We start from the raw sequence: 65,864 nt of genomic DNA, 5'->3' as shown, positions 1-65,864 counted from the left end.
CGCGTGACTGATCCGTCCGGAGCTACGGCCACATACCTCTTGGGTGCTAAAACCAAGCTAGCCCCAATGAAGACCATGACGATACCACGACTGGAGTTAAGTGGTGCATTGCTCCTTGCATCATGGTTGGCCAGGCTCAAGCGCATTTTGGAGTTCCAGTTGGGAATTTCTGATGTCTTCGCGTGGTCTGATTCGTCCATAGTTTTATCGTGGTTGAACATCCCGCATACATCGTTCAAGACGTTCGTGTCGAACCGGATATTTCAGATCCAGTCCACAGTACCTGGTTGCCGCTGGCAACATGTGCGTTCCGAGGATAATCCGGCTGACTGCGCGTCTCGAGGTCTCCTCCCTGACGAGCTTAGGCGATGCAAGCTCTATTGGTGGGGTCCGACCTTCTTGCAATCTCCAGTCGAAGATTGGTCTCAGGAAATCCCACAATTACAATTGGAAGAGTTGCCGGAAGTAAAACCAGTGTGTTTATTGGCTCGTGAAGATCCTCCGGTCGAATGGTTTATTCGGTTCTCCTCCTTTCATCAGATGGTCCGCGTAGTAGCTCAGGTACGTCGGTTCATTCGGTTGTGTCAAAAGAGAAAGGTTGAGTTAGGGTTTTTGAAACAATCTGAATTGGATGAGGCTATACTCGTGATCGTTAGGAGCGCTCAGGAATGCTATTTGAGTCAGCTAGTAGGTGGCCTGCGTCGGGGGAGCCCGGTCCAGTCCAAAGCGCTTTCCCGTCTGTGCCCGTTTTTAGATTCAGACGGTATAATCCGCGTTGGCGGACGGATGCAGAACTCCATTTGGTCGGAGAGAAGAAAGCATCCTTTGCTAGTCCCGAAAGAGTCTCACTTAGCGGTTCTGATTACACGTCATTGGCATCTGTATGCATGTCACGCTCGACCGAGGTTGCTCATCGCTCTCGTTCAGCAGCGATTCTGGGTCATTGGCATTCGCCTTATAGTTCATCGGGTGATTCGCAAATGCGTGTTATGTGTAAAAATGTCGGCTAATCATCCACAACCCATCATGGCTGCTCTGCCAGGGTTCCGGGTCCGAGAAGCTCATCCGTTTTCGATAGTCGGCATAGATTACGCAGGTCCCTTGCAGATGAAGGAACTCAGTCTGCGAAAGGCGCGCATCGTAAAGGTTTATATTGCGGTTTTTGTTTGTATGACCACCAAAGCGGTGCACCTAGAACCAGTGACTGCTCTGTCGACTGAGGCCTTCTTGTTGACTTTAGATAGATTCGTTGCTCGCCGTGGCCTACCGTCGTCCATCTATTCTTATTGTGGCACCAATTTCGTTGGTGCGGCGAGGCAGCTGCGTCTTTTGATCAACAATCCGGATAGTAGAGATCAGTTGTCAGGTCATATTGCGTGCGAATGGCATTTCAACCCTCCTGGTGCTCCCCATTTTGGAGGCTTTTGGGAAGCTGCCGTTAAGTCGGCGAAGTCATTGCTTGTTCGTGCAATGGATTCCCAAATTTGGACCTTGGAAGAGTTCACAACGGTGTTGTGTAGGGTAGAGGCTGCCTTGAATTCGCGCCCCCTAGTACCGGCTTCATCTGACCCAAATGATTTAGAAGGTTTAACGCCCGGTCATTTTTTGATTGGTCGTCCTCTGTTGTCTATTCCAGAACCTGTTAGTGCCAGTGCACAAGTGGGACTGCAGACTCGCTGGAAGCTCCTCCAGCAGTCTTTCCAGTTCTTTTGGCGACGTTGGTCTCGAGAGTATTTGAACACTCTCCAAGCTCGTGGTAGGTGGACGAAGACTGATACCAATCTCGAAGTTGGTACTATGGTTATCGTCAAGGTTAATGACGCGCCCCCGCTATCGTGGCCATTAGGTAGAATCATTGAGGTGTATCCAGGAACCGATAAGGTGGTACGGGTAGCTAAGGTTATGACCAAACAAGGGGTGTTTACTAGACCGGTGGTGAAACTAGTACCTCTCCCCACAGATCCATAGGTATTGAGACTCCCCTTGTCCCTGTTTCCTGTATCCATTATGTATCCATTTGCACTTTATGTTTGTATGTTATTGCTATGTTCATTATGTTAATAATTAATGGTCTTACCAGCCATCATCGCGTCTGCTACTGGATGTTGCGTCGGCTGTTCTGCCTCGGGTACCAGGTGAGGTATGGTAATTTTTATTGTTTACCTTTTGTTATATTTTCAGGTATTAAGCTGTTATAATATCTGTATATTTAAAAAAAATGTAACTAAAGACTTTGTTTTTTGATATTAATTAACTTTTGCTCCTATTGTTAAATATTGTAATGCTAGTTCAGCTATTGCTCTAACCATTGTTAATGTTATTAAATTAATTTATTTCTTTGCAAAAAAAAACTGTTAATGATGTTGCCCCTTTGTAAGAAAAACCGATCTTCGCGGTGGGCTGCTTAACTGCTCCGTCCACCAGCTCCGTTCAACAGCTCAACTGCTCCGTCCACCAGCTCCGTTCAACATCTCAACTGCTCTGTTCAAGTGGTCACTTGCTCGGCCACCTATATCATGGTTGATCGAAGTCTGTTGCAAGTTAGCTGGAACTTGCAAGGGGGAGTATGTTCGATCCGTTTGATATGAAGCTGCCGCCGTCGGTGGTCGCGCTGTGTTGACCACCACGGTAATCGATAGGTAATCAGTAACCAGGTTCGCGGGCGCTGTTTACCGTCAACTGCTATGTTGGCAACACCACCGGTGACCGTTACCGGCGCTCGGCGCAGGCGAGCTCGGTCGTCCGCGTCACTCTACTTTTTTGCTCAACGAGTACACAACAGCTCTGTTTTTGTTCTTGCTCTTCTCGCTCGCCGGCAGCCATCTTTTCCCGTTTGGAAAGCACCCGAGAAAACGTGGTCTATAGTTTTTTCGGCATAGAGGTTGTTCCGCCATCCAGCTCGTGTTGCTCATCACATTGACTGTCGTCGTCCAGTCTGTGATTCAGTTGTGAATCGTTAAGCTCATAACAACAGCTCCGTGTAGTTTTACCTACTCTCATACTTCGAGTTCACGTGTTCGTGCAGTTAACCGCTCGTTTCTCCACGACACAACGGGGCATCCGCTCGCACCCGTGGTCCAGCAGATAAGCATCAGCAGTTCAGCATCTACAGTCATCAGCTCAAGACATCCAACCAGAGAGGCAGCTCAGGCGGTGATCCCCGTTCCCCCCTCCTGTTAAATATTGTAATATTGTTTTCATGATTAATTAACTAATGCTCATGTGTAACAATACATGCTCCTGATAGAAAGAAAATCTTGTTATTATTTAATTGTCTTACTCCACAACAGTCCTGAGAACCGTGTGTCAGACGACAACCGCTGGGCAGGATCGTCGGCGCAAACAATTGTTATTTATTTTCAGCCAGCGACTATTTCTTACTAAAACAGGTATAGGTATACAATTTACACATTTATTTTAATTAATAATAACTAATGATTTATTAACTAAATTGGACTAAATTTTTGCCTAAAACCTGCTCCGTGATATCCTCTTTCATTTAAAAAAAAACTGCATGACATTTGGATAAGAAGTTTCGAAGCCAAGCCGTAACAAAGATTTCCTCTTTTGCTTGATTTCAGTTTTATTTATATAGATATAGGCGCGAGGAAAGTGGCGCTCCCATCGCCCAGTGTACCTTAATAAGAACACTGCAATAGCCGTACCCTGACATTAAGTGGTTGGGATAGTCTGGTCCCCTTGGTTGGAGGTTAAGCGCAGGGCTAACAACTCTGCCTTGTAAAAAACTGTTTTCTAGTACTCTCAAATTCGCCTAAGATAAATGGAGATAATGGAAAAACGACTGGAAATTGGAAAAATGCTTTATTTTTTGGAACATGGAACGTTCGCACCCTTTTTAAGACAGGAGCCGCACAGTGTGTTATATCTGAAATGGAGCGGTGAAGACTTAGAGTGGTGGCCCCACAGGAAATTAGATAGAGTGAGGCAGGCTCAATGGATATTCAAGACACGACAGTGTTCTATGGGAAATGTAACGATCAACGCTAATTTGGTACAGATTGGCATAAGAGCTTAATACCATCAATAAAGGCTTCAAAGATGCAAATCTTAGAATATCAGTTCTAACTTTGTCAATGCAGTGGTTCGAAATTAGTTTCGTTGACTTACACGCTCCTACAGAAGATAAACAACAAGAGGAGAAGGACCTTTTTACGAAGGTGTAATAACCACTTTAAACAAAATACCAAGGAGAAGAATTCAAATTTCACTTGGGGATCTGAATGCGAAGGTTGGAAAAGAGGTCACATTCAGACCAGTTATAGAAGATATAGCTTACATGACACAAGTAATGATAAAGGACTAAGAGTAATTGATTTGGCAACTGAAAGAGGCCTGGTAGTAACAAATATAATGTTCCCACCTAAGATGATACATAAACGAACTTGGAACTCATTGGACAGAAAGTATATAAATCAGATTGATCATATACTAATACATCTGAGGTTCAGCCACTGTATTCAAGATGTTAGAACGGTAAGAGGGACAGATAGTGACTCTGATCACATTTTTGTCAAAGGAAAAATTTAGTAAAACTTAGAAATCACACTCGATTTACAGGTAGTATGCTGGATAAATATGTGTCTAGTGTCCAAGTTAGAGGCCAAAGAGAAAAAGGTGGAGAACCATTTGTTTTGATAGCATAGTGTCAATTAAGGCAGTATTAGAAACAGTTTTGGGTAAACCGAAAAAACAAAGAAGCAATGGCTTAATAAGATATGCGAGAATGCAATAGCTCAGAGAAAGAATCTAAGGATCATAGGGCTTGGTAATCCCACAAGTAAGTACAAAGACAAAAATTATAAACAATACCGAAAATAAACACTAAGAGAAAATTTCAGATTAAATAATGTACGACAACTATATCACAATATAAACACAGCAAGAGGAGGATATAAGAAAATAGAGATGTTTATAAGAGAAGATGATAGGACACTGGTGACTGAACAAGGGAAGCTTCTGGAAAAGTGGACTGGATATTTTGAGAAAGTCCAAAGGTGGGCAAGTTAATGAAAATAATTAACTCAAGTTAAGTTAAGTTAAGAGGGCACAAGATCGATAAGTTAAAAGTTAACAGTTAACAATATATAAACTTAACTCGATAAGTTAAAAGTTAATATAGAAAAAAAAATTACCTTAACTCAGTTTAAAAAAAGTTAATCTATTTTTTTTTAAAGTAAATCACATAAATAGTGAATGTGTCTTTCTAGTTTCTAATTTATATGTACGAAAAACTTAAGGGACTGGCCGATGCAAGCGCATTATAATTCATAATATTGTATTGTATTATAGTCTACAAGTATAGATCAGCATAATATTATCAATTATCATGTATATATTATACACAACTATAACGTCTATATTCTATACTTATTTACTTTAAACGATAATTTAGTTTTCAAGTTATTTTTAGAATTTTCTTTCCAATTTTCAGAATCTGGTGGTCAGCTGTATTTCTCTTATCGATAAAAAATTATTGTTATTACTTATTTGTGCTGCAAACATCTAATACTATAAAATGATAATAGCTTATTGCCTTTCTAATAAATAAAATATATTAATATACACAAAATTATGTTATCAAGAAAAAGTACAGAAATGTTTGTGTTATTATAGTATTGGATTATTTTTATTTTATACTGATATAGTAATATTTACGTATAAACAAAAAATTTAAAAGTGTTTTTAACTTATTGGTTTTTTTTTTAAATTAACTGAGAATAGCTAAGTTACTTCAACTGTAAATTAAACTAGTTAGTCCATAAGTTAATTAGAAAACAAACTAACTAGTTAAATTAAAAAGTTAAAAAAAATAACTTTTTAACTTAACTTTAACTTTTAAACTAGTTAATGCCCACCTTTGTGAGAAACTCCTTTACTGTGATGACCCAACTAAAGAATTTCCAAGAATGAATACCACTAATGTTGCCGCCCGAAAAGCAACAGTATTAATAATCACTGATACCTATACGCCACCGACCAACACACACAAACACATAATCGTTAATCACATTGTTTTTATTTTTGTATTATATTATGACGTTATCATGTGAATTATTATATAATATGTAGACTATGCTGCGACGTAGAAACGGTTAGCGTAATTCGCCGCAGTATTTTGTATTTTAGTCCGTTCCGTATAGTTCCGTAGGATTGCGGAATAATATTGTCATGCTCGAATCGCCGTCAAATTTATTATTATTTTATACTTATATAGGTGCTGTTGACGCGTATATTTTATCGGCAATTATTGTAAAATCGGACTTTGTCGCATTATCGCTCACGATAGTGAGTACTATGTATAACATATAATATTATAAGTGTCTAGTGTCAGTATGCGTTCGACTGCCAATCGCCACGTAAATAAAAATATATTATAACAAATTAAACCAACTATATTATTATATTCTTAAATTAATATAAATCTCATACAGTCCACAAATTTAAATTCGAAACTTAACATTGGTCCTTCAACCAGGATAATAGGAATCGGCGATATTCGTGAATGGCAGTCAAAATTAAAATTCGCACAGTATTTATTAAAGATAAAACGTGTGTAAAAAAGTGCGTGCGTGAAATACTCAAATAAAATATAATCAGCCGTTAATCCAGTCGTGTATCAGAATAACGGTAAGTTTTTCGAAAGGAGAACAATATTGGACATACTAATCCAACTTCAAAGGAGGAAAAATCTGGTAAGTCGTGTCCATATTATCTTAAATCCACTCCTTCCTAAAATAAACTATTAGGTTTAAAAAAAAAAAAAATATATATTATATATATATATAATATAAGTCTGGGGGACATGCCCGAGTTAGGTGCCTTGAAATCCCGTAGAGGCCAATTAAAGGCCAAACTAACAAGGTTTATAAATCACCTGGCAAATGTTGACAAAAATGTTGAAATAAATCTGACAGAATTGAGGTGCCGTCGGGAAAAGAACGAGGATGTTTGGCAAGAGTTTGAACAGGTACAAAGTGCAATCGAGCTGTTACTGAATGATGAAGAAAATGAAGAAACAACGAACTACCGCGTGGAATTTGAGGATGCATATTTTAATGCCATTTCATTTTGCGATGATTTAATGTACGACAGAAGTAATGAGCAAATCGAAAATCAAGGTAACGCCGACGTTATGCGTAATAGTAACGTGCTTGTTCCGGTTCCACAGGTGACGGCAAGTAGTGGTGGTGGTTTTTGTTGCAATAATTCTAATGCACCAATACAACTAGCGGCGATAAGTCTACCGACATTTTCAGGTATCTATAATGAATGGCCTACATATTACGATATTTTTGGAGTAATGGTACACAAAAACGATCGATTAAGTGACATTCAACGGTTTTTCCATTTACGTGCATCGTTATCGGGTGAAGCGGCTCAAGTCATACAAGGCATAGAGACGACCGCCGCCAATTATAGTATCGCTTGGGAAAGTTTGATTGCCAGGTATAACAATAAAAAGGTGCTTATTCAATCACATACTAGAGGCTTGTACGAATTATCAGTGATAATCGAAGAGTCCAAACAATTACGAAAATTAATTGATAAATTAAATTGTCATATCAACGCTTTGGAGTCCTTGGGAGAAAATCCTCGTGGGTGGGGATCCATGTTAATTCATTTAATTACGAGCAAATTAGATATTAGCACCATAAAAGCATGGGAAACAATTGCACCGAAAGACGAGATACCACCAATTCAAGTACTGATACAATTTTTAGAAAAACGTTTTAAAATAGTAGAAGCTGTTNAATGAATATTAAAGAAAGCTCGGATTCGAAGGGAAATAAGAAAATCAATAAAGGTTATCCCAAGGAGAAAACGTATTATTCATTCGCGGCTACCGATATGACCAAATGTTACAATTGTAATTTACCACATACTATTTATAAGTGCCCTGCATTCCTAGCATTATCAGTACCCGACAGAATAAATAAAGTAAATGCGCTAAAGTTGTGCAAAATATGTATGCGTCCACACAATGACAAAAAATGTCTTGGTAAAAAATGTTTCAAGTGCCATAAAGCCCACAACACGATGCTACATTTAAATGCGAGCAAAGATGGTGAAGAGAATAAAAGTAATACGATGACAGCCGCGGGTAACGATAATAGTAACGCAAGTCGTTCCGATAACGAAACCATACCAATAACAGCACACAGTACAGTCGCAGCGACGGCGGCTGCGCCGGATAAACACGTTATGTTATCCACCGCCGTCATAAAAGTATATGATAAAATGGGTAATACGATACATTGCCGTGCGCTATTGGACTCTGGATCTCAAAACAATTTTGTCACGGAATATATGGCACAAACCCTTCAATTAGGCCGAAACAAAATAAAGAGCGATGTCTCTGGTATAGGTCAATCAGTGCACACTATAACGTCCGCGGTGACGGTGAAGATAAGATCCCGCACAAGCGATTACGAAAAAACCATATCTTGCTTAATATTACCTAGATTAACTTATGACATACCCGCACAGGTCATTGACCCAAAGCGTATAAATGTACCAGATAATATTGTATTAGCTGACAACGCATACAATAAGCCGCAAAAAATTGATATGTTATTAGGTAATGAATTGTTTTTCGACTTAATGCGTCCAGGGCAAATTAAATCGACCAGTGCCGGGCCAATCATACAAGAGACGAAGTTAGGATGGATAATTGCTGGGCCTATACCAAAATGCAAGAATAATATCGATCGGGGAAATATTACGTTACTAAGCGAAATCGTAATAAACTAATAAATAATTTGGAGGATCAAATCTCGAAATTTTGGCCCTTAGAAACTGTATCAAATGATAAAAATAATTATACAATGGAAGAAAAGGCTTGTCAAGCGTATTTTAATCAAACCGTTCGCCAAGGCGTAGACGGTAAATTTATTGTAAAATTACCATTTAAAACTGAAATAAAAGAAATAGGCAATTCTTACTCGGCTGCGCTACGATGTTTTTTTTCTTTGGAAATGCGACTTAAATTCAACCCTGTATTAAAATTAGAATATATTAAATTTATGGAAGAATATATTGAATTAAATCATATGGATATCGTTTTGGAAAACGAAGAAAAAAAAATCGGCGTAAATGACTATTTTTTACCGCATCATGCCGTGATAAATACAAATAGTAGGTACTACAAGACTGCGCATGGTATTTGATGCGTCATGCAAAACGGACATAGGACTTAGTTTGAATGATGCGTTGTTAAAGGGTCCTACTATACAGGAGGAATTGATTACTATTTTGGCTCGTTTTAGAAAACATCAATTCCTGGGCATACCAGCACAGTAAAGTGAATAAAGCAAAAGTTACAAAAGCTGTTAAAAATACCTTGGTGAAGACAAAATCGACATCCTAATTTAAAAAAATACAAGAAAGAAAGATACATTTTTACAAAGGCACCCCACACTTTGTGCAAAAATATCATTGTATCAAAACCATAACCACTCTGTAAATACAAGGGGTTCAATGAAATTTTTACAAGTATCACAGGAGGTAATTAATATTTATTTACATACACACACAATATGTGTATATTTATTAGGTAACTAGATAAAAATATTTAATTTAATGTATCATACAATTAAAATTAGGTACTACTGTATTAGGTATATAATACAAATGAGATGTATGTAGAATTATATATTATATATATTTCTTAAAATTGAATGATATACCCACCATAATTACAAAACAGAGATAGGTTCCAACCTCGGTCCTAGCTAGGCAATTGTCCTTGATCATACAAATAATTATTACAGGATATAAAATATTAACTTTACAGCAATATTTCATATAATCGTTTATAGAGTTTAACTGAATCTATTTACTTGTTCTTAACAAATCCATAACACCTTTAACATACACATTTAAATTAATAATTCTTAAACATTTGTTTAAGGTGGAAGAAGTCTTATATAAATATTTTAACAGTGTAATAGGTGCATCTGAATCAGTGTGATTACATGAAAGCAAAATATTATTGGAAGATAATTGCTGGGAGATATTAGCAAATGGTTCAAAAATGAAAAAATCCTATTAAAAGAAACTGTAACCTGTATACACAAATAATGGAGTCAAAATAATTTTGGTTATGTGTAAATAATGTGTTATAATGTTGGACAAATTGAAAGAAAAGAATCCATCATATTCTGAACATAGTAAACAGTAAATATTTATATATTTTTATATGTAAATTTTAAATAAATGAATACTTAATTGTACATATTTGATTAGTCCATATAACCAGAAACAAAATATTTTATTTTTTAATTACTCGGTATTTCAATAGTTTTAGGTACATAAGGAACAACCATGGCTGGCTGAGTAGTTACTCCACTCATGAAAAGAGTACAACTTTTATCATCATCAAAAAAATTGATTTTCTGTAATAATGCAAGTAAGTAAGTAACGCTGGTGCAATTCTTATTGGAATGTTGATGCATAAAGGCCAATCATATGGAGGTTATAAAAATACTTTTTTCTATTTCTATTACTACTACCTATATATTTTAGAATTTCAGAACCCTCGACAAAAGGACATAGCATTCGTCTATATAATTCATAATTCATATTTATATAACAGACATAGTGCATGCAATATGTAAATGTAGTGTTTAGTGAGTGCATACAGCATAATATTATAGTAGGTACATATGCATCTTAGGTACTTAAGTACATATACGCAGGGGCGTAGAAAGAAAAGTTCAGGCTAGGGAGGAAAATGTTTAAGGGCCCCTATTAGTGGTGGTTCCAGTAGCTACAAACACCCTACCAAGACCAAATAAATTTCAAATATTTATACCTTTTTTATTTTAAATAACAAAGTAAAAGCACAAATTTGTAAACAATATTACCAGGGTTTTTAATTAAATTGCTTTTTAAATAATTTTACAAAATTTGAAAGCAGTTAGAGTTGATTGACCTTTTTGGGATTTTAAAAATTTTTCTTCCCGTTCTACACGCTCTTTACGCTATTGACAGCCAGATTTATGTGGGAAAACACTAAGACATTTCTATACTAAAATATTAAAATAATAGGTAATTTCAAGTAATGAATAAAAAATTTTAAATATTAAAAATATTTTTCTAAGAGTAATTTCAAAAAAACAAAAAAAGAACGTAACGAAAATTGAAACAATTATGCGGAAAAAATTATGTTCAGCTGTATTTTAAATTAGTGCAAAAATTGAATAACTTCGATATGTCAACAAACTTATCGAATTAAAAAAGTAGCTAGTTGAAATTGTTGGACAAGAATTTCTGTACAAAAAAATAATAACGGGGAAAAAATCACTGTACATACCTACCTATTTTGGTAAATAAAATGCATATTTTTCAATTTTTAATTGCATACGAATCCTAGACCTGGTCATAAATACTATGTAACAATGTAACTTAATAATATATTGTTTAATTTGTATATTAATTTATTAAAAACATCATAAACGCACCAACAACCATATGATGTCTGTGATATAATAATATGATATACAGTGTATTATACACTTATCCATCCGATACTTAATATTGGTTGTTATAATGTTATCGTAAAACGCAATGTCTCAATAATATTGTTGTAACTTCGTTAGGTTCGTGTACAGTTGTCAGTTTGCTGGATAAAACCGTAAATACAGCATATATAGAGTATTGACGCGAATGACACGATAACAATTAATAATTTTACACCAATTACTTTTTAGTGAAAACTTAATATATATACACTTATTTGATATTATTTTATAATTTGGTTAACAAGCCACCAGCTAAAGTTTGTAGATAAGCAAAAAAAATGTTTTTCGAATTAAATAATTAATTACGGTCCCTGTTTTTCGGGCCCCTTAAAACGTTCGGGCCCGGGAGGAATCCTACCTTTCCTCCCCCCCTATCGACATGCCTGCATATACGATGCAGTTCTAAAATATTACCAAGTATACTAATGTACTATAATAAAGTGTGTAATAGGGGTAATTTCCCAAAACTGTCGATTTCCATTTTCGACCAAATTGAGTTTAACACGGAAATATTTGTAGAAAAATACGATAAATCGAATTGGTAAATCTCGATATAAAAATCGATATAAAAACCTCTTATTCTGACGATGACTTAAATTATTACTAACACAAACACAGCATTCTAATATCTATGGGACTATGGCAAATAAAATCGGATTGAAAGACAACTGGTAAAAAGGAAATATGAAACGTATAATTCGCAATTCGACAATTTCTTTTAAGGTAATAAGTGCAGTTTGACTATCCCGGGGTGGAGGGATCTGCAGGCGACGGTGGCAGTGGTGGAGTCAAACGGAGGGAGAGGGATCATTGGAATAAATTACTACTACAAACTAATAAGACGTTTTTAAATACATTTAAAACCTTGGATATAAAAAGAATAATAACTTAAAATAATTTGTGATTTTTTGTGATTTCTACGAATTTTGTCGAAAATCTAAATTCAAACACTTATAAAAAAATATTGTGGATTTAGGCTCAATTTTTTTTTTAATTTCCATAGAAACGACTTACGAGGAACCATGTATTACAATATTTCAACTTTTTAACATAGTAAAATTTTTCTTACCGACATAAGCTTAAAAAAAACTTATACTAATCAAACATTTGATATGCCTATGGGCTACATATTTATAGCCATAAATAGTTCAAAACTAGTCAAAATATTTTGAAAATTGCATGGTGTGTAAGACGCGGGTATAAACATTCGGTGAAAATTGAATATTTTTAAAGTTACATCAAAAACTAAAATCGATTTTGTTAAAAACTGGGTTTCCGTATAATTTCCAGTTTATTCAATAACCGTTCATTTTTTTTCATTTTTTTCCTGCCATTTTTGAAAACGATTGTGTATTTTTACTTTAGCCCATAGTACCAACTTGATTCACTTTCCTACCATAAGAGATGCTGTTGAGGAAAATTGAAGCACTTTTACTGTCAAAAATCGTGATGACGGACACACAAAAAAAAAAACAAAGCATTGTAAAATCAATACGTTAATCGCTTTTCTCAAAATTTAAAATATAAAGTTTTATTTAAAATTGAAAATAATTCAAGATAGCCATTTTTTAAATCCGAAACTCACCATGTATTTTGTCATATTATATATAACTATTTAACTTATACAATTTAAAACATAGAAAAGAAATATTAAAAAGGTGGTCTTTCTTTCTTGTATAGGAGTAGTTGGAAACAAAACCTATTATGTTTGTCACAGATGAGGATCTGTCACAAGCTTACAAAACTTGTAAGATTTGTCCTGCTGGAATGACGACAACTGATGTTGATGGTCACATAACAGTAGATTTAAGAACTGATGTTAGCCATGCATAAAATACCTACATTATTTTAATTTAATAACCTTTGTTAAAATTAGAAAAATAAGAATTTGAATTAATTCATTTTTATTATCATAATCGTTGTTTTTGTGTGTATAGGATACAATGTTGTGTAATATTATAATAATTTTATAAATAATAATTAAATTATTCGACGTTCACAGATCAGGGTAATGACCATACACAGAGACTTCCGCGAATATCTGAACCGGTATTACGTGCTTTATAAGTTGACTAAGCTTTCATGGATCAGCTCGAGTGTTCGTTTATGAACTTTTCAATTGTATAGTAAATAATGAATTTTAACAAGTAGAGAATATATAGATTATTATTATATATGTATGTGTACGCCAAGCGACCAGTATCTGGAAGAACAAAAAAACATCATAAATCCAGACAAAACTCGTCGAAACTATTTCGTTCAGGGGTAACCTGAAAACAGAAAACGTAAGTTAAGAGTGGTATTTAAGGCCATCGGCCAAGACATACATGAGGACATGCATTCACGATTGTAGAAGAAGATGAATATTAGCGTATGTTAGGTACATAAAATATTATGCGTACTACGGACTGCAGAAACAAAATTAACGATTGTTGAGTGTTTGGTATGCAATCGTGTGTTCAACTAAGCAGTTCTGATCAAATGTACGATACAAATAAGAATTATAAATCGGTTCACGTATCGTTTTACATACACACTGGGGGTTAAATTGCGTGAGAAATTTACGGCACAGTGATCAGGGAGTATTTGTGGTTGGAGGAAAATCGTGGATGCAGTGCCAAAAAAGATAAACATATACGTTATACATAATAATAACGATACGGAATTTTTGAAGAAAAAATGTATCTACCTAAATGTTCTGTACAATTTGTCCGACTCGCAAAGGTGACTAGTATTATAATGTACATACTCAACTAATCATTTTCGGTTCTTATAACGCTGTCGATAGTCTCGAATACCGCTTTCAAATTGTCGTTTTCCGTTTTCAGAAAATCCCTGAACGAAATGGCATCGTCAAGTTTTGTACGGATTTCCAATATTTTTTCTTCGTCCGGATTCGGGACAACTAACATCTTCCTAGTGTATCTATATACCCAACACAGTGATACCAATTAAAATAATGTATTGACAAGACATGCAAATCGAAAACTATTGGGTAAATAATAGTATATAAACCGTGTCATTTTTTAAATTCATTATTTACTCGGGATTGGGGAAATTCATAATCGGACACTCAAGTTGATCCATGAAAATCTCGGTCAACTTGTCCAGCACTCCCTTCCGGTCCAGATATTCGCGGAAGTCTCTGCGTCTAGTCATCAACCCAACCTGCGAACCCAACACAAGCCCCTGATTACTATAGTTGGTTCTAAACATTTTAAAAACTATGGGTGATGATAAAAAAGGCTTGTATTCTTTGAAATAACTTAGATGAAACTGAAATGGTAATTATTTCATTAATTTGCTAGTAGTTATATTCCCATACCCATGCTTAGAATTATACAGAAAATATTCCAACTTTAAAAATTCTTCACACGTGCACACATATATTAGGTTAAATTTATGTGGTAATTTTTTTAGTGTTTATCGGTCAATAACTATAAATCTTTAATTAATTTTTCGATCAATAGGGATATTTATCGATAATCTTTAAAATGATTGCTAGGGTTTCAAATAATTTCAATTGTTTAAAGAAAAATTATTTAGTACCCGTACTACAGGTATGCAATAAAATATATTGAAATGGAATCCTTGATTTAATATTTTTTAAAAATGTATAAATTAAACAATTGCTTAAACAAAAATAGTATCTATTAAGAAATTGTATGATATTCAAAAACAAATGTTGACAAGAGATCTTAGCTAATATAATTAGCAGTTGTTAATATGAGGATCTGCAATAGAAAACAACCTTTATTATTTATAGTTTTCTACATAATATTAAGTTCTATAACTGTTTTTTCTTAATTTTGTTGTGGTTAAGCATTTTAAGTTGAGATCTGCTAAGTGAAACTCATTTTTTACAATTCACTCATATTGTTAAACATAGATTGGAATGACAACAAAGCATAGTTTGATTTGGTTTGATTTTAGACGATGTGTAACTAATGTTTTAACTACATAAATTAAAAATGCATCGATGTGTACAAATCATTTAAATCTAAAATCAAGAAAATATTATTTCACCCGTGTTTTTTCCCCGCAAATTCCCAGTGTCTACACCCTCGATCTGGTTATGATATCATAGCGCAAATTTATTTCGTTGAAATTACCTTATCGCTGAACAGGTTTCCGCTGTTTAAATAAAACTCTTTGTCCTTGATCGGCTGGTTAGTCATCTCACTTCTGAACAGTGTTAATTGAGATAAAATTAAAATAATATTATAAAATACGGTTCGATAGGATTCGTTTTCAATATTTTTGATATTTTTACTTGAATTAACAACAGCACTACCGTTATTAAACAGTTTAAGGTAACTATTAGTGATGTCTCTATACGCATATAAATTATAATATTAAACTAATCTATATTAATAAAAGGCAATTTGTGAGAATGTGTGTAAGTGGTCCACAGCTTAGTCCGTCACACTCATTGATGGGGCCGGGAACGGAACAATATTAGCCCGTATGCCCTGGCACCGTAATGCTAACACGCACCTATTGTCACACATCGACCGCTCAAAATGTATATTTTATTGGATCTACTTTCACAGACACCCTTAAGCTAATGATACAAAGTTTTTCCTGTGAAAAATGACTGCTTACAAACTAATCTGAACTGTGTTAAGTTTAATTAAACTTAAAAACTTTTAATCATAATTTATTAATACAATTGAGTCACAGATAATTTCAAAAACCTTATTATTTTATTTTTTTTTTTTCTTGATACTATATTGTAATGTCTATAGTTTGTACATTTATTTAAATTTAATGTGACCTACCACAAAGATTAGTAAAATAAAAAGAAAAAAATTATACTTAAAATTATACTGAGAGTACAATAAGGCGCCTTACTTGTCCTTTGTTTATTCGCACGTTTTCATCAGTTAGTCGAAAACGCATAATGACTCAAAACAATGATCTTCTTTCTTCCGAGTTAAACATATGGATTAAAAGCATGCTCGTTGACTATATAGTGACGCAGACTCTGCCTGTTTATGTGAAACTGAGTGACGACTTGTCAATGTTTTTAAAAGATTCTTCATCTGGTCCTGTATCGCCTTCGCATGGAAACTCAATAAATATTTCCAATATTCTCCAATCCGTGGTCGAAGAGCTCAAATCCGTAGCACTTAGTAACTCTGAGTTACATGATAACCTCAACCATCTCAATGCGATACCTAATGCCCCAATTCCCAAATCAAATGCTCAACCCATTAAATTGCCAGTTGTTGTACACCCGAAATCAGTTACGGATACTCGTTCTACTCAACCCACAAACCAAATGCCTGAAAGTCAATCTTCGTCTGTAAATTCAAAATGCATTGTTGGTTCTCTAAAGAACTCATCTTCCAAGCTGTCATCAGTGCCTGTGCTTAAGCATGATGATATTTTTGTCTTGAGGCTTAATCTAAGTGTTACAACTGCAATGCTAGAATCTGAATTGTTCAATGGTTACTCAGACGCGACCATCAGCAAAATGGTTATAAGGCACCCATCATACTCTTCGTTCCATATACGTCAGCCTGCAGAGAAGCTGGATATTGTCTTCGATCCTGTATTCTGGCCCGATGGAGTAATGGTCAAACGTTTTTGTGGTCTTCTTGATCCTGAATTGATTCAAGACACCACTCCAAAAAACTGATATCTTCATGTTCGTTTACCTGTCCTCCTCTTATTGATGCACACGCTCAACCCACTTTCAGATCTAGTGTTGAGAAGAACCCCAAAGAACTTATCTACCCATGGACTACTATCAAAACTGTAGAGGTCTAAGAACCAAACTTTGTCTTTTTAAATGTAATGTTGCTGTGTTTAATTATATTTTCATTTGTTTCACTGAAACGTGGCTAACTAATAGCTTCCAAGACACAGAATTAGGTTTACATAACTATATTGTATTTAGGTGTGATACAAGTAGTCAATCCAGTAGTTTCAGTAGAGGAGGTGGAGTTCTCGTTGCCATTCGTAACGATGTGGTCCATAACTTGTTACCAGCACTCATTTACAATGTTGAATATTTATTCGTTAAATTGTATGTAAATAATACTGCTGATATTGATTGTTCCATAATATACATTCCTCCTAGTAGCCCTGTTCCGGTATATGAGTCCTTTATGTCTGCTGCTCAATATATTATCAACAATAATCCTGGTTCCGTATTTATATTCTCTGGTGATGTTCCAGACCTATACTGGTCTAATGACGATTTTGGCTTAATTTATTCTTCCTCTGGCCCTGCAATCCACTGTGTTCCTGACGTTTTCGCATATAATAATTTTTTCCAACTAAATCTCATACCCAACTCTAATGGTAATTTCCTTGATCTAGTTTTTTCTAATGATTCTCGGATCAGTATAGAGAAATCCATTATTGGGGTGGTTCCTTTTTTTAATTTGAAGAAGCTGTAGATTTTTACAAAACATATATCCATGTAGAAAAAGATGAAAGTGAAAATAGTGGAGCCAATGAAGATGAAGACAATTCTAGTGAAGAAGAAGGAAAAAAAGAAGTTGTTGATAAACAATATTTACAACATATGGGAACCCTACTTAATTTATTTAAGTTTGTCATAAATCAGGCTTGAAAATTGTTTTCCCATGTTTGCATGATGCGTTGCATATTGCAAGTACATCACCAGTATCAAGTACAACACCAGAAAGAACATTTTAAAAACTTAAAATTATCAAAAACCAGTTGAGAACTACAATATCCCAAGAGCGCCTGAAAGACTTAATGCTCATGTCATGTGAATCTGATATAAATATTGATAACAATCATTTCATAAAATATTTTTCTGAATTAAGCTTTGTTTTAAAAAAAATATTTAATGTATAATAAATATACATCCATAATTTTTTTGTAGTTTGTATGTATTACATATAATGGCTTTGGTAGAGGTATACATGTGGAGGTCACAATGTAAAATTAATGCAATCAATAGGTGAACGTAGGTGGTTGGGTGAATATTGATTTAATTATCTGAACCATATACTTCATAGGTGTTGTGCGCCACTGGATATGTGTGCATAGTCGATTTGATGCCAACCTAATAAAAATACCTATATATAGCGTTGGGAAGCTCTATGTAATGGTTAGATACTGAAATGGAAATAAATTTAAATTAAGTACATGCTTTATTCCACCGTCTAGACCAATTAATCAGTAGGTATGTCGATCTTACAGCAACTACCGAATACATCTATAGTATTTACACGGTTGAGATAAACTTGTAAATGGTTGGTGATTTTAATTTATCGCTTCGACCCGCTTCGAGAATAAAAATATAGGCTTATCACACATGGGTAGTAATAGCTATAATGTAGCAAATATTATCTTTGAATGTTCCTCATCATTAAATTTGAATCAAATGAACAGTATTCAATATGATTTTGATTCACATTTAGATTTAGTTTTTCTATAGTAGTAACTTAATTACAATTTCTTCAACTGATAATAATCTAGGTTACGATAGTCACCATCCACCATTAACTATACGAGTAAGAAGGGGAATAGTTACATTTACATGGATATTCTGTGGGGTGGCAGAACTGGTTGGTTCAATATTTGGGTTGGTCTGCTAAATAAACAATTTTTTAACTTTGTTCACACCATGTTAAAAACTGTATTCAAATCCCTCAACGGTCAGGGCAAGGAACTAAACTTGAATTGTGTTCAGCACCGCAAATGTATATTTGTAAATGAATCTTCTTCTATAAACCTCAATTTCCACTCTGGTTTATGCTAAAATGTCTATATCGAATGTTGTTTTTGTAAATTGGTTTTTTATACACGCAGTTGTAACTATAGCTTTTTTAAATGTTTTAGCAAATGTTTCTGAATGAATAAATGGTATAATATTGGTTGAATACCATGGTATTACATTTTAAATATTGTTTTTGAAAAATAAAACGAATTTTCCAAAGTTAAATGTGAATTTGAATTAAATATATCTGTGTCTATTACATAATCAGGAAATTATTATCATACATAAATGATCACATGCGATACACAGATCCAAAGAGACATGTTAATCGTTTTCATAAAACCTACCCAACAAAGCATTTATATCAAGCTTACTAAAAACCACTTGATGGTTTTTATTTCCATTAACTGATATTGTTGTATTATAAAATTCACTTGTCTGTTCAGTCGTATCTATTTCTTTCAAATTATACATATTCGTCATCTTGAATAACAATTGGCAAATGGTCCTTAGTTTTCACAAGGATATGGTACGTATGTGGGAAATTCTTGTAAATTTAAATCATAAAATAAACCATCCAACCCTTCAAACAAATCGTTGGTGGAATGTATCGATGTAAATAATACAACTATATTAGTTTCTAGATAAACCAGGGACATTGCCCTTTTATGTGAATTATTATCGAATTGAAAAAATTAATTATATATTCGATTATTTTACACGGTAAATTGTTAATATCTTTTTCAGTGTCTGGTACCATATTTTTTAGTGACCTTTTTATTCTAAATTCCAAATGGGCTAGACAATTTTTTTTTCAATATTTTTATCGTTTCGTTGTAGTATTTAAATCCTGTTTATTTAATTCCAATACGGAAAAAAAATCATCTTAAACTCGCCCTTAATAATATTGTCTATGTGCTGGAAGCAGCCGTGAACCGTCAGAGACTGGGTCATGTGATATGTTGGAGGTACCCCTACGGGCCTTCCGAGCCACCTGCCTACGCCCGGAATTGCTAGTCGCGTCCACGAAGCTTTGGTTGAGGCAGAACATTTGCTTGGCACAGCGTGATGGTGACTGTCCACTCCTCGGTTTTCAAGGCGTCTTTGGAGGGGGTATGGTCGAATTGCATTTATTTTAGTCGAACTGCACTTGGGTTTAAAAAAGGTAATGGTCGAACTGGCACTTGGGCTCAAAAAAGTATTTTAATAAAATTATCATGCATTTGAAGGGCTTTTTTCTTTGCTGAATTTGAAATCATTCTCCTAGGTAAATTAAGTGGTTCTTCATGATTATGTATCAATTTAGACCGAAAAATTACTTTAGAAAATTCATCTAGATATGGTTTTGAAAGACAACCACGATGGGCACCACGCCATTTAACACCATCATTTACATGTTTTTCTTTATAAAATGTATAATTTTGATGCACGATTTAGTCACTTAAGTTAGGCACATAATAGATAACTCTAGGTGAGCAATAAAACACAAAAATATTTACTTGCGTACATTTTTTAATAAACTTCCAAAACTTCTATCTCATTACTGTAGAAAATCTTCAAGATAATTATACTTACAGACAGAAATAAAATCAATAACACAACTTTATCATATTTATTTTAGTGAATGTAAAACTGATAATGAAAAACTATTAGATAAAATATAAGTATTTGATAATATTTTTTTCCAAAAGTCTTAATTTTTTCACCAAAAAAAGACCAATGTGACAAATGTTATCAATATAATTTGAAAAACTTGCCTGAAGAAGAGTACCAAATGCTTATTTAAAAAATAAATAGAGCAAGAGTTGAAAAATACAAAGACAAAATATTAGCCATAGCTGGTGAATGTCATGTTTTTAATAGTGATTTAATGGCGGTACAGTTGCTTCCATATTCACAAGCAAGTTCGATTTATTTTAAATTTTATTTTTTTTATTTTTTTATTTATTTTAAAATAAAGTTTGCTGTTCATATTTATACTGTTTAAAATTTGAGTATTAATGAAAGCATTAATTACTGGTTTGAAGAATGTCAAACTGAACTTGTAGCATCAACATTTGTTTCACGTTTAATTGATGTTATCAAAGCAACATTAAAGATAGGCTTAAAACCTGTAATAATTAACTCTGATGGTTGGACAGCACAGAACCAAAACTGTGTTATGTCAAATGCATTATTATATTTATGTATAAAATATGACATTGTAACAATGGTTACATCGTCACTTATACTTTGTCACCTAAATATGTATAGCCAGCATATATACATGTACATATATATTATTATATACCTTATAAACATAATATATAGAATATGCTGACTAGATATATTGAGCCCCTCCTGTTATGATACCATTGTAAGGCTACGGCCAAATGCGAATATTATGTAAGGGTACGCCAGTTCTCCGTTCTTCGAGACACCGCCACGTGGATAGGAACTCCGGGCTGCCAATAAATTAGTTGTAAGTAAATTAAATGTAATTAAATTATATTTTAATAACAGTTTAAATCAATTTGTATTCATTTGTAAATATAAGATCCCAACATTCCTGCTCCCGAGCTACGAACAAATATATTCAAAGGATACACAACTCCTCCCTGAATATCTTATATTTAACTGGTCTTCCCCGACCACGTTACAACATAACTATAATACAAAAGTTTCTATAGAAGGGTTACACTCAAATGGAGTGTGACAGTGTACACAGTGTGATCGAAAGACAATTTAAAACTAATTGCTATTTACCAAGTAAACTATCTCAGCTAACAAAAGAAGCCAGAATTTATCCATTTCCATAAACATCAAAATCCAGTAGTGACAGATTTAAGAGTTATTCAGTACTGTCTAACAGGTTTTATATGGTACAAACTTGATTATAATGATACTTTTAATGCTTTGCCAAGAATGCCAAATAAAGTTAGTAAAGAAGATATTTTCAAGTTTCCTAAATTTCATGAAAACCCCCAAAATGCTTAGACAAGTGGAAGGATCTTTGAAGTCCATAATGCTCTACGATTGTCATTGTTTTCATGATGCAATTGCCTCATATGTATGAGAGTGTTCGTAAAGCAAAGAAAATACTGTATGAATTTGATTATTTTTTTTATTTGTTAAATTCTAAAGACGTTGTATTATATTTTTTAAATACCGTTTATAAAGTTTTAATAATTCTTTAATTGACTTTGTTTGTTGTGTAAATACTAACAAAAGACTGTTCAAAAGTGGTATTATTTTTATTAACTTGATCTATAGTTATGTTTGATTAAATTTTTAAAATACAGTTTAAATAATGTTTTAATATTGTATTTAGTTTGTAACAAAACACTGTTCAAACGCAATATAATTTTTATTTGCTACTTAATTTAAAGTTATTTTGTTGTAACAACTATCTTCTTGTTCTACGTCATATTTTTCATTCTCACTCATGTCATCATTGATTTTGTCTTCAATGTTTAATTATGAGTCTTCGGTTTGTAAGCATTTATCTAGAGAAGTCTGGTGCATTTGTTAGACATATTGTTGAAGCTAGTTTCGATAACTCACTATTCAGATCCCCTACTTGTGTTAAGTTAATAATATTATCTGACCCCGGCAACGCAGCTTTTATAAAACATTTAGTGACCATTTCCTTGTCTACGTAACGACCTCAAGAACCGTCACATTGGGGTTTTTGTATTTTCGTTATTTATAAACGAAATTACGTGTTTTAAAAGACTAAAGCGGTAGTGAATTTTGAAATTTTTTATAAATCCTGAAAAGAATGCAAGTTTCACATTCGGTATATTTAAATGGGGATGACTAGTCGCATTATCAAGAAAAAGGATAACCTTTCGGTTTTGGCCTTGCATTTTTCTAGCGAAATTCGATAACCACTCTTTCATTGATTCTTGTGTCATCCAAGCCTTACGATTAGCATTCCACGTTACTCTAAAATCGTTGACGATTATGTTCTTAAAACACCATAGTTTTAACGCCTTTCCAATAATTAAAGGTGTTTCAAAATACCCCTCCATATTAACACACAACATAACTGTAATTCGTTTTTTAATTATTATTCTACCACTGCAGTTCTCGCCTTTGAGACACATTGTTTTATCGGGTAAAACACAAACAAAATAAGCAAGTTTCGTCTAAATTAAACATATTTTTTGGAACAAACCCTTCACACATTTCGACTAATTTACTATTCCAGTTGTCCCCATACCGTCAACGGAACAACTTTCTCCATAGATAGCTTTGTAAACAATGTTGTAACGTTTGCGAAATTTTTCGAGCCATCCATTTAGATGCTTTAAAATTAGTTTCACCCAAAATTTCAGCGAATTCTACAGCTTTTTCCTGCATGAGAGGACCGGAGATGGGCAAATTCTTATCACGATTATCAGAACCATTCATAGCACACATGGTCAATTTCAAAGCCCTTACCTTTAATAAAGTTCTTTTTTGTCTCTCCATTCACGTTTCCATCACACCACTTACGCAGCAGATCTACCCGGGACTTGAGTATGGTTCCGATTTGAGTTATACGAACTTTAAATTGAATCGCTAATTCACGAACACTTGGTGTTTTGCATCTTAACATTTTATTATGTCGATTTTGTTTTTCAATGTCAAACGCGACCGTACCGGAGCCATGGTAAATACGATACTAACGGACAACTATATATACATAGCTTTTTCCAATGTTAAATCTCCTATAAATGTTGAAGTTGAGTTGAATTTGAAATGTTTGAAAGATGATATTTAATAATACTAGATCAAGTGTTTATTATTTAACGTTTATATTAAAGTAAATTTTTAGTGCTTAATAAACACTTGAATTAGGTTATATTATAAATATTAAGTAGTTAATTTGTATTAAATGCTGAATCAACTTACAATAACTAAAATTTAAATCATCAACATCATCATAACTGGCTTTTATAACTCTATTAGAGTTTTTGCCGCCAACACTATGTCCCTTCATTTCTCTCTATCTTGTATAATTTCCTTCCATTCTTTTACTCCCACAGTGTTAAGATCCTCTTCTATTATGTCTAGCCGCCTCTTCCTTGGTCTGCTTCGAGGCCTCTTCCCTTCTGGTTGCCATTCTATCACTGCCCTAATGGTTTCTTCTTCGCTCCTTCTCATTATGTGCCCAAACCACTGTAATCTTTGTCCCTTTATGTAGCTAGTGACTGGTGCTAGACCCAGTTCTTCCTGTAATTCTTTATTGAACTTCCTTCTCCACTCATTTGTTCTTGCGTCGCGAACTGGTACACATATCTTTCTCCATATTTTGTTTTCGATGGTTTTCTAAGTCTTCTTTTCGTCACGCTTGTTGTTGTCCATACTTCACACCCTTACGTGAGAGTAGGCCTTATTATTGCCGTGTATAACCTTACTTTTGTCTTCTTAGGCAGCGCGTTAGACTTAAAGAATTTTGATAGAGCAAAAGAGGCTCTTTCTGCCTTTGCTATCCTCGCACTTATCTCCCGTGACCAATCATTATTTGTACTAAGAAGCGCTCCAGTATCATAAATAATGCTTAATAAGCTTAAATGTATAAGCATCTTTAATAGGTTACTTTTTTAACACTATCCACATATTAAAAATTATTTGCATTTTTAATATATTCGTTTAATTATTTATTTAATGCTTAATAAAATTATTAAAATTTATAAAATAAAGTTATTAGCTGTACGTAGGCATAGCTATTATTATATATTATTATATTACATATATTGCAACTGTCACATTTTACTATAAATAAATAATATAATTCGTTGGTTATCCTGCAAAATATTTTTTTAATTCGTGCATGATTATACATCGGTTATTCCTCAGAGGTTATATAATTATGTGGCTTGGTGCAAGAAAGGCCAATGTCATATTTTGACGAAATTGAGATAATCGGGACAATCTTTTATTTTTTTCCTTTTGATTTTTCTGATAAAACAGCCAATGTACTAAAAGTAATGTGACCAACTTACAGTGAAGATTGGCCATCTTAATTTTCATTATTAAACATAACTATTATTTTGAAAAAAGGGCTTATCATTACATTGGCTAGATATCAATAAAATGATTTATTAAAAAATGGCCAACGTGTAGTTGGGTCTAATGGTATCGTGGCATAAACTGATTTTGGCTTTTTTCTCACTGATTACTGACTGATAACATTATTTGATTATATTGATAATAAATTATTATATTTTTCATTTTTCATTCCTTCTGGCTACTAAGTGTTACAGTTTACCGTGTTTCTAAAGTTATTTATTATGAATGCAATGCAAATGTGATGAAATACAAAACAAAACTATTAGTCAGTAGAAGTTAATGGTTTTTGTTTTTTTTTTTAATAATTATATTTAAGGATGAATTCAAGGACTAAACGATTAATGAAAATGTGTCAAACTAGTAAGTGTATTCTATAACTATTGATAAGTATAAGTTAATCTTTATTCCCCAATAATTACATAATGAATTTTCCAGGTTCCACGTCAGAAAATTCTAGTAAAAACCGAGAGGAATGTTCTAGTACTGACTCAGATTCAATCACTGATATCAATGATTATTCATCAGATGATTATGTACCATTTAAAAAAAAATGATAGTTAGACGTAGAGTCTGACAACTCAATTATTGTTGAAATTAATGAAATTGATAATATTGACACTGAAATACAAAGTAATGCTTTGTAACGTGGTCGGGGAAGACCAGTTAAATATAAGATATTCAGGGAGGAGTTGTGTATCCTTTGAATATATTTATCCGTAGCTCGGGAGCAGGAATGTTGGGATCTTATAGTTACAAATGAATACAGATTGATTTAAATTGTTGTTAAAATATAATTTAATTACATATAATTTACTTACAACTAATTTATTGGCAGCCCGGAGTTCCTATTCACGTGACGGTGTCGCGCAGAACGAAGAACTGGCGTACCCTTACGTAATATTCGCATTTGGCCGTAGCCTTACAATGGTATCATAACAGGAGGGGCTCAATATATCTAGTCAGCATATTCTATATATTATGTTTATAAGGTATATAATAATATATATGTACATGTATATATGTAGGTTATACGTATATAGGTGACAAAGTATAAGTGACGATGTCACCATCGTTACAGCTTATTTTGAAAAATGTGCTGTTAATATTGAACAAAATTACACTTCTGAAGAACGTCATAATGACTTTACTTCTGAGCAAGAAATGAACAGTATACTAATAATTCTGTGATACAAAGTTGTTCTGTTGGTATTAATATATCACAAAAGAAAAGGTTCCAGTGATTAATATGGATGAACTCAGATTCAACATTAACTGATCCTGTTAATGGCTTACCTGGATCACTCACAAGTTTAGATGCATTCAATGAATCAAAGGTTTTGTCCATAATAAGAAGTAATTCAACAGTACCTTCAGAGTTTATCAACTTATCATTTTGTACATAGGTCTAGACAACAGTTTCATAGTAGCAGCTACCCTCTGACTAAAAACCTGTGTGGCATAACAAACCTTCATTTTGTTTTTATACGGATATACATGGTTTTCTGTCAACTTGGGTATGATCCCAAGAGGCATAATGCTCCTTACCATCCAGAGTAAATACTACATCCTTATCAAGCATATTATTCCGAATACTCTTTGTTAAATGAGGTACATCATAAACCGGAACTATTTCTACATTTTGAATGTTGAAACCTAGCAATTGTTCGATTTTCTTCATTGTTGATTGAAGATTTCTGATTTGTCTTAATCTGTTGGTTTATTGCACTTCTATTTGCGGAACCTTGGTCGCAAACTGTTGCCACTACTTTTAACCCAGTTCTCAAAATATTTTTTAAAACTTCGTCAATACATTGTTGCGATCCAGATATGGAGTTCGGTTGACAAGGGTCGAATCAAATGAATTTACTCGTAGACAAATTAATTATTGTTATAATTGTATTGACGTTATAGGTTAGTATTTAAACACTTTTTAATCACTCAGAGTAATGTTACAACTTAAGACAAATATCTATAGCATGAATACTATCGACTAGTCGTCACTCAGAAATAGTGTGCCCGGTCTCCCTGATGGGGGGCCTTTATATACTAGACAAACAGTCAGATTACATGGTCTTTCACAAGGTGGTCCCACTTAAGTATTCACAACGGCTCTTCTACTACTTTTAGAAATCAACTTTTCCTTGTGACACTTATTAATAGTAATTAATATATTATGCCACGTATGCCGTGTGCAATACTGTCTTAATAATATATTCGTGTTTGGTTCCTCTTACCTTGACTATCTCAACAACATGATACCATAATTGGTGTTTTGGTTCTCCCTTGGCAAAAGTAATAAGCATATGGCTGCTTCCATTTTTTGCATATAGCTTTAAGCATGAAAACTAAAACATAATTGGCAAATTTAACAGTAACATAATTTCCAAAATGTTCAAATCCAAGCATCAAATCATTCTTTTCGTCATACTTCAATCCTGGTTCAAGAGACATTTCATCAAATATTAAAACACATGTTAAATCAATAGGTTATAATTTTGGTTCACACCCACTTTGCCGATCCCAATTCGCCGACAACTCAATTCGCCGATAAATACACCAGTTTTAAAATATTTTCGGAAACTTGAAGAAAGATTAACAAATGCAAAGGATAGGTAATAAATATTATAACATGGTTAATTTTTACACGTAGGATTGTTAATAAGTAAGTTATTTTGTACTTTATTTTAGATTGGAATCAAAAGAAATTTCATTATTGGACTACATAGATATAATAAAATATCATATGTACATACAATAATTTTTGTTTATAATTTTTATTTTTATTTATATTGACTTTTATTATAATATAAATTTATATAATTTTTTATATAATATTTATATTCGGCAAATTGGGAACAGGTAGAAAATAGTCGGCGAAATGGGGTGTCGGCGAATTGAGAGTCGGCGAATTGAGAGTCGGCGAACTGGGGTATCGGCAAATTGAGTGTCGGCAAATTGGGTTACGGCGACGTGGGAAGACACGTTAATTTTGATATCCTGGTGCCTAATATTATTCTCTATGTGAGTATTAACACCTGGTTTGAACGGGATTTTTGATAATAGAGAATTTAATGTACTTTCTACAGGTAATGCAAACATATTGGATAAGAATGAATAAGTCTTAGAGGAAGTTTTATAAATTGAGTTATAAGTTGTAATTTTTTTTGAAGAATGTCTTAAGTTTCTAGACGTTTAACTCTTTTCTTCATTTTCAGAGCTTGGCAATACAATTTCTTTTTGATTGGAGTCAATTGTTCCACTTTCAGAAACACAGAGTGTTTCAAAATATTTCTGTTGACTTCTGTAGAATACATACAGAAAGGTTTGAATTGTTTAACAGTACCAATTGATATGTAACATTACATTTTTTTTTTAAACATACTTTTTTTTCAATTTAAGTTGAGTTACTACTACAAGGTTCAGAAAGTGTTGTTGGTTCTATTGTTTCATCAAAATCTAAAGAGGTAGCTAGTATTTCATAGTCTACATCCCGTTCATCAGTTTCAACATAATCTATAGTATTAAAAAAAAGTGTTTTTACTCATGCTTTTTATTGAAAATGTTTATTGCGTTTACTATTAATGTGTATTAGATTTAAACAGTCTTGTATATGATAGTGAACATCCATGACCAGAGTATAATATTACTTCTATTTAAATTATATTTTAAATACTCTGCTAGGACTCGAACCTAGAATCTCTGTTTTGAGATTGCCAATGAAGAAAATAAACTACAATAGATACATTCTAAACAATTATTTTTTTTATAGTAAATATGTTAATAGTTATTATTTTAATGTTTACATGTTATACAATAAATACTGTTTGATGCAACTATTTGTTAGAATATAAAATATTTTTAAATATAATTTTATATAATATGTACCTCACATTAGTGCTTACAATATGTTCTATAATAAATGTATCTATTACTTAAGGTTTTAAAATAATTAACTGTCAGTATTAACCCTCCAGCAAAGGAATAAGTTCAACTGTACCGTAGTTTTGACAGTAAAACTTCTATAAAGTGGATTGTACAGTGGATCATACATAAAATAACTCCAGATAATGTAATGTAGATTTATTTATTTCAACATAATTGAATAACATAGATTTAATGATACTAAAGATAAATTAATCAGACAGAATAACAAAAGAAGTTTTATATACATAAAATGCATGCATTTACAAAACTACAAAATAAGTACTTATACAGTATACTACAACACTTGGGTACATTTAACATTTATAACCCTTTACCATGATAGGTGGTATGTTATTAGGTAGATGAGTGGTGTGCAACCACTTTTGATTCACGACCCTAAACAATTATTTATTTTGATGATACAATCCCTCCCACGCTTCTCACCAATGGCGTATATAGGGGGGAGGCCCCCTAGGCCAGAGCCCTTAGTGAAATTACAGGTTCAATTAAAGCAATGCTTGTATAATGTATATCTAATATATAATGTATATATAATGTATAATAATTAATACTTGGTAAATTAAGAGTTGGCAAAGATCCTTTCTTTAGGCAAGACTGTCCTGGACTATTGCAGGAATTATGAAAATGAAGTGAGCATATGCAACAGCTTTTTAATATACGTTCTTTGGTATACGACACTAGATTTTCATTCCCTGACCGATAAACCCATATTTAAAAAAGAGTTTCTTCCTTAGGAAAGCGATGCTTAGTAGTCCCCTTTCCACTCTTACAATTAAGAACACAGCACAAACTAGATGGCATTGTAAACAATTTACAAATAACAATATAAAAAAGACTTCATTAATTGCAGACTTTTTTCAGTTTACTTGAATTTATCAATTTATTCGATTTATATGATAATTGCTAAATAAACAATGTTTATAGTTGTTATGAGTTATGACTGACTTGATAATTTAGATTTTTAGTTTTTGGAGCCAAAATATTTAAAATATTTATTATTTTTATCATGAATAGAAAGGTACATACATTTTTCTTTTTATCAATTTATTGAACAGCTAGCGCTCCCAATGACTGACTTCCCTATTAATTGACTGGAACCAATTATTTGTACAGCTCTGCACCCGACGAAATTCAGTTTTCAGGGGTTCTCATTATACTGCGAGCATATTGCCAGTCTTAGGAAGTATTCCGAATACTTTTAGAATACTATTTCCAAAAGTATTTTATGATGTATTGTATTCTGAATACTTTTGAAACTATTCTGAATACTTTATTCGGAATAATTGTATAGTATGACAATTAAATTATTTGATTTGCATGTTATTCCCTTGCATTTCATTTAAAACAAAAATACAACATTTATGTTTTATGAGTTGTAAATTTGGAATCAATAATATCTTTTAATATCATACAATATCAAAATTATAACTGGTATTATAGTGGTATCGCTTCATATGTTTACTGAGTACTGACTGGTAGTTGCGATAACAAGAATGCTATTAATATAAAACGTAAGTACTGAATAGGTAGTACTCTAGTAGCCTGCTCAACGTATTATCTACTGGATCGACAGTTGAACAGTTCCTACTATTTAGTATTTAGTGACAAGCTAAGTGACTAACATTTAGAAGTAAGTACTTATTATAATAACTAATAGTTTGTACAATTTGGTATTTAGTTGCATTAATTAATTATACATATTCTATTTACTATTCACATAGAATAAAACATATCACTTCATAAATAAGTAAAAAAATCATCATAATATTACCTTTATGGTTAATGGTTATACCTATTATAGTTATTTACATATTAGCACAAATCATGATACCAGACCTTTTTTGTTTTAAATACAACATAAAAATGTCTGGAAAACAAAAACCAAAACAAAAAGAAAGATTAGTGATTGTGTTGAAGAAGATACTAATGAGTGCTCAAATTTAGAAAAACAAAAGCCATCTAAAGTTCCTACTAAATTTGATTTTTCTAGAAAATGTACTTCGATATCTCAAAATAAGGAAGATTTTAGTATTATATTTTACCTTTATTTACCTGTGTCTTAATATTGGCTGTAGTTGGCTAGACTTAGCTAAAGATGGTTAAAATATTATTACAACGGCTGTAAAAATCAGTTTTAATTATTTAAAAATTTTTATTTTAGATGAGTTGAACTTGTTTATACAAAATCTAGTTGTCACTGCATCATTATCTTTTAGTTTAGTAGAGCATGATGATTTAAAAAAATTAGTTACATCTGAATACAATTTTTGTCATGTATTATCAAGTAAAACTCTAATGAAAAATGTAACAAGTCAACATGAAAAACTCATAAAGACTATGAAAGAAAGATTTTCCAAAGTTGAATTCTTAGTTACAACAGCACATTGTTGGTCTATAGTTAAAAAGTATCCCATTCGAATAAATAAGTATAAATGTATGTATTAAAAGTTATTTTTCTAAGTTATATTTAAGTATGACATGCCATTGGATTGATCCAAAAACTCTTGAGAGAGGATCTTGTTTGGTGGCCATTAAAAGAATGCAGGGTAGTCATACGAATGATGTATTAGCCAAAGCAATGGAAACTATATTTGGAGTTTAATATATCAGTGACAAATTGATATATACAATTACAAATAATGGTTCACATTTTGTCAAAAGTTTCAAGTAATTATTGTTCAATAATTTCTAATATTATATTATTTCTATAAACTATGTAATTCTTACTTATATTCAATTATGGTTTTACTAAATAATAAATATGTGAATTGTTTTCAGAATATTTGGCCAGTCATAGGAGGATCAACCTATTTATAACCGAAAAAAAAAAGAAATTATTAATACATTGATAGAAACAAATGAAGAAGAAAATTAATATGAGAAATATGAAGATGGTGATAATGAAGAGGGAGACATGGACTTTTCTACCATACCAATTTCTGAAGTTTTGAATGAAGATTGGGAAGATAATATGCTTTATAATTTGCCCAAACACCACCGATGCACTTCATACACTCTGAATTTAATTGCAACAGCAATAAGCCACATTAAAATATGTTTTATAAAATAATAATTATTTTTGCTCTTAAAGCGCTTTTTAAGTAAAATAAATACCTGATGTACAAGGTAGGCAATAATGATTTTTTTAAAACAAATATCTCTGTTAACACTTAGTATAAAGAATACTTGATTTATTTATATTTTTTTGGGTTGTTGGTCGACTTATTATTTTAATTAATTGTTGCGGTTTCAGGACATTGAAAAGGCTTTAAGATGCGATGGCGATACAAATGTAACCAACAGATTTTCACTGACAGCCTATAAAAAACAAAGTAGACTAACGTTTTCAAAATGTGAAGCTGTTTGGAACAAGCAGAACCGTTTCAGTTAAATTTCTGACATAATTAAAACAAATTTAGGTGTTTATTTAAAAACTCCAAATAACACTCGATGGAATTTTTGGTTTCATTCTACTAAATTCCTTATTTCTCATTTTAAAATAAGTCCTTCTACATTTTATTAAGTATGTGACGGCCTTACAGTTAATCGTTTTTCAAAAACTGACATAGATTTTTTGGATAAGTATTCATTGGTAATGGAATCACTATGTGTGTGTCTAGACATATTTCAAGGTTAAAACCATATGTATTTTTGTTTTTCATTGCCATCCATCTCATCACATATGCAAAAATATGACCATATTTCTTAAAGAAATTAATGTTTTGTGATTTTTTTAGTTATTTTGCTCAAAAATAGGGTCGAAAAACGTTTTGAATAATTTTTAATTGATCCATTTTTATTATCTATTGCACTTTCTCAAATTTAGATTCCTTGATTTAAACACTAACAATTCGAAAAGTGTTTATAAAGTTGATACACCACTGCCAAGCAGTGCTGCTGTAGTACGTATCTTTAGTATAGGCAGTTTTGATTAAAAATTTGGGAAAATGAGTAACATATTAATGATAAAATGTAACAAACATATGTAATGTGTAATTATTATAATGAGTAATGTTTTATTTAAATAAATACTTTTTACATTCCTAATTTAGTGTTGTTTTTAAATTTTCTCTTGTCTCTCTTAAGGGGATTCGATACCGACCATTGTTTAGACTAAAACATCCAATCTTTTGTCCATCAGTCCGATGGACCTAATAATGCGATAAGACTTTTAAAAATTGATTTGAATTCGTTATTATGCCTTCTTGATATCGGCCACGTCACTTTTTCAAATTTCGGCCCTTAATCTTTATAATATGGATTTAGAAATTGTGAAACTTAAAAAAATGTAAGTTTTGATTACTCTAAATTAAAATTGTAAATTCAAAAATTAATCATTAATCATAAATTTAAATTACGTGAATAGTTAATACATTTAGTTTATAAACTGAATTAAAAATATATTTTAGCATTACCAAATAATAAACTTAAATTATCTAATTAATTAAATAAAACATCATGGATACGATCATTAATGTCATACATTGTTTATGTAGTATTATGGTTTAAGACTTTTTTTCTTACATAAATGGGCGAAGAGTAACAAATTACAAGACCCAAAAATATAAAATAAATTAAATTAAATTTTTAAAATTTTTTTTTTTATAACATGATTTAAATTTGAAATACATAATATATCACTTGAATATAACCGTTCTGTTGTCAGTGGTTTTTCCACTCAAGTCACAAATAGACACAGAAAGACTTAGTTTATAATGCTAAGGTGACTTTGCTTTTCAGATAATTATTATAATAAATCATATTGTCATATAACAGCCACAGATATATATATTAATATTATTAATATTATTAATATTGTACATATATTATTATTATACATATCTGTGATAACAGCCGACCCTGTGAAAGTAATAATTGCGAGATTCTAGCATAGATCACAGATGGCGGGAGGAACAAAAAACAGAGAATTAAGCTATGAGGGTAATACACGCTGTAAAAAACCTTGTGCCTTGTAAAGCTCGTTGGTCTTATATGGGCCCTATGATAACACGATTCGCAGAACATAACAATGGTCATAGGCCAGCTAGATGATGTAATGCATGTGGCGGTGCGGATATAGCTAGAAATATACGACCACATGCGTAGGAGCTTAGTTTCTAATTCGAGGCATAGACCACTACGACAGCGCTCATCGCAAGGGATAAGACGGGTAGAGGGATAAGCCTATACTTTTTCTGACTTGATTTTTATTAGCTAGTACGAGCACCTCCTGCACGCTAGTCATTGTCTTTAATTATTTCTACTAAGGATATTTTCGATCGGTAATATTTTGGGACTTAAAGGGGCTAACTGTCCCAGGGCTAACCTTGCGGCATGACTCTGGACCCACCCCTGCTGGTGTGTCTTGACGTTTAGCCGTATTGTGGGCGATGGAGCAAAGCTCCCCACAGGTCACATCGGGTTAAAACATTTTTACTACCAAGCTTAAGACTGAATGTGAGCCTATGATCCTGTCCTGTCTTCATTATATGTACGTGGGCAAACACTACATTATATCAATATCACATGAGTTGTATATTTGATGTATAAAGAATATGTTAAGACATAAATATGGTCAGTGGTGATGATCGTATACTCAATTACTACTGGACACCAGTGTTTAATATAGGTGCTTATAAATAGTATTTATTCGGTTATTGTGTACATAGAAGTAATCGGCGTATACGACATTACGACAATATATTGTATAAGTTTATAAAAAGTTAAATTACATTAAATATGTTCAGGAATTATTTTGCCATAACCTTGAAGTTGTGTAAAAATAATATATGAATACAATTACGATCTATTACGATATTATAACTACTGTTAATATTTTTTTTTATTGATCTTGAGTAATGCCTACTATAGCCATTAGTATTTGGTGGCGGAGTTACGGTTGGTTGAGGAACACGTGAATGCGGGGCGAAAATTCGTCATTAAAAATCCGGGTGGTCACCCATCCGTGAACGCTTGACGTCAGAAAACGTTGAAGACTGAGGCCAACCATCTAGCCACACCAAGCCCGTTGATTTTGTTGATGACTGGAAATGAAACATAACATTCAAACATGCAAACAGAAGATATCGTCGACGTTAGGTTTTCGAAGGAAAAATAAAAATACATAATTCAATTTTATTTTGGAAACAAAATATACTTGTTTAATGTTTTGTCCAAAATTCTGAATCGATCATACCTATAGGTACAATAATATGGTACATTTTTTATATAGAGGCATGGAGCCCGCATATTTAACTGCACTGAGAGGTGAATTTGCGTAAACCCTGTAATAATATAAATTTATATATATATTATATAAATGTATACCTAGGTATATGATTATTATTATAATGTTAATATTAAATTTAATTTTTTCTTATACAATTGTTGAATAGTGTAGGAAACACCCATACAAGTATGACCATGCACATTGTGAATCAACTCGTATACAGAGTCAAGAGGCTAAAAAATGATCGACCTTTTAAGCTTCGAGAGACAACTAATATACGTATTTATATTCGTGTGCCTTATTTATTAGAACTGGGACGACGGTGAGTCGACGTTTATTCGATAAACCGACAACAGATGAGCCCACAGTCGCCACGTCGAATATTTTAGATCGAAAACGGGTACGATATTATATTATATTATAATTTACAATAGTATCCGTCTCCATATTACATTATCAAACCGTTCGTATAATACTAATATTTATTAAAGCAATAATAATTTGAAAAAGAAAGATAAATAAAAGTAGCATAATAAAATACGACATGTACTGATTGTAAGAAACGTTTGAGTAATATTTAACATTATAAATAATAAGGAAATAACGATGGATATATTTTTAAATGCTATAGACAAATACTATTGAATCAATATATTTTACTTGTGATTGAGAACTAACATATTAGATACAGGAAAAAAAACATAACATAAGAACCAATATGCTTAGGATTGAAAAGTATTTCTGAGTGTACAACAGTAAAAGATTATGGGTAAATGTAACTTCTTACACAAAGCATGGTAGACAAAAAAAAAAAAAAATACAAAAATTAGTTTTTATATTGTGAAAAAAATGACTATTGTAAATTCGTACACTATAAAAAAAGTTAAGTATGTTAGTTCCTTATCTCTAAATTATGTTAATCTTTAATTATTAAAATAATTTATTATTAAGTTATTTAAATTATTATTTTTGTAATACTATAATATTTTATGCATTAAAATGTAGTATATTCGACGGATGCTAATGTCTTAAAAAAATTGACTTTATTTTATAATAGGTACATGAAATATTGCCAAATAAAAATTTAAAAAAAAATATAGAATATATTTTCATAAATATATAATTATGAAAAATATATGTTTAATTTTTTGTGTGATTTATTTCGGAAAAATAAATATTTATTACAATCACAGTGATTTATTTTGTTTTAGTGTTACTTTTTATGGTTCTTAGTTTAATCTGTGTTTGTACTTGAACAATTTTGAGTTTCGATAATTTAAAATAATTATGTATGTTGCTGATAAAAGTTTAGTATTTGCCCGGTGTATAATAGATACATAGGAACTGAAAAGGTCAGTTTTGAAAAATATTGAACAAAGGGTCCGGAAATCTAAAATATTCTATTTAATTTTCATTTATAATTAGGTGTTTAATATATTATACATATATAATTAATATTCATTTAAAAAAATTATTTTATTTTCTTATAGAATATTAGTATATTATATTTGATTACTTATGCCTTATACTTACCTAGTACATACTACATACAGTTTACAAATACCCATTTTAGTTCCATATAAAAATTTAAAACTATGGTCAAAATAAAAGTACAAAGTTCAAAAATATATTATAAGAAAAAATATACTTTAACCTTTCAGCTTTTACAACCATTATGAACAATTTATAATTTAATAATTATATGAATAACAATAATTAAAAATAACTTACGTTATCTCAAATAATGATTGGCAATTTAAAAAAAAGATATATGTATGTATATTATATTAATTATTATAAATGAAAATAAAATTTTTGTATTTTCGTACTAACTGTTCGATTTTTTTCAAATCAGACCTTTTGTTAGTAGATTTTTTGATCTAGATGAATAATAATTGTACGTATAGGTGCCAATAAATGTTAAAACAGTCAACTTCAGTTTTAAAATTAAGTACATTTATAACAATCAAAATTTAAAAAAAACACGTTATGGCATAAATGGGCTCTATGACTCTATGGCTCTAAGTAACCTCTGATATATAAGTACCTCGGTTATCAGTAGGTAGACTGTTGTACTGTACGGACGTGTCTTCGATATTTTTGTTTCCTGCGTGTATACGTCGTTATTGCTAAATTTCCGAAATGTTGAATTGTGTAGTTTGTTCAAGCCACTTCGCAGAATTGGATCTTCCAATCAAATGTGATAGTTGTTCAGGTGCATTTCATTCAATGCACGGATGAAATGTGTAGATTTTTATCAGAATTTGATTTTATTTATAATTTTAAAAATTTGAGTTTGGCTACAGCTAACTTCTAAATTTTATGAAATTATAAGGCATACTTTTGATGTTTATATTACAAAATTCAAATTTAATCCTAATCATAATCAGAACATTATGTGGAAAGATCCTGTCCTTCGAAATCGTATTCAATTAAAAAAACAAGCCTATAAACAATTTAAATTAAGTAACTCTCAATATGATTATTTCACTTTTTCTGAACTTCGTAAAAAATGTAAAGCCTTATCCATCCAAGTCCATGCAAACCATATCTTGAAAATTGAAAATAACATAAATAGTGATTCGAAGTATTTTTGGAAATATATCCAATCCTTGAGATTAAATAAAACTAACATCCCTGCTACTGTATACTTGGATAATATTGTTTCAACCTTTGACAATATTAATTATACAACAAAATTATTTGCTTATTATTTCTCCTCCTTATACGTTGATTATTCTAAAAATACTAATTTGTATGATGATACCCTGTTAATTAATCATGACATTAATTTGAATATTGGTTTATTTCGGAGCTTGAAATTTCAGATATGCTCAGTGCATTAAATGTGCGATCTGGTACAGGACCTGATGGCATCACTTCGTCATTTTTGAAAGCATGTAAATCAGCATTAATTAAACCCTTATTTTACTTATATAATTTATCACTCAGTACTGGTATTTTTCCCGATATTTGGAAAAAATCATTTGTTACTCCAATTTCTGGTGACAAAAGTGATGTACGTAACTATCGTCCAATTTCAAAATTATCCGTTATTCCTAAATTATTTGAGGCAATAATTACAAAAAAATTGACTGCCCTACTTGTAAATTACATAAGTCCTACCCAACATGGCTTCCTACCCAAGCATTCCATTCTAACGAATCTTTTAACATATCAAACACATTTATTACAGTCGTATGATCAAAATTGTCAAGTAGATTCAATCTATACAGACTTTAAAAAAGCTTTCGATAAGGTGAATCACAATATTTTATTAAGCAAGTTAAAGGCTTTTGGTTTTAATGGTTTATTTTTAAAATGGATCACCTCCTATCTCAATCAGTTAAACTTTCATTCCATGTCTCTAATGATTTTCAAGTACCATCAGGTGTTCCTCAAGGTTCGCATCTGGATCCACTACTTTTTCTAGTTTTTATTAATGTTTTGCCTCGGATTTTTAAAAATTCTATTAAATTATTGCTTTTTGCAGATGATGCTAAATTATTTTGCTCGATTCAATCAATATCAGACTTGAGACATTTAAGACATTACAAGATCAGCTAAATAAATTTTATACTTGGAGCATGAATAACTGTCTTGAATTAAACATTGATATCATCAATTTGATAAGTGTAATATTATTTCATTTACCCGTTCTAAAAACCCAATTATATTCAATTACAAACTTAATAATGTACAATTAGTCATAGTAACTGTGATTAAAAACTTAGGAATATATTTTGAATCAGATTTCTCTTTTAAGTTCAATCATAAACATGTTTTAAATAAATCCTATACAATGCTAGGCTTTATTAATAGGAATACACAAAATTTTAAACAGCCTTCAAGCTTAAAAACTGTATATTGCTACGATCTTCAATAGAATTTGGATCCATAATTTGGTTTCAAAACCTGTCAACATACTTGAATGATCTTGAGATTGTCCAATATAAATTTTTAAAAAGAATATCTTACGTCTCTAATATGCCTATATTTAGTAATATACTTAAACCCGTTTAGTTATCAATAGGTTTGGATTCGTCGATCTAAGAAGACAACTTTCTGATATATTATTATATATGATCTATAAATGGTTTTATCGATTGTCCACATCTATTGGCTTTACTAAGTATCAAGGTTCCCACTTTCTTTTCCATTACCAATGATTTATTTGTCATCCCCTACTATCGCAAAAGTTATGGCGCCGATTCGTTTTTCCCTCGCGCTCTGTCACTAACTAATAAACTATCCCCATCAATAGATTTTTTTGATTCTAATCGTAATAAATTTAAGTACAATGTATTATTAATATTAAGATGTATTAATGCTGTTTAAATAGTTATTAATATTTCCATTTAAGTAATTAGTTGTACCTATTTCTGTATTCGTACTTTGTATATAGTTCTTTATTATTTTTTCCTTTTTGTTTATTCTAATCAAAATATGTAAGTTTCCGTTCATGTAATTTGTCAATTGTATTATACCTTATATCCAAAGGACTCAAGCCCGTTAAATCAATTAAATAATAAATAATAATAATAATAATAATAATAATAATATTACACAGTTTATCATAACTTATTATTATTTACCAATTGTTAATTTTATAGTTGTGGGTAATTATTATAACCAGTTGTACAACATTACATTTTTAATAATCGATTTCAACATCAGTATCTTTTCCAACGGAAAAGTGAATTTATTGGTGTATTCGAGAACTCAAAATTTAAAAATTCTTGGTAGGTGTCAAAAAAAAAAAAAATAATTGAAAACTTGTATTTTTATGTAATTTTGCATATTAATTTAATTATTTAATACTATAGTATCTAAAATTATTGTTTTCTTGGTTATCTAAAACACCTATTACTTTAAAATAGATATGTAACTTCATAAATTTATTAACATGTTTAATTTAAAACAGTTGTTACCCACTGTTTTTATAATTTTCTACGGTAAGTATGTTAGCTGTTGATTATCATGTTTTAGAAAATCGAATAAATGTAACATATTTAATTTAAAATGAAGAGAAACATAATTGACCTGAGTATTCTGTAACCTATATACAGTAATGGAAGCTATTAAACGATGAATAATATATTTTGGATTCTGAGTGGAACGGTGATTGTACCTAGTGATTTTACAATTGTGTGTTTTTTATTTTTTTTTTGTGTCTGTCATCACCTTTTGGGGCCTTAAAAGTGCTTCGATTTCCTTCAACAGCATCTCATATGGTAGGAAAGCCGGTACCTTTTGGGGTCAAAAGTAAAAAATTCCAAATAGTTTTCAAATATGGCAGGAAAAACAAACAAAAATCAATTAAAAAGGGAATTTTTAAGGATAATCTCTGTTTTCGACCTGAAGTTTATACAGGCATATGAAATTTTTGATTATTATTCGTTTTTTTCTAGACTAATGTCGATAAAAAATTTGCGTTGGGTCTAAAAACTTGAAAATTTAATACTACGTTGTTCGTAGTTGTTGTTAGTGGTTATTAAAAAAAAAGTTGAGTGTTAGTTCACAATAATTTTTTATCTAATATTTTGATTTCAATTTTCGACAAAAATCACATTTTAGGTCAGAAGTTCATAAAAAAATTTGTTACCATATCTATGATTTTAAAATAGAGTATAAGATTTTTCATAAAATTGTCTAAATTTATCAAAAATAAAAAAATGCTTCATGCAGGAAAGTTACATTTAATTTTTCTATGAGCTTTTGAAGTTGAAATTTGTACAGCATTGGATTTTCACTTGATCTCTTTTGTACAGATTTTCTTATTTTTGTTGTAATTCAAAAAGGGAAAATTGTAGATAGGTACTTGGAATTTACATCATACGTTTACTTTTTAGTATATATACTTGATAAAAATTTTTTTATTTTTATTTTTATAAACGTCGGTAAAATTGTATTTGTTAAATAAGAGAAGCTCCTGATATATTGTTACAATAACAGTTAAAAAATATATTAAAAATACATATTCAAGATTTTTATTTATAAGCATTTAAAGTTCAAATTTTGACGAAATCTTATTAAATTCAAAATTTACAACTAATTTTATAGTTAAAGGTTGAAAATTTAAAACAAGGTTCTACGGAAGTAGTATTCTGTAACCAAAAAAATTAAAAATATATGGAAACAGTTTTTTTAATAGTTGTTTTATGTTCAAATTTTTATGCATTTACAAATTAAATAACCAAAAATAATGATTATATATTATTATACACTAGGTACCTATTATACATTATTATTAAACATTTATCGATTTGTTGTTCAAGTATAGACTTAGTAATTTGCTCAATGTATTATATTTTACTATAAACAATTATAATATTGTATTCGTCCTAAAATACAATTATTATTTATATTGTATTCGTTTTCGTATTTATTTCATATGCGACGTCGGCGAATAATTTTTTTTTTTATTCTGTCCATGTTCATTGACAAGCGCGTAGCGTATCCCCTCCGCTTCTTGTCTGCTCATTCAGTGACGTTCGACGGGCACGACGACAGTGGCGCGGGGCGCTCGTGACTCGTACTCGTATCGTACCCAATTTTTTGCTCGTTCCAATTTGCACGTTCGAACACCGTGTTCGATTAGTTGTGATTCAGTATTGTTTTTTTTGTAGCTTTTTATAAGACGTACCGCAACGTCACGCGAGTACATGACATTTTGTGTTTTGTTATTTACCTAAATCGTTTTGATAAATAAATCATTTACGACGCTTAGGTACGTGTCCATGCGTAAGACCTGCGTTTCTGCATTTCGTTTCCGAGTCCGTGTCCGATAACTTACTGACGAAAGTCAGTAACGTTGTTGAGTATATCTTAGTTGTGCCTGCCGAGGGCGACGTTTAGTTTATCCTGTTTGTGCAGACTCACACTAATTGCCACATTACTATTGATAATACACATTTTGATAACAGTGTTGTATTAAACAAAATCGATGTGAAGTGTTTTTAATTTAAACAATGAGTACAGATAAACATTACGCAATATTGATTTTTTAATTAACGTAGAATAATACGTTTCGCGTTATTTCACTCTACTACTCATTGACAGTTATTAAAATATATATCTGTGTGATTAACATTAACGTTTGAAAACATTTATGATGGATGTTTCTGACACACCACAATTCTTACCCGACTTGGTGTTTGACATGATATTTTCAAACTTGGAACTGCCCGACTTGTTTAGCTGCATGTTGGTCTGTCGTAATTGGAGTCGAGCAATTAACGATGATAATGTAGAGTTATGGAAATTGATATGTCGCCGTAAGATGCCCGAACAGCTACTAAAGTCTGAACTTTTGTCACAACTCCACAACCCAAAAGCTAAGTTACGGGCCTTATATCATTCATGGAATCCTGACGATTGTTCCCTCCACATTTTTGTCAAACAAAATGGTTTCACATTACATCGCCATCCCGTCGCCGAGTGTACAGATTTGGCACGGACTAAAATTGGTTATAACAATGGTAAACATGTATGGGAAATTACATGGACTGAGCCACTAGGTAAAAAAACATAGAATAAGACAAATACTAAGTAAAAAATTATTACAAGTATCAATTATTTTGCTTACAGGTACAGTTGCAATGGTTGGCGTGTCAACAAAGGAGGCGCCTGTGTATTGTGGTGGTTACTTACCTCTATTGGGTTCTACCAAGCATAGTTGGGGTTGGAACTTAAGTGATAACGTCTTGTTACACAATGCAGAACCACATGGAGAATACCCATTGTTAAAAAATGCTCCAAAGTATCAAATTGGTGAAAAATTACAATTAGTACTAGATTGTGAAAATGGTACTTTGCACTTTGAAAAATGCAACCAGTTTTTAGGTATAGCTTTTAAAAATTTACCTAAAACTAAATTGTATCCTTCAGTGTCAGTTGTTTATGGTGACGCAGAAATATCAGCAGTATATATTGGTAAGACACTTTAAACAAAGTTTTCGTAAGAATCCAATCTCATAGAACAGAGATGGCAAACATTTTTGTACCGGCTTGTCAAATAAAAATTTTGGTTAGATTTTGTTAATTTTTCCCTGGCTTGTTTTTCCCAACTAATTCCATAACCCTTTTTCAAAAACTTTAATATTATCAAACTTATACAAATTCTTGTGTGTTACTAAAATAGTGTGCGCTTGTCACTCTGTCGTGTCATAGGTTCGTCATCTCTGTCATCTATATATATAAGAATCTAACTTGATTTTGGAGACAAAGGAACCCGGTTTTGAACCCTCATAATAATAATAATAATAATAATAAACTAATTACCAATTATTTTCATATATTCACCGATAACGATGTCTGTTTTTTTTTTTTTATATTTAATCATTGTATTATTTGTATAGCCAAAAAATAGTCTTATGTTTTTAAATTAAATTATAAAAAAATAATTTCTTCAGGAGGAAGATCGGGCAGCTAGTAGAATATAAAATACTGTTTGAACATAAGGTTTAAATATATTCCTTTGTTGATGTTCTATCATCTTAAAACAGCAATTAAGTAATTTACTCATTTTTAATTTAAAATAAAAGTTAGTTTGACTTACACATATTCAATTACTAAATTACTAAAATTAAATATTATTACTTTATACATTAATGTATTAGCTTATGCTTTGAAATTTTTGAAATTTACAAAAATTATTATTATTAAGTTATTTTTTTTATGTATGGAATAAAATCGATTTTTGGTTTATATTAATTAAATAGTATGATTAGTGTTTAATTATTTTTAATTTATTTAACTAAATTTCAATTTTGGTTGAATACTAGGTTAGTATTAAAGTCAAGGCTGGGCAAGTTAACTATTTTTTTAACCCTTTAAGTAAAGTTAATTTAGAAAAATGTTAGTTAAGTTTAAAGTTAAAAGTTATCTTTATTTTTTTTAACTTGATAAAGTTATAAGTTAATTAGAAAATAAAAGTAACTTAACTTAATTAAAAATAACTTAACTGTCACTTATTAACTCTTTAATGTCCAGCCTTGATTATTGCAAAGTTTTTTCTTGTTATTTGAGTTATTTGAAATTAATTTAAAAATGATTGTAAGATGTTTAAATATATTTTAGTTAAAAGTTCTTTTAATATTTTGTTTTTAATTGTTCTAATATTTTTTAATTTTTAAAAAAATACAACACATTTCAAAGTATCTACTTAACCTAACCTTGCTGTAACAAATTGCTAGATTTTTTAATAGAAATTTGAATGTGGAAATATGTAATAGTTCAATAACAGAATAAATTAAATCTACAAATGAATATAATATACCTTACATCTTAAAACATTGTTGAATCAAACAACTTCATAGAGTTACATAGAACTACAAAACAATATATAACATACAATTTAAATTTGAATTAATACATAACGGGTACTACTATCCACTTGCCGCGTATTAACATACTTTACATTGTTTCACGGCTGGTTATTTCTGATAATCTTATTTCTTAAGGTGTGCTTTAATATTATATTAAATTATTTTAATTGATAAGTGGATTTTAATAATATTATTGTACAATTGCATTATCGTAGTATTGAAATTTAACTCATGAAAAGTTACGTTAAACTTAAAATGAGAACTTTATAAAATGAATATCAGGTATATCAAATGTAGTTGATTTTAATAATTGGGTTGCTGAATTTGTAAAACTGAACCATTTAACCTGTTGTTGGTATTGCTGTGTAACCTCTCACCATTAGTATTGAGTGAGCGTTGTGCTCACCACATTGTTTTTACATTTGTTTTATCATATAACTAACTTAGATCATTGAAAACAGCATCAAACTGCTTATTTCTTATTTGTTTGTAAAAATTGTTTTCATCACTTTACCCTACTATAAATATTTCAAACAATAAAAATAAAAAAATTCATTATCATAGGACTTTCATAAAATAGACTCCAAATATTATTGATATCAAAAAATTTTTATTTTATTTTGTTTACAAATAATTATGTTTTTTATAAATATATAAAGTATATAAATTATGATTTAGTATTTTTCATTTAGGCCAAGTGGCCAGCAAATTGGATACTGATGACTAGGGCTGGGATTTTAATGCCCTAAAAAAACCTGAAAAATGTCCTAAAAAAATGCTTTTATGACCTAAAAACTCTAAATAATGCCCTAAAAAAAATGCTTTTATGATCTACAAATTTTTTTATTTTTAATAATTTTAGTAAAAATTACAATAAAAAGTTTTAAAAATGCATTATAAAAATCTATTACAAGTGTAAACTGTAAATACATAGTTTTAGTATAAATCTAAAAAAAAAGTTGATTGTCCGATAATATAATACGAATTACGAGTACCTACTTATAATCTGTTATTTTTATTTAAAAACCATGTTAGTGTAAAAATCTTAAAATCTTAAAATAAAATTTTAAATTCATACACTTGGTTTCCAAAAACTCAAAAAATGCTCCAAAAACTAAATTGCCCTAAAAAATTAAGAAAATTACCTAAAAACTAAAAAATGCAAAATAAACTTTCTTATTCTCATTCAAATGTACATAAAACAAATTTGTGACAAGACGAGCATTGCACAGTAAGCTTTGAAAAACAATGCAAAGTGTATCGAAATCCCAGCCCTACTGATGACATTGCAGGTCGATATCTTAACAACAATTTTTTTTTTAATTTCTATAGTTAGGTACCAAATTATATTTGGAAATGTGTGGATTGAAGGTATTAATAATATCACAGGACTCGAGTAATAAATAAATATTAGTGCTTCTCAAAATACTAACTTGGTGAGCGTTGCGCTCACCAAGATACCAATGACTGGTTAAAATGGAATTTGCAATCATTTACAATAAATGGAAAAATAAAAGGTATTTGTACATTTGGATCTATACTGTTATTTATTTTATTGATGAACTATTTACAAGTACTTAATATTATGAAATATGCTTAGATAATTAAATGTATATTAAATTATTTATTATAACTATTAACTTATATATATAAAGTATGATCATTGATGATTTAGATGTAATATTTACATAGATTTTTAAGAATTTTTACAGTACTTAATAAAATAGTCAACAAATTTCCTGTTTTTTGACAACATAATTTTTTTTTACACCTGAACCTATCTTGTATGTTTGTGTATCATTCAAGATCAGAGTTTTGTGATTTTTAAATATTATACTCAAAGTTTAAAGACAATACTTTTGAATACTTTAGATTTTTTATATCCGACTCAATGTGGAATCGTCCTGTGGTGATACAAACTTATTTTTCAAATGAGAACCATTAAAAAAAAAAATAAGCAATTTAATTTAAATTATTTAATAGATAGGTAATTTAAATTGTATTTAAATTAACATTAAAATGTGTAGTTCCAGAGTTATGTATATTATACTCATTACTCAGGATAATATTAATATTACAAATATTCTGTATATTTACAATATAATTACCTATACACATTTAATTATTTATTTATTTTATTTTATTTCATACATACCTATGAGTACTGGGCTCCACTGATAAAACTCATGCGGGGGCCCAGGAGTTCAAAAATATAGTTACATTAGAATTTCAGATAATAATATAAAAAAAGAAAATGTTGAAAGTTTAAAGAAAAAATACAATCATAATACTACCTAAAATTTTTAAACTAAAATTAGCTAAAAATTGATTACACTGTATTAACAAATACTGTAACATTAATCATAATATAATTAATTTGTCATGAGACTCCAGTAGACATTGCACAATTCTTTTTTTAAATAAATTAACTGGAGAGATTATTATTTCGGATAGTATTTTGTCCCATAATTTGGTACCAATTAATGCGTTACCTCAAACTTACAAACTTTAAACATAGCAATGGTAAAAACATTCTTATGTTAGTTTTTTACTACAGTGCAATTTTTAAGTGAGTTATAAACTTTTTTACTTCACACTATAGTATAAACTCATATCTTACTAATTAATTGAACTATAAAGCCGGCATAGGAATACAAATAATGTTCTTACTATCAAGTTTCATTACAGGGCGATTCACTCTAATTTTCAAATTAATTCATTAAATTTGATCTGATGAGCATGAATTTGAGATGTTACACACTTGTAAGACTGGACAACTCATGCTCGGTTCACTTAGGTAATATATTTAAATATTATTATTTATAGATATAATATTTTGGCGTTGAATATTAAATACTAGTCGTGTAAATATTCATAACAAAAAAAAATGGCATAAAGTGTAGACAGTGTAGTGTATTTATTATTGTATAGTATAGAACCTATACTATAGATAACTTATGTGAACAATATATGGTTTGTAAATATCTTGAAAATTTAATTGAAATTTGTTCCATGAACTCATACATTTCTTTTTAGTTATGTTAAAATATATATTATACTGATATGATATCTACTGTGTAACTTTTTTTTTTTTAAATTGTAATTATAATACTTACTAAAAAGTGTGCGAGGAAGAAAATTAAAAAGTAAATTCTAAAAATGCCAACTGCTCTGCACTATTAAGTACTTGTGTTATAAGGCTTGAAACGTTAGTAACAAGAAAATCAGACATTTTATAAAGGTAAGTGTAAGTGTCTATTTTTTTTTTAAATAGACTAGTGTATTTTCTTAAAAATCTATAGATATTGATAACTAGTATAATGTATACTGATATTATAAAGAAAAAAAATTGTTTGCTTGTTCATTTGTTCGGGGTAGTCTCTGTAACTACGTAATCAAACATTTTTAACCATGAGAAATCTACATAATCCCAGTTATCTGTTCCGTAGTCTATATTTTATCTCGATAAGTGGCCCCTAATTTTTTTTATTGAAATAGTAGAATTATTATTAATAATAAAGAATATTATTTTTTTTTGTTTATAGGTTGCTATTCGTGACATAAAATTAAATAGTTATGATGATAATTTGTTTTTCCTTTTGTCCTAAGATGCTACATATTCACATCATAAATAACTTGTGCACATTCTGTGTATTCCCATGATACCGACAGACCTTCCTATATCTTTTGAACACTTGAAGTTTCTCGTAAAAGTGTAATTTATCTTTAGAATGAATAAGTCACAGGGATAAACATTCTTACTGATAGGTATCGACTTAAGAGAGGAATGTTTTTCCTTTGGACAGGTATACATTGCTTTATCTCAAGTAGTGTATCGTAAAAAGCAATAAACTTTGCTACCAAATAATAATAAAACTCATAACATAGTATTTTGAGAAGCCTTAATTTGATAATTATTTAAGGTATTTTGAAATAACATAAGATCATTTTGTTGTTAAAAAATGTATGCTTCATAATTTTGCTGTTGAATAAATCATTTAAAATTTTTAAAATTATATTTTTTGGTTAAAAGACAAGTCTCAAAAAACGATTTTGTGTTAAATTTATTGTTCTAGCTAACTGTTTCACTGAACTAGGTGACCAAACTATAGAGCAATAATCCAAAATTGACCGAATGTATGAGCAATAAAGTGCTTTTAATGCATATGGATTATTAAAACTTTTACTGCTTCAATTTGTAAAACCTAGCATGGAGGATGATTTATTTCAAATTTATAAATAATGCTCACTAAATGATATAGATGCATCAAATTATGAATTGATATAATTTTAGACTTGTATTTTATATGACTTAATTGGGTAGCGCCACAGGAATTTTTCAAGGGAAGTTTTGAACATCACTAATCCAGGTATTAAAAGACAAATTGAACACAAATTTCGATTCATATAGAGTTGACATTTTTAACAGGCAACAAAGTGCACCCGTTTAGCTGTATGCAATTGATTAATAACGTAACGTTTTAAGCAGTATATATTTCTGTGTCTTTTACTAAGAACTGTAATAAAAAAAAATGAAGTACCTAACAGATACCTGCGAAAACGCTCATATTTTCAAATAACATATATAACTAGCTGTATTACCTGGCTTCCCCCGTATGCAGTTTTGTTACGTAAAATATTTCAAATTGAATCATTCGTGTGAATGGTCAGTAACAAGTTACGACCTACCTTTTTTTATATTGTTGTTTAGGTACAGTGTTGTATAAAGATAATTTATTAAATATCTAGATAAAGATAAAAGATAATTACTAGAATAGTTATCTAGATTAAGATAAAAAAAAGATAAATTGTATGTATTTGTCACAGAAATAAGTGTATACAATATCCATTATATCAGATAATAGTATGTAACACATCTGAATTTCATCACAGTCATGATTTATGTAACTTTATAAGTCAAAAGAATGTAAATTCTGGAAAGCAGTTTTTTGAACACCACAAAATTTGGAACCTGAAGAAGGTTCAAAAAACAAATAACAGAATACCAAAATACAATCTAGAGAAGCTTAAAGAAGAAGGAGAAAATCAAAAATACATCGAATCTCTCACAGAAAAATTAAGGGTAAACCAAACAGACAAGCTAGAAACAAGTGATAGATGGACTATTATAAGAAATACTATAACCGAAGCTGCAAGAAAATCACTAGGTGAAGCCAGAGAGCAAGCAAAGAAATGGTATAACAATGAGTGCCGGAATGTAGTGCTAAAAAGAAATGAATACCGTCAAAAGTATCTGAGAAATCTTTCAGCAAAATCCAAAGTACTATTTGAGACAGAACGAAAGAGATGCAAACAAGTTATACAGAGGGAAAAAAGGAAGTATATGAACGAGATCATACATAACACAGAGCAGCATTACACACAGGGCAGAGTCCGAAATTTCTTTGCAGCAATAAAAAGACACCAAAAGTACAACCCAACATTAAAAGCCATAAAAGATAAACATAATAGAATATTATTGGACCCGCAAATGAAAGCATCGAGGTGGCAAGAGTATTTCAGAGAGCTGTTGAATGGAGAGATACCAGCCACATCAATACCAGCACGGGAAGATCAGAGAGCGGAACAAGAAGTTAAGAATATATCATTAGATGAAACATTAAGAGCCATAAACCGACTGAAAAACTGGAAAGCCCCCGGGTCAGACGGGATACCAGCTGAACTTATAAAGTATGATGGCCTAGAACTACACAAAACGATTTATGAATTATGCAGTCGCATATGGAATGAGGAAATACTACCTGAAGAATGGAACAAGGCTATAATCATCCCGGTACATAAGAAAAGAGACAAGATGAGCTGCAACAACTATAGAAGGATATCGTTACTAAATACAGTATATAAAGTTTTCTCAAAAATTTTATTAGGACGACTAGAACCACTGGCTGAAGAGTGCAAGGAAACTATCAGTGTGGCTTTCGGAAAGGCAAATCCACAATAGACCAGCTCGCAACTATAGAGCAACTTCTAGAAAAGGTGTATGAGAACAGACAAAACATACGGCAAGTATTTGTGGATTTAAAAAAAGCCTATGATAGTATACATCGTGACAGCTTGTACAATATAATGTATGAGTTTGTCTTTCCTATGAAACTCATGTCACTGACAAAAATGTGTACGAACGGAACAAGATATCAAGTTAGAGTGGATTGTACATTGTCCGAAGAATTTGAAGTGATAACAGGGCTCAAGCAGGGCGACCCACTATCGCCACTACTTTTCAACATAGCATTAGAAAAAGTAATACGCATTGTACAAAGTAATAAACTCGGAATTAATATTGGCAAAACCACGCTAGATGTACTAGGTATTGCAGGCGATCTGAATTTAGTAGGAGAAAATAAGGAAATAATTGTGTGAAATACCAAAACACTCATGCAGGATGCAAAAAAGATTGGTCTAGAAATAAATGAGGAGAAAACAAAAGTGATGGAAACGTTGCCTGAAAAAGATGAGGAAGACCTTACAGTAGATAATTACGTATTCGAGAAAGCACATAGCTTCAAATACCTAGGTGTAACAATGACTGGAACACTGAAATAACTAGTCGCTTACTCAAAGCGGAAAGGGCTTTCTTCTCACTAATAAAATTTTTTAAATCGAAACTTTTCTCTAGAGGAACAAAATTACGACTGTATATGTGTATTGTAAGACCAACGCTAACCTATGGATGTGAAGTATGGCCGACGACAGTACAAATTGAACAAAAATTCAGAAGTTTTAAGAATAAAGTTCTAAGAACAATACGTGGACCGTCTTTTGATACCAAAATAAACGGGTGGCATAGAAGAAAAAACAAAGAATTTAGAGAAATCACCAAAGTACCTCCCATAACAAGTTATATAAAGGGGCAAAGAATACAATGGTTTGGATACGCAATGAGACTAGAGGAAACAAATGAAGTCAGAGCAGCAACTGAATACAAGCCAACAGGCAGAAGACCCAGAGGCAGACCGAAGAAACGATGGATGAATGGAGTACAACTAGATCTAGAGAGGTTAGAAGTAACAGAATGGGAAGAAAGGATACAGGATCGTGATTATTTTAGAGCAGTGACGGTGGCAGCCAAAACTCTTACAGAGTTGTGAAGGCACAAAAGAAGAAGAAGATCTTCAAATTGATGTCAAAAATCAATACTGAACAAATATTTAGACTAAAAATGTTCTGTACGCATAAAATATTATTTTTGAATAATTCTTTAATGTTTAAAATATTGAACAAAATTAAAAGAAATTAAATGAATTGTTTCTTTTTTTAATGGCAATAAATTATAATAATAATAATAATGGTATTTTCATGCCTAATAATTTATATAAATATTCAGTATTTAAAATTCTGGTAGTAATTTGATAGATTGGTATAGGTATACTGGAAATTAACTCCATATATACCTAATTATAGAATTATAACAATTAATATAGTGTTATAGTGTTATGTTTATTTTATCGACTAATCATATAGATGTTATTGCAATGCTAAAATTAGTATTGCATTTTATTTAATACTATGGAATACTTATTATTATTAATTGAAAATCATTTTGATTTATGATCGATTCAAATTTCAAGAGCGGAATGCAGGTTTACTGTTGACAGCGGAACGACACCAATACATAACTTAGGTATATAACATTTGGTTTTTAAAACTGATTTTACATTGTGACTTGTTAGTTCATGTTTATATGTTTGTCCGAGATAAATTATAGTTGTGATTTGTGGTTGGTTTATCTAGTAAATCCATGTATATTTGTTTTGTAATTTTATGAAAGAAGCTTTATTATAAAATGTAAATTTTATTTTACATACGAGGAATACCATGGTTGAATTCATGAGTTGTGCGAATTCACATGTCTCATGGCTTTTGAAATTTATTGTGTTAATTGTGTGGGTAATCTAAAATCATTTGTCTTTTTGCAGTTATTTATTTGAATGCTCAATGCAGTTGTGTAGTGTTCCATGTCCTTACTTATTGCTATGAGCATATGTACTCATTATTTGCTTGCATGAAAATATATTGATGTGTGAAGTTACAATATTTTTTTATGAGCTTTTGAATTTTGAATTTTGACAAATTTTAACAAAATTGTATATTCACCCGATTTCCTGTGTAGCGATTTTCTTCTTTTTGTGTGATCCAATAACGAATAACTGTAGACACCTACCTACTTTAAATTTACACTATATGTTTATTTTATTTGTTCATATACTTGATAAAATTATCAAAATATTTTTACTCGTTTCAAGTAGTTTACGAACGTTCAACATTTATATGCCAAGGATCAACAATTTAAAACAAATTTGCATACTAGAAGTTAATTTTGTAATCAAAAAATCAAAAAATATGTAACACAGTTTTATTTATGATTATTTTATGTTCAAATTTAAACGAAATTACATATTATTTGTAGTAAATTCGATGTTTTGTGTTCGTTATTGTGAATATTATAAGGTTAAAAATGTTTAAATGTTTTGTTAAAATATAAATTAATTCATGAATAATCATGAAAAAGTTCAGTCATTGTGAGTCTAATTTGAATTTAGATTTATATCTATAGATTTGCACCAGGTTGTTGTTGAATAGCTTCGTTTTATTGAACTTTTTCATGATTATTCTTGATATAATTTTTATTTTAATAAAATTAAAAAATTCATTGGGTTTGCCTTCTCTGCCGTATTTAATTTTTATTTATTTCTGCTTCATTATTCTTAGTTGAATTAATATCAACTTCTGATGAGTTAGAATTATTTTCATAATTAAAATGAAACATTGGGTTATTTTTTTTTTTATTCATTACTGGCAACTGAACGTATTGGATTAACCAATCAATCAGAATTTCGGTTAGGTAATTAATTTCATCAAGTATTGCTGCAATCAAAACCTATAAAAACACTTATATTAACTAATTTCCCTTTTTCAACGTATTAACGTTGTTAACAAACTGCTATTATAAATTATATTGTCAAATATTTTCGTGAAATGCACAATGTTTAATTTAGAATAAGACGTGAATTTTTATTTAAATTTATTTAAAGATTAAATCTCTACAGGTGTAGGCATCATTGTCTTCAAATATTCAAGAAAATGCGTTTCCCACGATACGTATATTTGTTTATACTTTGTCAAATTTGGTACCAAAGTTTTTATAATTTAAAATAATCCGACATTATTCATACAATGTTTTCTTTACTTCTTTCGAGAAATGGTTCGTTTTTGTCAATTCCAACATCAAAATTCTCAATGTCATATATCAGTCGTAATAGCGGTTTGGCATATCATAAGACACCGAATTCCACTCTGAAAATATCCAAACACACTCTACAGATGAAAAATCATGTTTGGTAATCTATTTAAATTATAAGGGTATTGTGATATTAGCATTATTGACTATTTTATATATCATGATACGAATGATGATACCATGCAATAGCTGTTAAGATAAAACGATTCAGGTTATAGTGAGTTACGAAATATTCTAATGCTGCTGTTACAGCATTAGGTATTCTACAAATATTATTAAATTGTCATTTTCATTATAAGATTCCATATTACGTCGAATACCTACTATATTAATTCGATGGTGCCCAAATACATAATATTATCTAATGTAGTTTGAATTACGGGTTTACCGTTACTAATGCAATATTTCATGAAAGTTATACATTTTCATGTCACAACATTAACAACATTATTGTGTTACATGTTTATAGTTATAAGGATAGACGTGAGTTTTCGCTGTTACTAACGGTAATCGGTGGCATGGCGGCACGGCGCTGGTGGTTCAATCGGCCGCCCGAGACGAGACGGCGGTACGCGGATGCGGCCTGGAAGTACCGTTTAGCCATTGGCACGACGATGATCACCGGACTATGTCTAATCGGAACGTATCTGTCGTGTTACATGGAATTGGACCCATGGACGGACCTGTGGCGGCTTTTCATATTCAGTGAACGGACGATCGAGGTAAAAGCCGACAAACAGGTGGCTATTATTCTGGGTGTGATGGGCAAGTGTTGCCTTCTAGGAATAGATCATCCTACATACAAACGAGTGGTTGGCGTGACGTCTCGGCTGTTGAACGCTAACATAAAGGTGAACGAGATCCGAAATCACCAGTGGAGTGTGGTAGTGGTGGACAACCCTATGATCAACGCTTTCGTCATGGCCAATGGGTTCATTTTTGTATTCTCCGGTCTGGCAGCCGTTGCCAACGACGATCAGCTTTCGATAATAGTCGGCCATGAGCTGGCTCACTGCATACTCCGGCACATGAACCATTATAACAGCGTCAATTTAGCGGTCCACTTACTGTGCATGTTACCTGTATCTATGGTCCTATCAATCATACTGCCATTCCCTCAGGCGTTGATAGCAGTCATAATGTGTCAACTAGTCTTATATGTTTGTGTAGGGTTGACTACTCAAAGGTCCCATGAGATCGAGGCAGACCGCGTCGGCTTGGAGCTGGCCGCGAACGCATGCGTAGACGTTACCCAGGGTTACCGATTCTGGGAGAACATGTCTAAAATAAATGGGCCGTCCACACGAATCTGGTGGTTGGAAACACATCCGACGGACAAAAGCCGTGCCCAATACTTATATAGCTTGATACCTGCTGCCAAGGAGCTCCAGAAACAGGCTGGATGCTAGATCTCGTTGAAAACAGCCTTATGCCTTTGGGTTCTTGCCCACACACCATCACTGCCATACACCTAGCAATAATGAGTTCACTGAATTTTTATACCTAATGTGTATCACCTTGAATTTTGGCATATTTAACTCAACGCAGTCAACGAACTCATTATTGCTGGGTGTGTGGTCATCGCCGTCGTTAGATGCTGTCAAAGAATGTGCGACGGCAGACCTCGGTGATAATTGCTAGTGATGGGATATGGACAAGAACCCAAAGGCATAAGGTTATTACAAAATATGCCAGTACAATAAATTATAATAAATACCTATACTAAGGTGGTAAAGGCGTGTGAGGCCAATCGACATCAAAGGATCTAGCATCCAGTCAGTTTCTGGAGCTCCATGGTTGCAGGTGTCAAGCTATACAAGTATACCAGGCCTGGCTTTTGTCCGTCGGGTGAGTTTTCAACCACCACGTCCAGGTTGACGACCGTTTATTTTATACATGGTTTCCTAGAATCAGTAACCTTAGGTGACACTTGCGTTCGCGGCCATCTCCAAGCCGACGCGATTGGTCTCCATATATTGGAGTCATCAGTCCTACACGTACATAAAAGACAATTTGACAAATTAAGATCTCCAATATCCCCGGAAGGAACAGCAGTGCGACTGATAGGATCATGATGTTACATGCACGGCACGTATACCATTAAATGTATTCTGTTATAATGATTCATTCATGATTTGTGCATATTGTATGAACAGATCTTTATTTTTATAATTTTTTTTAACAATATAGGTATTTATTATAATGTATTGTATTTGCAGTATTTGTAATAACCTTATTTATTAGAGTTCTTATACATCTTACCCACTCAACACACATTTATAATAAGTTTTCAATACAATATGTGTATAATATACTTTCAGACGCCTATCAGAGTCTTAAACTGTTACAGAAAAAACTACAACTCTTCGTATTTTAACAATTTAATTGTTATCCTAATTTTCTTACATAGTTTATGGTTTTTAATTTGTTTTATGCATACTTACAATATCTTAACCCTGATAACTTGATTTTGATGCAGAAAATATGTTTTCTATGATCTGATGGGCGTAATGAGTTTCGTATAAATTATTATTTTGTAGCTAAGTACTAGCCAGACACTAGTTATGAATATTTTTTAAATTAACATTGTATGATTATTTAGTTGGGACTTTACATATAATGTATATATATTTTATACTCTTATATGTTACTATGTGTACAAATCCTAACGCTGCATAGGAGCCCTAAACAGTAGGTAACGTCTTACATACATATCAAAATATACTATACTACATAAATGTAGAAATTATGAAGATAAAAAAATATTATATTTTGAACTTATTATCTACTAAAACAATATTTTAAAATATAGTATAGATTGTAAAACCTTAAACTGCATGCAAACTCAGTGACACCATGTCTAGATTATTCACTATGTATTTTCATTAACGTTTAGTGGCATTGAGTGTGGTTACAAAATATAGAGCTGTAGAAAACATATGATTTAATATTTAAGTTACAAAATATTAGTGAATATGAAGAATGAATAATAGATAATTTTTTTAGTATGTGTGCGAGAGTGGCACTTGTATAATTTTCATATAATTATGGATGTGTGAATCAATTATTCCGGAAAAAAAATCCATAGTTTAAATATTTTGATTTGATTTTATGCATTCGTAATTTATTGCAATATATTTGTCATAGTAATTTATTTATAATTTATAATTTTAACTAAAATTTCAGTTAATAGAATAATATAATATCAAATATTACAGTAAATACATTTATTCGAAATATCACATCTTTATAATGCTAAAGTTTTATAATTTTTTTTTTTATTATTTTTGCATTAGGTATATACAATCTGTTCCTTTTGGGACAATAAGAATATGTGGTATTGGAAACAAAATATTTACATGAAAACGTGATGGGAGGAGTCACCCAGTGGTTACACTGCCCTAACTTGATTTATTTTTTTTTATTTTAACTTAAGTTACTCATTGAGAAGATCTCTACATCATTTTCTTTTGAGCCTCCTGGGAGGGTTCCCAGGAATTGTGAGAGTGGCAAGGTTTGAGATGAGAAGGTTGGTATGAGAAGGGAGTTTTGAGTGGAACCGCTTGTAAAAAGTTACTGCTTCTTCGTGGACTGTTTTAATTTTTAGATCGGTGTGTAAGGTTAGGTTTGAAATATAAGGAAGAGAATTTGTGATTTTACGAAGGATGTTGTTTTGTAAGGTTTGAATTTTATTAGTGTTGGATTTTTTGGCATTGCCCCAGAGTTGAAAACCATAGTTCACATAGGCTTAAACAGGGATTTATAAATTAAGAGTTTAGTATTTAATGTAGTGTGTTTGTTATTGGATATTAGAGTTTTGAGGATACGGAGTCGTGCATTTAAGGCAAGCCTTTTAATTTTTATATGATGTGACCATGTGAGACGACGATCAATTGTCAGACCTAGGTATTTAGCCGATTGAGAGGAAGGGATTTGAATATTGTCTAGGGATACCATAGGAAAGGGAGGAAGACAAAGAGTGAAGGTTGTATGAAGTGATTTGGATTGGTTAACTTTGATACGCCATTAGGTCGAGGTGGAGTTATAGATTGAGGATTATCATGGATAGAAATAATTGCCTTGTCATCGGCAAACTCCGCAACAGTTGTGTACGGAGAGGTGGGTTGATCGGCAGCGTAGAGATTGAATAAGGAAGGAGAAAGGATGCCCCCCTGAGGAACACCTGCACTAATCTTTGCTAATCCAGAAAAGGATGTGCCAACTATGACCTAAAAGTAACGATCCGTGAGGTAGGATTTGATTAATAAATAATAAGTTGGATGGAATATTGGCTTTATTTTATATAGCAGTCCCTCATGCCAAAAGTTTTATAAATAACTATTTTTTTTTTTAACTTAGCTATTTCTTAAACGGAGTTGTACGAAGTGTTTTTGTTGGAATTATAATTATAGAACATGCGTGTACTTACATGGTGTATTACAGTGAAGTTAATAAGCCACTACTTATATCTATTCGAGAAGCAACTAGTGTGAAAATTATTGGAAGGCAACTCGTGTATATTAATTTCTTATTACGATAGTGATGGGAAGCAACTATAGAACCTATGCAACGTGCTGTGGTTTAATGTTATTATTTATATGATATTATGAAATTCAAATTTTGTGAGAATTCAAAATTCTGACACCAATATAACTATAAACTTCATAAATAGCCATAACGCTTGTTCGTTATAAAAATTTATAATAAATCAAAGCACCAATTTTTATCAGATTTAGACACTGTGAGGCTGTTGTATAGTAAAATATCCATTAATAATTTACTCTCAAAAACTACTAACCAATATATCAACAGTGTTGATGGTAAAATTGTTCTCTATTGGGCAAAACATTTGTGGAGTTATGGGATCTCTTTTTCCTAGGATCCATTTTTGTACTTCGGTACTACTCTTCACTCTGTAACCAGCCAGAACTTTGCCTATTAGAAGCAAAAAAGTTTACAATTGTTGTGATGTAGGTACACAGGATGATTTTATAAGCATGCTCATTGCTTATATCTATTTTTAACTTAAATATTATATTTCTTCGAATTCGGATTTTAAGCTTACTTAAGGACTATATTTTTAAATTCGTGATATTTAGCTTACCTCCTACTTAAGAAATAGGAGAAGTGTATTTAAGTGTATTTAAGTGTTATTTTCTTGTTGCTTTACAAACTTATATTTTTCAAATGAGAACTCATTTTTTTACTCAAAATTATATAGAGGTTTTTCTTGAAAATATAGATGTATTTAAATAAAAATTCTTACGAGTACCTAGTGTCTTAGTTATTAAAATGTTCAGACGAACCATAAAAATCCTTAAAAACATAAATATAAATTTTACGTAGTATAATATTTTATATTTTTTATAATTGATTGGATCATTTTTACAAATTATTTCTATTGATATATAAATAATAACTAATAACATATTAAAATCATATAAGCTCCCATATCTACTCAACCCATAGCTATAGACATATTGTCCTTAATATACAAAGTTATATAATTCAAAAACTTATCGTTAAAATGTTGATTTGGATTTATCAAAATTCTTAAAAAAAACATCTGCATAATAATTAATAATTAAAGAGGGAGGTGTTTATTTAAAAACAGAATTTGTATTGTCACAGGATTATCATAAGTGGTACAAAAAATCTCAAGTGTTCGAAAATATGGTCTTCAAGTATATTCAAAAATTCTAAAAATCAGATTTTTATATATTTGTCATAAGCATACAAATTGGTTGGCATTCTTAAAAAATCATCCTGTATAATGTATATTATAAATATAGGGTAAGAGTACCAATGAATGAACGTTACCAGTGAATGAACAAATTATACTTTATATTGTATTATTAAGAAACCCAGTGCACGTACACTTTATATTTATAATATATAAAACAATCATAATATTCTTATGTTGCCACACGTGATTTTTCACGAACACAAGAACGTTTCTCTTTTATATGAAACGATAAGTTTTCCCCCCAATTTGTAAATGATACTGTTATTATCATTTTTTTTCTAAGAAATCATATTCTCGATTCCTATATACTCAAGCCGATTTGATTAGTGCTGTTTCTTCTATAAAAAATAAAGAAAAAACTTTGAATGCAGTACACAGAGAAACAGGTATTCCCAAGTCTACATTAAGCAATAAAATAAATAATAAAGTACCTATGAACCGGAAAATGGGTCCTCCAACTGTCCTATCAGATAGCGAGGAAAGTAGAGTTGTAAATTGGATATTAGCTAAGGCAAGAGTAGGATTTCCAATACACCCAGAAACATTAAAAGATTCAATTCAAAAAATCTTAAAGGAGTCAAATAAACCTAATCCTTTCACAGATGATCGCCCTGGAATAAAGTGGTTTAATTTATTTCTTAAAAGACATCAAAACATTGCAAAACGAAACACTGAATTAATTTCTAAATCTAGGGCTGCCGTTACCGAAACGTCTATTAGATATTGGTTTGCTGATGTTTTATTATACTTAACAGAACAAGACAGTTTAGATATATTGAAAGACGGTCGCAGAGTTATCAATTGTGATGAGACTGGATTACAATTATGCCCTAAGTCTGGAAAAGTATTAGGACCAAAGAGTATGCCTAATTTTTATGAAATTGCAAAGAGTGGTGAAAAAGAAAATATCACTGTTCTTTGCACATACTCTGCAGATGGTTCGTCATTACCTCCTCTTATTATTTACCCTTACAAAAGAATTCCCTCTCATATTTCGCAGACAGTGCCAGATACTTGGGGTATTGGACGCTCGGACAGTGGGTGGATGGTAGCTGCAACATTTTTTGAATATATTGCCAATGTTTTGTATCCTTGGTTAATTAATCAAAAAGTTGACTTTCCAGTTATTATTTATTTAGATGGTCATAAAAGTCATCTGAGCTTAGAATTGGCTGAATTTTGTACGGAAAAAAACATACATTTATACTGCCTTCCTCCTAATGCTACACATATTCTACAACCCTGTGATGTGTCTATATTTAAACCGTTAAAGTCATATTGGAAAGATGTAACAAAAGAATACAATTTAAATTCTAATAGTCCAATAACAAAAAATAACTTTGGAATTTTATTTCAAAAAGCGTTCGAAAAAGTTAAACCCCAGTCAATAATTAATGGTTTTAGAGCATGTGGGCTTTTCCCACTAAATCCTGATGCTGTTGACTATCAAAAATGTATTCCAACTAGGCAAGCTGAAATAAGCAGAGCAGAAACACTGGAAATATCAACAACTCCAAGTAATGAAGACTACCTATCATGTCAGAAAGTTATTAATTATGAACTTAAGGACTATAATCTGGAAGATATTATTAGCAAAGAAATATATCTTGCAAAAGTTTGGAATGCCTCTAAATTGTGTGTGGATAATATGAATAAAGACATTTTAACGACATGTAACTCATTTGACATTTTAGACTTACCTATAGAAATAGATACACATTTTTCTTTTAATAAAGATGAATTAGAATCTTTGGGTATTGGGTTTTTAAATACAGAACTAATAAACAATGAACACTTTTGTACAACAACATCAAATGAAAACCATGTATTTGAAAACAATTTGTTACATATTGAATCTGACACAGATACTCAATTTCAACGATTAACTAAAATTAGTAAAACACCAGAGATATTATCTGGTGCAGAAATATTGACAGAAACAAGTAATCAAGTTGAACAATTAACTACACCTGTAAATTCTCAAGGCATATTTAACAAAATAGATACACCACAACATTCCATATCAATAGAAAACCTTGATTGGGAAAACAATTTATTATGTATGGAATCCGACACAGATACTCAATTTCAATGTTTAACTAAAATAAGTAAAACACCAGAGATATTATCTGGTACAGAAATATTGACAGAAACAAGTAATCAAGTAGAACAATTAACTACACCTGTAAATTATCAAGGCATATTTAACAAAATAGATACACCACAACATTCCATATCAATGGAAAACCTTGATTTGGAAAACAATTTATTATGTATTGAATCAGACACAGATATTCAACTTCAAAATTTAACTACAATCAGCAACACTGCTAGCAACGTTCAAGAAATTTCTAATCAAACAAACAAAATCCAATATGAATATCAAGAGCCGTCAACTTCTACAAATATTAAGGAGGTTTCACAATCTCATACAGACAGTTCACCAAACTCACTATGGAATAAACATTTCAGCTGGCCGAAAGAAAACAAAATTAATTCAAACTTAAAAAGAAAAAGACCTATAGTTCCATACGCAATAACAAGCAAAATATGGAAAGATATACAGGTTGAAAAAGAAAATCTGAAGAAGGAAAAAGAAAGTCTTATAGAAGAAAAACGCAATGCACGAATATTGAAAAAAATTGAGATTGAAAACATAAAAAAATTAAAGAAAAAAGTGGTTGTGAAAAATAAAAAAACTGACTCACCTATAAATGATACAAGTACTTCTGAAGATGATTCATCTTTTAGTAATGTTGAAATCGAAAATGCCTATCCATTATTGTGTACAGACCAATTCAATATTGGAAATTATGTTATTGTTATTTATGAAGATGAGTATTTTCCAGGTGTAATAAAAACATGTAAAAACTCAGAGTATGAAGTAAGTACATTATTTGTTATTATATAGGTATATCTCGAGCCTAACATATAATTAACTCATAATTTAAATGTTGGATAATTAGGTAAAGACAATGACAATGTCTGGATTAAACTGGAAATGGCCTGCCGCTGATGATATATGCTGGTATAAAAAGAAATTTGTGATAGAGAAAATTGCATCTCCAAAATTATTAAATAAACGCAATATGTTTTTTATCCCAGAAATTGCAAAGTACCAAAAATATTTATAAGAACTTACCTATTAATTTTTATTATTATGAATGATTTTAGTATAAATAGTTCCTTTACTAATATCTAGGTACAACTGATTATGATAATTACCAAAGAAAGTACCTAGGTAGATATTTGTTATATCATTTTTAAATATTTTTAATTAATTAGTGACCATAGGAAGTTCCTTTATTAATACCTTAAAGTGTTTATTTTATGTTTTTATTGTAATGGCAAAAAAAGAGTCTACTTATTTGTTTTTAATTATCAATTACCATAATAAAAATTGTTAAATTGACTATATTTTATGTATTATGAATATTATTCGGATTTTATAAACTGAAATATATTACTTTATACAATGATATATGTGTATAACTATCAATTTGATATTAACTAACCTAATAAATGTATTAATAAGAGTTAAAGTTCAAAACGTAGTTATGTTTTCAGCAAAAATACTGTTTGTTCATTCACTGGGTATTAGATGTTCATTCACAGGATTAATGTGTTCATTCACTAGGAAATGTTGTTTTTTAGGGTTTATTCATTTTTAATTATTTATTGATAACTAATTTAAAATAAATATTATAATATTCTTGCACAGAATTATTCAATGAATGAAAAATAAATTTTAAAAACCCTGGAATACCAAAAATGTCTATTGTATCATTACTTGAAGATTGAATAGTGCTTGTGTGTTCATTCATTGGTGCACTCACCCTATATATTTTTAAAATGTGAATAAAATGTGAACCAAGCATTATGTAACACGTACCAAGTTCGTGGGTATGGACCCTGTAAGCAAACGAATGTATGACTTTACCAATTTCATTGATGGAACATGATGTTTTCATGAGTTCAATCAAATTCGGGGAGATTCTTTCATTTGTAGCTAGTAAGTATACTCCAGCTTGTTCATTTAATCTGTAGGAAATTGATAATTATTTTCCACTTAAGTTATTAAAATAGAAGTTGAAAAATATTAATGATGCATAGGAACATTTAATTTTAATTTTAACACTACCTATACAAGTTCAAAATGTTCATATTATTTTGTAGTAAAATATGTTAAATTTATATGCAGTTAAGGGTTGAAAATATAATACAAGGTTTAACATAAGTAGTAATAACTGGAACCAATCAAAGACATGTGTAACCACAATTGTTTTTATAAACATTTTTAGTTTAAAATTTGACCAAATTATATTTTGTTAGCCAAATTATTTTGTAATAATTCAAATATATTTTTCAATTGAATTTAAAACTCCGTGTTATATTAAATTTTATAATTTTATATAGAAACAATGTCACAATAGCATTTTTAAAGATTAATATTTTATGTTAATGCCTATTTATATATCATGAATATACCACCATGAATATACATGCAGCGTTCTACGGAAAGTTTGTACCTATCTACTCAAAAGTTAATAACAATAATATATTGTTCAGATGTAGGTATTATCAAAAATTGTATTATCTTAATGTTATTCCGTGTTATGCAAATATATCCCAGAGTTGTCAGTTTCATTGTCTATAAATTAAACAAATTGTATATAAAAATGTGTTGTTACAGTAAAGTACTAACCACTGAAGTATTATAAAGTATCATTATGGCTAAGTGCCTATAATTAGGGTCGAATGTCTGAGATTTAAAATATTTAGAATAAATTGTGCACATACTCAACTATATTCGAGCTGTATAAAAAAAATCTAGGGATTATAAAAGTTCTATTCTGCAAATATTTAAGAGAACGTCACACCCGCATGTGTTGTCTCCGTCTTACAAATGTACATAATAGTAAAAACTGTTTTGCGCGGGACAACTTTTCTTGCAAAATATTTGTTGTAGAACTACCAAATTTTCACAACACGTAAAGAAGAACTTTATCTGTGCAACATCGTGCTTTTTTTTTTTAATTACACTATGCAATCATTTTTTATAAGCAAATATAAAAAACATAAAAACAAAATATTTAGTACCAAATAACTTTTATTAAATGTATGTTATCTAAAATAGAGGCACGCTGTCGCCTAGATAATTTTCTACTCTATATGTTCAGAAATTTTGGAGCCACTACTACAAACACAGAAAGATAAAAGTTGTTAAAAAACAGTTTTTGCTATGTTGTACATTTATAAGACGGAGACAAAAAATGCTGGTGTGACGTCCTCTTAATACTAATCTTCAAACATCCTATGGTAAGGAATCTGTAAAACTAAAAAATTGATCCACGAATCACCTCTGACTTAAAATCCAACCCCATTTGGAAGTTTCAAAGTTGGTGCATCACGAGCCCAAGAGTACATTATTCAAGAAAATTATAAAATGTGTTATTATTAAGTATTGAAAAACATTTCATTGAATTAGTGAACACGAACAAAAATCTTGATTTGTATGGATTAGAATGCATGCACCCCTTATGTTTAATTGATGATGCTCTTTGCATTTCTCCACAATTCCTTAAAAATGAAGAAAAAAATAATATAATATGATAATTATTATTATTATTTAAAACGAGCTTAGTGGATGTTGTTTACTAAACATTATCTTTGCTTCCGATCGGACTATTGTAACGAAGTCTCTGATGGAGATCGCAGGGAGTGTAATATTATTATTTTCAATGCCCCGGAATCCACCTCTGACAGTTCCTCTGATGAGTTATATCGCTTAACTCAGTTTTTTCTTCCCTGAACCTACCCATAAAATCCCTAAATAGTAAATGCTATACGACTTGGTAATAATAATAACAAACGTCGGCCGCTGAGAGTAAATCTACCTGATATTAACAGTGTTAGTTCATAGGCGCAATTAGGAGGATGTTCGGGGGTACCCCCAATTTTGAAATTAGCACCCCCAATATTTTTCATATTTATTTTCATTTTAATAGTCATTATGCAGGCATCCACAACCATAAGATAATATGAAAAAAAATAAAGGGGCTTCAGCAC

The 65,864-nt window shown here is 31.0% G+C and overlaps 5 protein-coding genes and 1 pseudogene across 5 annotated transcripts; all 6 read left to right on the top strand.

Annotated features, from left to right (window-relative positions):
- The first annotated feature begins 75 nt into the window (after positions 1–75).
- On the top strand, positions 76–1,968 carry LOC111041767. The gene has a single exon (XM_022326171.1). The coding sequence runs from the start codon at positions 76–78 to the stop codon at positions 1,966–1,968; it is 1,893 nt and encodes a 630-aa protein (XP_022181863.1).
- Positions 1,969–31,771: 29,803 nt separating this feature from the next.
- LOC111041766 lies at positions 31,772–32,869 on the top strand (annotated as a pseudogene).
- A 5,422-nt stretch (positions 32,870–38,291) lies between these two features.
- On the top strand, positions 38,292–38,999 carry LOC111041765. Its single transcript, XM_022326170.1, has 3 exons — positions 38,292–38,567; positions 38,658–38,864; positions 38,955–38,999. Exons 1-3 carry the CDS (start codon positions 38,292–38,294, stop codon positions 38,997–38,999), a joined length of 528 nt encoding a protein of 175 aa, XP_022181862.1.
- Positions 39,000–41,971: 2,972 nt separating this feature from the next.
- LOC111041763 (F-box/SPRY domain-containing protein 1-like) lies at positions 41,972–43,724 on the top strand. The gene is made up of 2 exons (XM_022326168.1): positions 41,972–42,981; positions 43,052–43,724. The coding sequence occupies exons 1-2, from the start codon at positions 42,573–42,575 to the stop codon at positions 43,408–43,410; spliced, it is 768 nt and encodes a 255-aa protein (XP_022181860.1). The 5' UTR covers positions 41,972–42,572; the 3' UTR covers positions 43,411–43,724.
- Positions 43,725–51,449: 7,725 nt separating this feature from the next.
- LOC111041764 lies at positions 51,450–51,899 on the top strand. The gene has a single exon (XM_022326169.1). It carries the CDS (start codon positions 51,450–51,452, stop codon positions 51,897–51,899), a length of 450 nt encoding a protein of 149 aa, XP_022181861.1.
- Positions 51,900–53,985: 2,086 nt separating this feature from the next.
- On the top strand, positions 53,986–55,477 carry LOC111041768 (metalloendopeptidase OMA1, mitochondrial-like). Its single transcript, XM_022326172.1, has 2 exons — positions 53,986–54,149; positions 54,519–55,477. The coding sequence occupies exons 1-2, from the start codon at positions 53,986–53,988 to the stop codon at positions 55,456–55,458; spliced, it is 1,104 nt and encodes a 367-aa protein (XP_022181864.1). The 3' UTR covers positions 55,459–55,477.
- The last annotated feature ends 10,387 nt before the right edge of the window (positions 55,478–65,864 follow it).

The sequence above is a fragment of the Myzus persicae genome, unplaced genomic scaffold (genome assembly GCF_001856785.1).
Source record: "Myzus persicae strain clone G006 unplaced genomic scaffold, MPER_G0061.0, whole genome shotgun sequence".
Lineage (NCBI taxonomy): Eukaryota > Metazoa > Arthropoda > Insecta > Hemiptera > Aphididae > Myzus > Myzus persicae.
This window is presented reverse-complemented; position numbering and strand designations above follow the sequence as displayed.

What these genes read in the sequence shown, in the direction of transcription:
- LOC111041767 (XM_022326171.1), top strand. Translation starts at nt 76, where the DNA reads ATGACGATACCACGACTGGAGTTAAGTGGTGCATTGCTCCTTGCATCA.
- LOC111041765 (XM_022326170.1), top strand. Translation starts at nt 38,292, where the DNA reads ATGCTCAGTGCATTAAATGTGCGATCTGGTACAGGACCTGATGGCATC. An exon ending in AAAAATTGACTGCCCTACTT is followed by an intron (nt 38,568 to 38,657) that starts GTAAATTACATA and finishes CATTTATTACAG; the next exon opens with TCGTATGATCAAAATTGTCA. An exon ending in ACCATCAGGTGTTCCTCAAG is followed by an intron (nt 38,865 to 38,954) that starts GTTCGCATCTGG and finishes TGCTTTTTGCAG; the next exon opens with ATGATGCTAAATTATTTTGC.
- LOC111041763 (XM_022326168.1), top strand. Translation starts at nt 42,573, where the DNA reads ATGATGGATGTTTCTGACACACCACAATTCTTACCCGACTTGGTGTTT. An exon ending in TACATGGACTGAGCCACTAG is followed by an intron (nt 42,982 to 43,051) that starts GTAAAAAAACAT and finishes TTTTGCTTACAG; the next exon opens with GTACAGTTGCAATGGTTGGC.
- LOC111041764 (XM_022326169.1), top strand. Translation starts at nt 51,450, where the DNA reads ATGTGTATTGTAAGACCAACGCTAACCTATGGATGTGAAGTATGGCCG.
- LOC111041768 (XM_022326172.1), top strand. Translation starts at nt 53,986, where the DNA reads ATGTTTTCTTTACTTCTTTCGAGAAATGGTTCGTTTTTGTCAATTCCA. An exon ending in CAGATGAAAAATCATGTTTG is followed by an intron (nt 54,150 to 54,518) that starts GTAATCTATTTA and finishes ACATGTTTATAG; the next exon opens with TTATAAGGATAGACGTGAGT.